The sequence below is a fragment of the Barbus barbus genome (assembly GCF_936440315.1).
Source record: "Barbus barbus genome assembly, chromosome: 42".
Taxonomy (NCBI): Eukaryota; Metazoa; Chordata; class Actinopteri; order Cypriniformes; family Cyprinidae; genus Barbus; species Barbus barbus.
This window is the reverse complement of record NC_136720.1, coordinates 12,437,261-12,509,349: the sequence shown is the minus strand read 5'-3', so window position 1 is coordinate 12,509,349 and position 72,089 is coordinate 12,437,261. Positions and strand designations below refer to the sequence as shown.

The window sequence follows — 72,089 nt, the reverse complement described above, 5'->3', positions numbered from 1 at the left end:
CACACTGCTATTTTTTCCCGACTTTAGTCCAGCTACAGTGATCAGGAGAAAGGCATTTGGTCCGGTTTTGAAGAAGATGACAGCGCTTGGTCTCCAGCCCTTCCTCATCTATCCGGCCATAATCAAACTACGGCACAAGGGGGAACAGAAAAGCTTCGATTCCCCTCAGAAAGCGGAGGATTTTATTAGCTCCCTGTCCCAGCAGAAGACGTATGCCGCGGCTCTGCGCGGGGGAACGGCGGCCGCTGTTTCTCCAGCCCGGCGGGAGGAGCTTGATGGTCGGGATGAACATGGTCCCAGCTGCTCAGGGGCTGATGATGGCAGAATGGACATGGACGCTGACTAAACTTGGTTTTTGCTTTTTTCTTCTCTCCCCTCTACTACTGAGATATTGTTCCTATATATCCGGTACAACGATCTCATTGCTGGCAAGAATGACACCCCTTTTTTCTTTTTTGGAGGGGACTAATGGAGAGTTGGTTAAAGTTTAATTTTAATTATATATTTTTTTGGCAGTACGAGCTTTTTGGGAGACATGTCCTGCGTTGGAGTGGATCGGTCACGAACCATCACTATTTTTTGTTGCTCAGTCAGACCTATGTTCTGGGTAATGTGCGGTCTGAGTTGTTCCTTGTTTAAGGTTGTCGGTTGTTCATGTTTTTATGTGGTTTTTACTTTTTACAACAGACATTTATACTTTTATTTATTTTACCTTATTTTTAAAGGGATTTTTCATCTAGGAGGTTTGGTATCTAAAATACACGTCAACGTTTACACACTATACATTCAATGCATACTCTAAATATTTTATCACTAAATGTGAATGTAACAGAAGGACCAGGCTCCTCCCAGAGCCAGTTACCCCGATCCACCTCACCTGAATTTTAATCACCGGCACCTGCACCTCATTATCACCAACCACATATAACCACAGTCACCAAAGTCACCAGTTGTCCGATCTCCGGATTACCACATGGACCATCTCTGCTACCTTACGAAGCTGAGTATTACTACCTGCGATTACTTACCTGTCCCTACTTACCTTCTGTCTTCTCCATCCCAGTCCTCTTCCTCGTCTGTTCCGTTGGCTCGATCGGATCCCCGCATCTCTCAGCCGCTCAGCCGCGGCGAACCCCCAGGATCTGTAAGATCAGAAAGACTGATTACTATTGACATTCCGCTCACCTGAAACCTCACGAAGAGACACTCACCACATCCGAAGACTCCTCACGTTTGCTATTCACAATTGCACGCTGTAAATAAACACCTTGTTACTCCACTTACCATCTGTGTCAGACCCGTTCCTTTACAGAAGATCGGACCAAGACGGCTACACCATGAGTGTAAACGACCAATTCCAGGAACTGGTCGACACCTTGAAACGGGTATTAGCCCGTCCGGCTTCACCAACACCACCGGCCTCTGTTACCACACCCGTCACTTCCGCCTCAACCATTTCTTCGGCGATAATGTACGCCAGTCCCATGGCCCGACCAGCGCCCTACTCAGGTGATCCAGAGGAGTGCAATGGCTTTCTTCTCCAATGTACCCTAACTATTGATTTACATCCTCAGATGTTCCTGACCGATCAGGCGAAGATCGCCTTTGTGATCACGTCACTCACAGGACCCGCATTAAGATGGGCGGAGACAATTTTAAATCAAGCTGGACCTGCCACGCATTCGTTTGCCCAATTTCTCGCTCACTTTAAGGAGGTATTTAGCAGCTCTCCAGGTGATTCTTCAGTGGGGGAACAGTTATATAAACTTCGTCAGGGGAATCAGACCATTCATCAATATGCCCTGAAGTTTCGCACCCTCGCGGCCGCGAGTGGATGGAACGAACCATCATTGATAACTGCTTTCCGGCAAGGCTTGAATACCCGCCTGAAAATTCAACTGGCAGCCTACGATGACACCTTTGGGCTAGAGAAGTTCATTCAACTTGCCATTCGTTGCTCCAACCGGATGCGGGCCTGTACATTAGAAACCACAACCGTTACCGCCATTGACACTCCTCCAAGCCACCAGCCAGAGGTTAGACCCATCTCCGAACCGATGCAAACTGACACCTTCCATCTATCACCAACAGAACGACAGAGGCGAATTAACAATGGTTTATGCCTGTATTGTGGGAGTTCTGACCACCGAATTCAATCCTGCACCCTTCGTCCGTCCAGGCTTTGGGTGAGTGGTATGCACCCTCACATCCCTAAAATGAACCCCTTAACCACTTGTGCTAATATTGTTCTTGTAAACCACCTGATGCCAGTCACAGTCCTCTTGGACTCCGGATCAGCGGGGAACTTCATCTCGGGGAAACTCAGCCGGCAACTCCACCTCACACCCATTACCACCGAAACCACTTACCAGATCCAAGCCATAACAGGTACTCCACTCACTCGTCGGTTAGTCAAATATTGTGTCGGTCCCCTAGTGCTGAGAATGGGTCAGCTCCATCAAGAAAGTATTCATTTACTAATTTTAGAAGAATCTACAGTAGACATTGTTTTGGGTCGACCCTGGCTGGTTCAGCACAATCCAGTTTTGTCCTGGGCCTCTGGAGAAGTGCTGAAGTGGGGTACTAACTGTTTCCCGCACTGTTTCCCACATATGCCTAAACCATCTCCACGTCCAGTGGTTAATTTGTCTGTGCAGGCCACGTCCGTGGAGAGCCCTGTGGAGAAACAATCAGTGGAGGTTCCACCGGACTACGAGGCTTTCAGGGACGTGTTCTGCCCCAAGAGGGCATCGCGGTTACCACCTCATCGGCCATGGGACTGCGCGATCGACCTCGTTCCGGGTGAACCAGTACCACGGGGAAAGATTTATCCCCTCTCTCTTCCCGAGCAGAAGGCGATGGAGGAGTATATTGAGGAGGCACTCAAACAGGGTTACATCGTCCCTTCCATCTCCCCTGCTGCTTCAAGTTTCTTCTTCGTGGCCAAGAAGGACGGAGGACTCCGTCCATGTATAGACTATCGTAAATTAAACCTCATCACGGTTAAATATCGCTATCCACTTCCTCTTGTCCCTGCAGCGTTGGAACAGCTTCGCGGTGCCACCATATTCACCAAACTGGACCTCCGCAGCGCGTACAACCTCATCCGCATCAGAGAGGGGGACGAGTGGAAGACCGCCTTTGTAACCCCTACAGGGCACTATGAGTACCGGGTCATGCCCTATGGGCTTGTCAACGCCCCCTCTGTCTTCCAAAGCTTCATGCATGAGGTGCTCCGGGAGTTTCTTCATCGCTCTGTAATAGTCTACATTGATGACATTTTGATCTACTCCCGGAGCCTGGCCGAACATCGCCACCACGTTGCGGAGGTCCTTCAACAGTTACGGAAACACCAGCTCTACCTCAAGGCAGAAAAATGTCTATTCCACCAACCATCCGTCCACTTCCTTGGATACATCATTAGTCACGGTGGCATCCGCATGGACAAGGGGAAGGTGGAAGCAATTACATCCTGGCCTCGACCCACCACGATCAAGGAATTGCAGCGCTTCCTGGGTTTCTCAAACTTTTACAGAAGATTCGTTGCCAACTATAGTTCTATCACAAGCCCCCTCACTGACCTCCTACGAGGAGGTAAGAAGTCCCTTGCCTGGGATGTGAATGCCACCAATGCCTTCAACCGTCTCAAGGAAGCCTTCACTACCGCACCACTCGTCGTCCACCCCGATCCAGAACTGCCCTTCGTCGTAGAGGTGGACGCATCAACAACTGGAGTAGGTGCGGTATTATCGCAGCAGCAGGGGAAGCCTCCCAAGCTCCATCCATGTGCCTTCTTCTCCAAGAAGCTCAGCCCGGCGGAGAAGAACTACGACATCGGCAACAGGGAGCTTCTGGCCATCAAGCTTGCCCTGGAGGAGTGGAGACACTGGTTGGAGGGGGCAGCTCAACCATTTCTCGTGCTTACCGATCACAAGAACCTCGAATATCTACGAGACGCCAAAAGATTAAATCCACGCCAAGCAAGATGGGCATTGTTTTTCACCCGTTTCAATTTCCAAATCTCCTATCGTCCAGGTTCCCGTAACGCCAAGGCGGACGCTTTATCTCGTCTTCACACCAAGGAGGATTCTCTCGAGGAGCCCGAAGGTATCTTGCCCTCCAACATTATCGTAAGTCCCATTGCTTGGTCCTCTCCGCCAGTGGCCTCCGATACTCCTCCTGCCAATCCGCCGGGCTGCCCACCTGATCGTCAGTATGTTCCCAGGACACAACGCACTTCCCTCATCCACTCCTCTCACACTTCACTTGGTACTGGTCACCCAGGGGCCAACGCTACTCTCTCGCTGCTAAGCGATCGCTTCTGGTGGCCGAACATGGCCAGGGATGTGAGAAGGTTCGTTCAGGGCTGCCCAGACTGCGCCATATCCAAGAGTTCCCGTCATCTCCCTTCCGGCAAGCTGGTACCATTACCCATTCCCAACCGCCCGTGGTCACACCTAGGAGTGGACTTCATCACGGATCTTCCACCCTCCGACCATAATACCTGCATTCTCGTCATCATCGACAGATTTTCTAAATTCACCCGTCTCGTTCCTCTACCTGGACTCCCCACTGCCATGCAAACAGCAGAACTATTATTTAATCATGTATTCCGTTACTACGGCCTCCCTGAAGATATAGTCTCGGACAGAGGTCCACAATTCATCTCCCGTGTTTGGAAGGCCTTCTTCGCTCTCCTAGGTGTGACCATCAGTTTGACTTCCGGTTATCACCCTCAATCTAATGGGCAGACTGAACGCAAAATCCAGGAAATTGGGCGCTTCCTGAGAACCTTCTGCCATCGCCGCCAGAATTCTTGGAACCAGTTCCTAGGCTGGGCCGAGTACGCCCAGAACTCACTCCGTCAATCTTCTACTGGACTCTCTCCCTTCCAGTGCGTACTCGGTTTCCAGCCTCCATTATTTCCCTGGTCCGGAGAACCTTCCGATGTGCCTGCGGTCGACCACTGGTTCCGAGAAAGCGAGGGAGTCTGGGACTCAGCACATCACCACCTGCAACGGGCAGTACGCAGGCAGAAGATCGCCGCCGATGCTCGTCGTTCAGCAACACCCACCTATCTGCCTGGACAGAAGGTATGGCTCTCCACACGAGACATTCGGCTACGCCTGCCCAGCCGTAAGCTGAGTCCCAGGTTCGTTGGCCCCTTTACCATTCTGGAACAGGTCAACCCGGTCACTTTCAAGCTTCAGCTCCCTGCACAATACAAGATTCACCCCACTTTTCACGTATCATTACTCAAACCATATTACCCTTCTGTTTCCCCAGAGCCTGGTCCAACCGAGGAACCCCCTCTCCCACTCATCATTGAAGATGGAGCCATCTACAAGGTCCGAGACATCCTAAACTCCCGGCGTCGTGGTGGGAGACTAGAATACCTCGTGGACTGGGAGGGGTACGGGCCTGAGGAGCGCTCCTGGATCCCCAGAGATGATGTTCTCGATCCCAGCCTTCTGGATGATTTCCACGCCTCCCATCCGGATCGTCCTGCACCTCGAGGCCGAGGCAGACCACCACGACGCCGAGGTCGGCCCCCAGGAGTGGGCCGTGGAGGGGGGGGTACTGTAACAGAAGGACCAGGCTCCTCCCAGAGCCAGTTACCCCGATCCACCTCACCTGAATTTTAATCACCGGCACCTGCACCTCATTATCACCAACCACATATAACCACAGTCACCAAAGTCACCAGTTGTCCGATCTCCGGATTACCACATGGACCATCTCTGCTACCTTACGAAGCTGAGTATTACTACCTGCGATTACTTACCTGTCCCTACTTACCTTCTGTCTTCTCCATCCCAGTCCTCTTCCTCGTCTGTTCCGTTGGCTCGATCGGATCCCCGCATCTCTCAGCCGCTCAGCCGCGGCGAACCCCCAGGATCTGTAAGATCAGAAAGACTGATTACTATTGACATTCCGCTCACCTGAAACCTCACGAAGAGACACTCACCACATCCGAAGACTCCTCACGTTTGCTATTCACAATTGCACGCTGTAAATAAACACCTTGTTACTCCACTTACCATCTGTGTCAGACCCGTTCCTTTACAGTGAATGGGTTAAATTCTGCTGTTAAACGAACTCGTGTGTTAGAATATTTACATCGTAAATCTATTTCCTGTGCCCTAATTCAAGAGACACATTTAAAGCAATCCGACGTGGCACGTTTCCAGAATAAGTATTACAAATTAGCAGCTTTTTCCTGCGCTCAAAATAAAACTAAGGGGGTGCTTATTCTTGTTAACCGGAAGTTAAATTTAACAATTGAACACCTTGGTAGTGATGAGAAGGTGTAGATTTGTTTTTATCCGATGCAAAATATATAATAATAGGTTAGCCTTGATCTCTATTTATGGTCCGAATGAGACAGACAGTGCATTCCTTTCACAGATTTCCAAAACTCTGCTTGAGCAGATTGATTTTCCTTTAGTGGTGGGTGGGGATTTTAATGCTGTCATAAATCCTGCTTTAGATACATCTCAATCTGATACAACAGCCAATCCATCCTCTAAATTACTGAATAAATTTATCACTGAGCTTAACATAATCGATCTTTGGAGAATTCAGAATACTAAATCTAAGGATTTCACTTTTTTCTCTAATAGACACAAGACTTTCTCTAGGATAGACTACATATTTCTCAGCCCATCTTTAATTTCGTCTGATTCCTCCATCTCTATATTACCAATTTTATTATCTGATCATTCTGCTGTGCTGTGCAGTGTTCCTCTTTCCGATGTTAAAGCCAAGTCCCCTAGATGGCGCTTTAACATATCATTATTAAGTAATCAGACTTTCATTACTTCTTTAAAAGAATATATTAAGGAGTTTCTGGAAATTAATATGCCCTCTGGTGTGGATCCTCAAAAACTGTGGGAGACGACTAAGTGCGCTATACGAGGTTTCTGTATATCTTTCTCTTCTACTCTTGCCAAAGCGAAAACCCGCCAGTTTACACAATTAGAAAATAAAATCCAATCATTACAAAACCTACAAAAACAACATTTTACTGAGCAAAAGGCTACACAGTTGTCCTCTTTAAAAGAAGAATACGATTTGCTTTCACAATCAAAGGCGGAATTTATTTTACATAGGACTAGGCAAAAATATTATTTTGAATCGGAGAGACCTAGTCATTTATTGGCTCTTAGGTTGAGAGAATGCGAGTCTAAGGCATATATTAGCGCAATAAAATCATCGGAGGATCAGGTCACCACAAACCCTGTGGCAATTAATGAAATATTTAAAGGTTTCTACACAAATCTATATAAAGCCGAAACAGATTTTGATGAATCAATCTGTAAGCAGTATTTAGATAAATTGGAACTGCCTCGGATCTCACAGATGGATAAAGAATCTTTGGAGGCCCCATTAAGTTTGGAGGAACTCCATGTCTCTTTAAAAAGCCTTCAGAAGGGCAAATCGCCAGGCCTAGATGGTCTCCCCCCAGAATTATACTTAGAAATTTGGGATTTGGTAGGGACACTTATGCTTAATTCATTTAATTTTGCAATTGAACATGGGGTATTTCATAGAGATCAAAAAACATCACTGATTTCATTACTTCTTAAAAAAGGGAAAGATCCATTAGATTGTTCCAACTACAGACCAATTTCGCTTATCTCATGTGATCTAAAAATTTATGCTAAAGTTTTTGCTTCTCGTATGGAGAAAGTAATTCATAGTCTGATCAAGGAGGACCAAACTGGTTTCATCAAGGGGCGTAATGCATCTGATAATATGCGTCGACTGCTTCATATTCTTGACTTTGCAGACTCCCACCCAACCCCTTGTGCAGTCTTTTCACTTGATGCAGAAAAAGCCTTTGACAGGCTAGAGTGGAATTATATGTGGGCAGTTTTGCAATGTTTCGGCTTCGGTGAACACTTCATTTCTATGATTAAGACATTATACCACTCACCTGCAGCATCAGTCATAACTGGTAATGTTATTTCCCCCCCATTCCCTTTACAGCGGGGAACGAGGCAGGGCTGTCCACTTTCCCCCTTATTGTTTTGTCTATCTCTTGAACCCTTAGCACAAGCCATCAGGAAGTCTGAAGTATCGATTAAGATTCATGATCATAATCATAGTATTTCGTTATACGCTGATGATATTATTCTATATTTAGACCACTTTGATGTTTCAGTCCCTAATATAATTAAGGAATTTGATAATTTTAGTAGCTTATCAGGATATAAAATAAATTGGAGCAAATCTGCTTTAATGCCAATTAACAATATTAAAGTTAATTCTTCTATTCCCTCATTCATCCCTATTAAGGACTCTTTCACCTATCTGGGTGTTACCATATATAAAAACATTCATAAAATTGCCAGGGACAATTTTAATAATATTTTAGTTAAGGTCAAGAATGACATTCAAAGATGGAAGAATCTTCACGTTTCCCTCCAAGGAAGAATCTCCACTGTTAAGATGAATTTGCTACCTCGATTTAATTTTTTTTTCTCTGTGCTACCGCTTTCTCCCCCTCCAGGTTACTTTAAGGAGATCAACTCCATAATTACGAAATTTATCTGGAATGATAAATGCCCCAGAATTAAACTTACCACATTACAACATCCTAATAGTGCAGGAGGACTGGCTGTACCAAATTTTGAACTGTATTATTGGTCGTTCCAGCTTAAGGCTCTTCATACTTGGGTTGATCCTCAATCTACAGTTTCTTGGAGAGTGATTGAAGCTGACAAGGTTAAACCAAATAGACTCCAAGATATTTTATTTACTGGCACAGGGAAAAAAGGGGATAATTATAAATTTGGTCCGGTTGTGGCCAATTCTATTAAAATCTGGAAAACGGTTGAACGTTGGATAGGAGGACCCTTCAAATTTTGTAATAGTACACCTTTATGGCACAATTTTAATTTCGTATGCGGAAATCGCCCATTTGTCCAACCCTCTTGGTCTTCTTTAGGTGTAAACACGTGCGGTGATATATATGATAACCAGGGCCTATGTTCATTTCAGACGTTAAGAACTAAATTTTGTCTACCAGCATCTGCATATTTTGTCTTTCTTCAATTACGTTCCGCTCTCAAAGCGTATGGCGTTCCTTGGTCTTCTCCCGTTTCCTCTCATCCTATGCGGGACTGGATTGCACCATCTGCTGGTCGGCCATCTGCTTCCTTAATATATAATAAGATTCTTGATTGCATTATAAAACCTCTCTCTATTAAAACTATCTGGAATAGGGAATTATCTGACCTTAATTTATCTGTCGACTGGGAGAGGGTGTGGTCTAATCTCAGTTTAACATCTAAAAATCTGGCGCATCGTCTTATTCACTTCAAAGTCATTCATAGAGCATACATAACTCCTTACAAAAGATTCAAAATGAAACTACAATCAAATTTCAACAGCCATATATGTAATACTACATCATCAGGTACTTTTCTGCATATGTTTTGGGAATGTCCTATCACTAGCAGTCTATGGACACATGTAAACCTGGTTTTATCATCCTTACTGCAAATTGATTGGTCAGTTAACCCAAGTTTGTGTCTTCTTAATGATGATTCTGGTCTTTGTATAAGTTCGATGCAAAAGAGAATGTTGTTTGCTGGCTTTACAGCTGCGAAGAAGACAATAATACAGAACTGGTTTACACCGCATATGTGTGGGAAAACATATTGGATCCGTAGCCTCCTGCAAATAGTGTCTTGTGAATGTACAACAGCACGAATCAATGGAGCCAAGCCTTCTACCATTTATGCTTGGCAGTGCTTTCTCTTTGAAATACGTGACTGTATGGAGGAGTGACTTCTGTGGGTTTCTTTTTTCTGTCCTTCCTTTTCTCCCTCCTTTTGACTGGACTTTGAGATGTTGAGTATATGTCTGTTGTTTTATATTATTATTTTATTTTATTTTTTATATATATTGTTTTTTTATGTTGTGTTATCTATGAAAAAAAAAAAAAAAAATGTTGATAACAAAAAAACAAAAGAATGACGTGCACTCAGTTTGGATTGTCATGAGAGTCAGTACATGATGCCAGAATTTTCAGTTTTGGGGAAACTGCCTCTTTATGAATAGAGCAAAAATGTATATATACAACATGTCGAGTATTATCACATTAAATAACAAAATATCAAACCAAATAGCATCTACTTTAAAATAAATGCTACTTGTTTTGATATTTTGCTACCTAATGCAAATGCATTCATATAGTTTTACGTAATAATTGGGCCACTGTATATGTACCTGACAGAAATATTAGCTACTCTACATTTCCCTGTAAGCCAGTTAGTTTTCCTTCATCAATCTAGCAGCAGTGATGCAAATCCAGCAGTACTGAACTGTATCATTTATCACTGACAGGAGCAGAATCATTACAGTTATTCTGTTTTTCTCATTTTAATACTTTCAGATGCCCCTAAAATCACTCCATCCTCCAGCTGTAGCATAACTGCTGTAACTGTGTGTTTCTGTGAGGCTGATGGGAATCCTTCTCCTGAACTGGAGTGGCATCTGTCTGGACGTCCTGTCACTAACTCTTCAAACACGTTCATCAGTGAAGAGCGACTGAGCAGCACAGGCTTGAGGAGCTCCATCACTCTACATCAGTCTCTCACACACACATCCACTCTGCAGTGTGTCAGCAACAGCACTCATGGCACTGCAAGTCAACTGTTTCATCTAGTTCTCACTCCTCTGCAGTTTACAGGTAAAACAAATATTTCAATCAATCATTACAGTGGTGACTGTTCAAGTAAAACACAGATGCATCATTATCAGCTTCCTTAAAATGTTCAGTAACTTTATGCATTTGCAGAATTTTCATTTTTGTGTGAATTAATACTTTAACTATTTTAAAAGTATATACTGCTATTTATCTCTTTTCTCTCCTTAGACAGTGAATTGTTTATATTTTCTTTCTGTGTGCATATTGTCTTTTTAGGATGTCAACAATTTACAATTCCCCTCCTGATCATTCTGGTTCTGTACGCTCTGACTGTTGGACTTGGACTCTACAAAATGAGACAGTAAGTCATTTACAGGTAACAGTCCATTTCTATATAGAGAGTTATTATAAAGGATTACACGTCAGTAACCTAATATACTTTTTATTTCTAGATTGTCTGCGAAGCTGAAGGTAAATCTTTTTTATTAAATAGTAAGGAAGCATGTTGACGATGATGGTGTTTAAGAGTGATTTTTTGTTTTCAGGCTCAGAATGAGGCAGCAGGCACATATGCTTCTCTTCAGCTCTCTGCTCCACTCTCTGAATATGAGACTTTGAACATTAAGAGAGGTGACACACAATAAACAACAAATGCACATTTATTTTCTTTACAATGCACATATATATCCATATGAAAGACTCTGATGTCTCAATTAAATCTGTCTAAATCAGTTAGTATGTAGGTCATTCCTTGTCAAATCATCCAAATTTCAGAATTTTCCTCTGCTCAAATCTTTTTTTTTTTTTTTTTTTCTGAATAAAGACAAACATGTATAGTGATGAAAGCTAAAATATTAAATGCCATGGATGTCTATAAGGGCTGTCTGGAAAGTATCCAGCCATGTAATATGAAAAATAGAAACATTTATCAAAGAAGATACAAAATCTAAGAAACATTGTATGAAGAACACTTACGCCTCAGTCCCTTTCAAAGTAGGCACCTTGGGACCTCACAAAGTTTTCCCAGTCTCTTCCACTGTTCAAAACACTCTGTAAAATCCTTTGTTGGAATTGCCATCAGCTCGTTATATTTTCCTGAACCTCATCGACGGTCTGAAATTGATTTTAGTTTTTGGAAAAGCCATAAGTTGCAGCGCGTCAAATCTGGGCTGTAGGGGTTGTATTAATAGAGTGGATCTGAAAAGCTTTTCTTAATGCGTGAATGCTGAGCAGGAAGCTGATAGTGTTGCCACATTTATTTTTAATACTGAAGATAATATTGACTAACTTCTTAAAGTTCAGAAGCTGAAGTCACAGTTTACATTAGTCTGATTTTGCAATGATTTTTCATTGTGTCAATAAAATCAGTCAATTGTAATTTTAAATTCTAGAGAAATTTACCGCTTTAATTTGTTTAGAGTAGCTTAATGTACCAGTTTTGTGATTTCATGTTTTATAGAGAAAAACAAAACAACAAAAGAAAAATATAGCTGCAAGCAGCAATTAAGGGGTCAAGCTCAAAGAAGGAACAATGAGTCATGCCAGCATGTCTGGAAGCATCAGATCAACTGCAACAATGAGTGTTTGAAGACATTTTAGATTATTACAGTCGAAATGGCTGAAAAATCACAAATACAATCACTAGCAATGCGATTTAATTGCTTATCGCTTTGACTTATAAGTGGCGTTGTAATCAACTTATTACGGTGTGGGCGTTTCAATTTTTGAGAACAGAATTAACAAAAATCTAAATATATATTTTCACAAAAATATGTTTGAAAGAAGCATACAAAGCTACTGCTTTAGGAAGCCTTCATTTGTGTAATTGTACAAAAATGAATGTGCCACAGCCTCACAGATAAGTGACATTTATTTTGTATTTTGTTTGCTTGAGAAAACATAACATGAAATTGGTTTAGATTTCTTACTGAGTATATGTAATTAATTATTCCATGTAGTTATCATCATCATCATCCAATAAAGTTGAAATGTTTTTACTTCTGTATAGTTTTAATTCAGATTATTTGCTTCAGATTTGTGATTATAAGAATATTCCCTAAAATCAATTTTAATAACAATTTTAAATAAATGTTGTGCACGTTTGTATCATTTTGGTGATGTGACTGTATATATGATCTCTTCTTTGGTCCGATCTTCTTTTAAAGGCAAGATGATTGTAACTGAAAAAATGTTTTTGTTTTCCTTTCATGGTGTGTGTATCTCCTTTACCTTCACCAATGTAGAACTTTAGTATACAAATAACTAAAACATTTAGCATAAGTGTGTTTTATTGCATTGGTGTGATTTTTGGCCAGGTGCTAATTGAGTAAAACATATTATCTGTACTTTAAATACAGTTTCTCAGAGGTCTGTTAACCGTTTTACATGCAAATCTGTTTACTGTCATTAGACATTACTTAAGAAATATTTTCTTGCAAGCCATATACATTTGTTTATTGATTACTCTTTTTACTTTTAATGCTTTATTATAACATTAAAATAACATTGTAACATCTTTGGGAAGTCGTGGCCTAATGGTTAGAGAGTTGGACTCGTAATCCAAAGGTTGCGAGTTTGAGTCTCAGGTCCGGCAGGAATTGTAGGTGGGGGGAGTGAATGTACAGTGCTCCACCCTCAATTGAGGTGCCCTTGAGCAAGGCACCAAACCCCCAACTGCTCCCCGGGCGCAGCAGCATGAATGGCTGCCCACTGCTCTGTGTGTCTGTGTGTGTGTTCACTGCTGTGTGTGTATTCACGTGTGTGTGTGTGTGTGTTCACTGCTGTGTGTGTATTCACGGTGTGTGTGTGTGTTCACTGCTGTGTGTGTGCACTTTGGATGGGTTAAATGCAGAGCACAAATTCCGAGTATGGGTCACCATACTTGGCCTCACATCACTTTCACTTTTTAACAGTGAACTTTCACTTTTTTTTTGTTTTAAATGAAATGTAAATTAGGTCAATTAAAATTCTAGTCGGTAAGTAATGTGTTTATGGCTAGAAATGTGCTTGTGCATTACTTTGTATGCTTAACATGTGTTGTAGGTGTTTGCAGTAGAGATTTCAGCATCACTCTGCCACAGAAGATTAAAGCTCTCAGTGGATCCTGTGTGATCATAAAATGCAGATTTGAGATTAAAGGGGACCTATTACGCCCCTTTTTACAAGATGTAAAATAAGTCTCTGATGTCCCCAGAGCGTATATGTGAAGTTTTAGCTCAGTATACCCCACAGATTATTTTTTACAGCTTGTTAAAATTGCCACTTTTGTAGTTATGAGCCAAAACGCGCTGATTTGAGTGTTGCTTTAAATGTGAGTGAGCTGTTGTTCCCGGAGAAGACAGTCTTTACAGAAAACTACTCGGTTTCAAAGTCGGTCATCTGATTATACTGTGCATAATACATTTGCGTTTATGAATTACACAGACGGGGAGCACGACGAGATAAAAATAACAACATAGCTGGTCTCATGCCATCAAAAACTTTAGAAGTCCCACTTCTGATTATAAGCTCGACAATTTCAAGCGATCGACTCACATTGCTTTCATATGCAACTTTTAACTACCACATTCCTATTCATGATCATTCTGACTGCATTTGAAGGCAGCATCAGTGAAAACACACAGAGACAATGATAGCTTTAGCAGTTAGCCTTACAGAGTGCCAAGAGGCTCTTTCAGAAAACAATTTGGAAAACAAATGCATGATACTTACTTTTTCTGGAGCTGACGTTCGTGCACGAAGCGTTGGTATTAATTCCTACACATATAGGGGACGTTACCGATTTTTTTCCGGGATATTTCCTTCGAACATGAAATTTAACCACAGTGTCCTCGGCTCAGATGAGGGGAGATTATGGCGACTCCTATGTTCATTAGTGCATCCCAAAACACAACACTTGTAAAGCCTCTTTGGCGCTGACATTGTATATATCTCCAGTAATGATGGACCTCAGCTTCTGTGTTTATGCTAACAGGACAGAGAGTGTCACAAATGAGGGAGAATCTGAAACCGCTCGTTTGGAGAGACAATGAGTTGGTGGATTTTTAACATTATAGGCTGGTTGTTTTCACACACTGCGGCCACACAACTGTGTTCAAACACCTTATAAAAGTTATTTTTGCATAATAGGTCCCCTTTAAGAAACAATATGACAAATACCTTATTGAGAAAGCTGCTACAGGATTGTAGTTCAGAGATGGAGCTAATGTGTTTAACTCTAGAGATTTTAAACTTTGGTCTATTGTGACATAATAATAACGACTATAAAAATGTTGGGACAAATTTAAATTGTATAGTTTTTTGCAGCAAAAGACTTTACAGAAATGAAATGCAAGGATCTGTGTGTAGAATGCATGTTCCTGCTGATCCAGGAAGTACTGGTGTGATCTGATGAAAAAGGGAAGTTATAGTAGATCTGATGCCAGTCAGTAGATTATGCTTCAGATTCTGTTTCTGCAGCACAGCTTCAGTCCGTCTATAATCAGCAGCAGGTGTTACAGCTGGACACTTGGGATCTAAACAGGAGATTCCCACACTTTCTGCCCTCAGGAAGGTCAGATTCATTTTCTTTTACAAATCAAAATAAGGTCTTTATATTTAGTCTTTTTGCTATTTTACTCCCATTACATTAAAGCTACACTCTTAAAAATAAAAGGTGCTTAAAAGGTTCTTCACAGCGATACCATAGAAGAACCATTTTTGGTTCCACAAAGAACCATTCTTTAAAAAAACACCTCTTTCTTACCTTTTTATAATCTGAAGAACCTTCTTTTGCCACAAAGAACATTTTGTGAAACAGAAAGCTTCTTCAGATGTTAAAGTTTCTTTATGGAACTATTTAGACAAAAAAGGTTCTTCTATGGCATCGTGAAGCACCTTTATTTTTAAGAGTGTAAAACTAATAGACTCATTCAATATTTACAGATACTGTCATATCTATATCTCATTATTGTTATAAAGAATATGTTATATGGACAATTTCATGAAGCATCTAATAAAAATGCCATGCATAGAATATTTTGATGTTTTAAGTGGTTAAACATTTCAGTTAATATACTGAAATAATAAATCATGTATACTGAAATATTAAAGTAATGGGCCAGGTTTCAAGTGTCTAAAACAAGAATTCACAGAGGAAAAAAAGTAATGTTTGCAACCAAAAAGTAAGGCAATGTTTTCAATAAACCATTAATATTGATGTAAAGTATGAAAAGTTATTTCCTCCTCCTCGAGGCACTATATTTGTCAAAGATCATAGATTTGTGCAAAAACTCTTGCATCGTTTTACTTGAAAGCAAAGGTGATTTTCATGTTGCCAGTGCTCTCGCAATCTTAAAGAAATGTATCTTAATCACGGAAGGTGAGAAATGAGCCATTCCTAAATATATAACATAACAGAATTTGTGCATAAATTATGTGTGGGGGTGGGGGGTGGCTCAGTTTCTTTCTTATTTGCTTTTTACCTTTAGGTTGATGTTCCTCATTGAATGAAAGGATGGACATCTGGACAGCAGAGAAACTAATTCTACTCTGTTTTCTGTTGAAAGGTTTAAAGTATATTTTGATTTATAGATTAATAATAATAATAATAAATAATTCCAGAGCTCCTTTCTTGGTATTTATGGTAATTTATTTAATAATTTCTTACGTTTTACGTGACTTGTAGGTGTTTGCTGCAGAGATTATAACATATATTACAAGAATATAAAATTTTTCATTTTAATTGAAATGTTAATGAGGTCTGTTTGTAAACTGAAAATCCTAATCAATAAGGGTGTTGCATGTTTGTGTTGTGTGTGTTATAAGGTGTTTACTGTACAGAGTACAAAGTCAATCTGCCAGAGAAGATTGAAGCTCTCAGTGGATCCTGTGTGATCATAAACTGCACTTTTGAGATTGATAAAAAACATGACAAAGACCTCACTGAGAGTGATGCTACAGGATTGTGGTTCAAAGATGGAACTGAAGAGAATACACATCAAGTGTTTAACTCCAGAGATCCCAAACCTAATCACTTTAACGGGAAAATAACTGGAAAACTACATGAGAAGGACTGCACCACTGTCTTTGATAATGTTAGCTCAAATCACAGTGGTAAATATTACTTCAGGATTAAAAATGAAGATCTGAAATACACCTACATAACAAACACCTCCACTATAAATGTCATTGGTGAGTGATTTGAGCCTTTTATTTATAAACAAATGTGTTAAATGAGGGTTTTAAAAGTTGCCATCATTGTCATTTTACTTTCTCTATTTCAGACTCTCCTCCCAAACCCAGAGTACAGCTGTATGTGGAGCAGGATCAGGAGGAGGTGTTGGAGGGGAGCTCTGTGAGTCTGCGCTGCTCTGCTGAGACTCTCTGCTCCTCTCCTCCACCAACTCTCACATGGAGCTCCACTCCCAGAATCCCCCTCAGTGAGAGCAGCAGACTACAGGAGCTCATCTCTGATCTGAACTTCACTGCTACTCACCGTGAGCATGGAGTCACTTTCACCTGCACTATAACCTACCAGCTACAGGACAAGAACAAAACAGCACAGGACAGTATCACAGTACACATTCAGTGTAAGTGAGGCTTTGTGATGCTTTTTAGTTTTGACTCGTGAATCATATTATTGTGATTTTTATTGTGAGGACCTGAATTTTTTCCCCCTTCAGATTCCCCTAAAAACACATCAGTGTCTGTGGTTCCCTCCAGCTCTGTGTTGGAGGGCAGTTCAGTGACTCTGATCTGCAGCAGTGATGCAAATCCAGCAGTGAACTACACCTGGTCCAGAGAGAGAGAAGGACAGTTGGAGCAGCTGCAGACTGGAGATACTCTTACCTTCAATAGGACCGACCCGACACACAGAGGCTGGTACCACTGTACAGCTCAGAACCAACATGGCGTCCAAAACTCATCAGTGAAGCTGGACATTCAGTGTGAGTAATACATAACAGCCAATTTTACCTCGTCACATTCATTAGCACCTTAAATTAAAAAAAAAAAAGATGAAAAAAAAAAAAAAGAACTGTTTCAGTCCTGGATGCTAATTGCAGGTTTAGATCTTCAGAACAGTTTATCTGGACTCTCAAGACAGTCTCAGTTATATGTCTTGCAAATTCACACTTACAGTAAATGGCAGCTGATGCAACAGATATTCTTCACACATTCTTTCATGACAGTGTTTTTTTTATATAGCATGTAGCAGTCCCTTGGATCCGAGAGCCTCGACTGATGCGTGAGGTTTTCTTAACTTCACCACAACGACAATGCGACGTATTCAATCAGCATCTTTATTCTGTACATCTTGTAGCGACTCACAACACCCCACAGCATCGTGAAAACTGTTTTAACACATACAAATTACAAATTCATAATTCAAACATAGACTCATAAACATGTTGAATTGCATAAACATCCCAAGTAAGCATCACAATAGGTTACATTACACAAACATTCAAATATTTATTTTATTACAATCAACATACCTTGCTGCGATCACCAAGGAATGCAAATCAAATAGAATAATCCTTTCGTCATCATCAGACGTGAGTCGAATTAACTTCAAAGTGACACAAAATATAAAATCCACATTAAAACAATATAGGCTCCAACAATCCGCGTCTCACATTCGCGTCCACCCGCCACCTTATTAAGCTCATTAGTCCACCTGATCACTACTGTGTCCAAGAAGAACAATTTCAGCATGAATATTCATGACTTCCGGTTTCAATAGGTAAACACGCGCAGAGTACAAAACATTAAAGATACAGAAAATGTCAATCACGAATCAAATCACCTACATCATTATTTCATAACACAATTCATCCATACTTTCTATACAAGGAACATAATTACAATATTTCAAATGGTCCCTTACATAGCATTTACTCTCACACATTCCTAACCAGTGTGAAGAGGACAGAGACAGTGATACAATAGAGATGTTAATAAGCGGCATAGTTCACCTATTAATGAATATTCCGTCATGATTTAGCCTCCCTCATGTCATTTAGAATTCATTTCTTCTGCAGTACACAAAAGAAGATATATTTTTATTTTTCTCATACAATAAAAGTCCATGGTTTTTTGGGAGAACTGTCTACAGCAGAAGTATATATACTGTAGAGTCCCAAAAATATGTTTGAACACTCGTGGACACTTCATCCACACATGTTGTCTGAATATTATTGCATTAGATAAACAAAATATCAAACCAAATGGTCTCTTTGAAATGAATATTGTTAATGATATTTAATGATATTTTATTAATGATATTTTATTACCTAATGCAAACCCATTAAGTGAAGCTTACATCTAAATACTTTTTGGTGCCACTGTATATGTAACTGCCCAAAATATTATCTTCCTTAGATCCCTTATTTAAACACTTATTCCAAAGGTACTTTGAGGCAAGCCATTTCATTCGGCAGCCATTTTTGAAATGCCTTTCGGACAGCTATTTCAATCGTGCAAGTACAGCTCCTATCTCTTTGAAAAGGGGAAACATCAAATTCTTTAAAGCTGTTCACCAAGCTAATGATTATATTTCATTTTTGAAATCACCAATGAAATCTGCCAACAACCGTATCATGAGTTTTGTTTCTTATGATCAAATAGCTTTAAAAAAGTGCTTTGAGCAATGCTTATGTGTAGTACTAACCATGTGTCTCAGAATGTTGATTGTTTCTGTATCAATCGGAGCTTTTAGTGGCAGCTGCAGGGACGCGATGGCTTTCCCAGTCATTTTTTCCCAATCATTCTGCTATATTGCATGTTGCACATTCTCCCATTCATAAGTAATAAGAGCACACCGTCTTTGTATATCTAAAGTCTTTGGTTATTCTTTCCCAATCATATAATCAATAATTTATCTTTTTTTCTCAGATGCCCCAAAAAACATGTCAGCTTTAGCGATTCCCTCCAGCTCTGTGTTGGAGGGCAGTTCAGTGACTCTGACCTGCAGCAGTGATGCAAATCCAGCAGTGAACTACACCTGGTCCAGAGAGAGAGAAGGACAGTTGGAGCAGCTGCAGACTGGAGATACTCTTACCTTCAATAGGACCGACCCGACACACAGAGGCTGGTACCACTGTACAGCTCAGAACCAACATGGCAGCCAAAACTCATCAGTGAAGCTGGACATTCAGTGTGAGTAATACATAACCAATTTTACTTTCTCAGATTCTTTCTTAGCACCTTACTCAAATATAAAATGGATTGTTTCAGTCCTGAATTCTGATTGTAGGTATTTAGATCGTCAGAGAAGTATATCTGGACTCTCAGGGCAGTCTCGGTAATATTTTGCGAATCCACACAGTAAATGGCAGCTGATGCATCAGCACAATAGTTTGAATAGATATTCTTCACACCTTCTTTCATGACAGTGCTTTTTGCAGCAGTTAATGTGACACTTTCCTAACCAGTGTGAAGAGGACAGAGACAGTGATAAAATAAAGATCTTGAGTGTTAATAAAAGCCATAGTTCACCCCCAAAACATTTATATTCTGTCATGATTTAGTCTCCCTGTATGAATTTCTTTCTTCTGTAGAACACTAAAGAAGATATTTTGATTTTACTCAATTAAAGTCAGTGGGTTTTTGGGAGAACTGTCTCTTTAAGACCAGAGCAGAAGTGTATATAATGTATAGTGGTCCCATAAGATGTTTGAACACTTTTGGAGACTTCAGTTACACTTACTGTCTAAATATGATTGCATTATATAGCAAAATATCAAATGCTTTAAAATGAATGCCACGTGTTTTGATATTTTGTTAATGCAAACCCATTAAGTGAAACTTAGATCCCTTCCCTAGATCCCTTATTCAAACAGTTATTCCAAATGTACTTTGAGGGAAGCCATATTGAGCTGCCATCTTTGAAATGCTGAACAAGGTTATCTTTCCCTCACAACCAAAATACCCTTCTTTGGTGACATTGTTTACTCAGTGGTCTAAAAAATAATATGACAAATCCTTCTCGAGCAAGTCCTGTGCAGCGTGGGCATGCTCTTGCTCTCGCTCTGGTTGATGTGTGTTCGCGCTCTTCTGGGAGAAGTGGCCATGACATCATGTCACTGTTACCGACGTCATACAGGGCCATACTCATAAACTTTCTGAAATTTATGCGAACTCTGAAGGAATGTATTTGGCACAGAAATTCTCTGTCATACGTCCAACTTGTTTTTCGAAACTTTGAACACGTTTAGCATGAGAATCCAAGTGTATATAAGTCAGAATGCATGAAATAGCATTAGACCTCCCCTTGTAAAAAAGCTTATTTTTCAGGATAGACCAGCTAGTGCGCATGTGTCTCAGAATGTTGATTGTTTCTGTATCAACTGGAACTTTTAATGGCACCTGCAGTGACGCGATGCCTTTCTCAGTCATTGGCTCTTTTATGTAGAAGGTGGGATTTATGTAAGTGCACTGTAATTTCTCTCAAAGTAATAAGAGTGCACCGTCTTTGTGCATCTAATGTCTTTGGTTATTTCTTCCTAAATAAATCATTTATCTTTTTCTCAGATGCCCCCAAAAACATGTCAGCTTTAGCGATTCCCTCCAGCTCTGTGTTGGAGGGCAGTTCAGTGACTCTGACCTGCAGCAGTGATGCAAATCCAGCAGTGAACTACACCTGGTCCAGAGAGAGAGAAGGACAGTTGGAGCAGCTTCAGACTGGACAAAATCTTACCTTCAATAGGACCGACCCGACACACAGAGGCTGGTACCACTGTACAGCTCAGAACCAACATGGCAGCCAAAACTCATCAGTGAAGCTGGACATTCAGTGTGAGTAATACATAACCAATTTTACTTTCTCAGATTCTTTCTTAGCACCTTACTCAAATATAAAATGGATTGTTTCAGTCCTGAATTCTGATTGTAGGTATTTAGATCGTCAGAGAAGTATATCTGGACTCTCAGGGCTGTCTCGGTAATATTTTGCGAATCCACACAGTAAATGGCAGCTGATGCATCAGCACAATAGTTTGAATAGATATTCTTCACACCTTCTTTCATGACAGTGCTTTTTGCAGCAGTTACTGTGACACTTTCCTAACCAGTGTGAAGAGGACAGAGACAGTGATAAAATAAAGATCTTGAGTGTTAATAAAAGCCATAGTTCACCCCCAAAAAAATAATATTCTGTCATGATTTAGTCTCCCTGTATGAATTTCTTTCTTCTGTAGAACACTAAAGAAGATATTTTGATTTTACTCAATTAAAGTCAGTGGGTTTTTGGGAGAACTGTCTCTTTAAGACCAGAGCAGAAGTGTATATAATGTATAGTGGTCCCATAAGATGTTTGAACACTTTTGGAGACTTCAGTTACACTTAATGTCTAAATATGATTGCATTATATAGCAAAATATCAAATGCTTGAAAATGAATGCCACGTGTTTTGATATTTTGTTAATGCAAACCCATTAAGTGAAACTTAGATCCCTTCCCTAGATCCCTTATTCAAACAGTTATTCCAAAGGTACTTTGAGGGAAGCCATTTCATTGAGCTGCCATCTTTGAAATGCTGAACAAGGTTATCTTTCCCTCACAACCAAAATACACTTCTTTGGTGACATTGTTTACTCAGTGGTCTAAAAAATAATATGACAAATCCTTCTCGAGCAAGTCCTGTGCAGCGTGGGCATGCTCTTGCTCTCGCTCTGGTTGATGTGTGTTCGCGCTCTTCTGGGAGAAGTGGCCATGACGTCATGTCACTGTTACCGACGTCATACAGGGCCATACTCATAAACTTTCTGAAATTTATGCGAACCCTGAAGGAATGTATTTGGCACAGAAATTCTCTGTCATACGTCCAACTTGTTTTTCGAAACTTTGAACACGTTTAGCATGAGAATCCAAGTGTATATAAGTCAGAATGCATGAAATAGCATTAGACCTCCCCTTGTAAAAAAGCTTATTTTTCAGGATAGACCAGCTAGTGCGCATGTGTCTCAGAATGTTGATTGTTTCTGTATCAACTGGAACTTTTAATGGCACCTGCAGTGACGCGATGCCTTTCTCAGTCATTGGCTCTTTTATGTAGAAGGTGGGATTTATGTAAGTGCATTGCAATTTCTCTCAAAGTAATAAGAGTGCACCGTCTTTGTGCATCTAATGTCTTTGGTTATTTCTTCCTAAATCAATAATTTATCTTTTTCTCAGATGCCCCCAAAAACATGTCAACTTTAGAGATTCCCTCCAGCTCTGTGTTGGAGGGTAGTTCAGTGACTCTGACCTGCAGCAGTGATGCAAATCCAGCAGTGAACTACACCTGGTCCAGAGAGAGAGAAGGACAGTTGGAGCAGCTTCAGACTGGACAAAATCTTACCTTCAATAGGACCGACCCGACACACAGAGGCTCGTACCACTGTACAGCTCAGAACCAACATGGCGTCCAAAACTCATCAGTGAAGCTGGACATTCAGTGTGAGTATTACATAACAGCCAATTTTGCCTCGTCACATTCATTAGCACCTTAAATAAAAAAAAATAATAAAAAAAGGATTGTTTCAGTCCTGGATGCTAATTGTAGGTTTAGATCTTCAGAACAGTTTATCTGGACTCTCAAGACAGTCTCAGTTATATGTCTTGCAAATTCACACTTACAGTAAATGGCAGCTGATGCAACAGATATTCTTCACACATTCTTTCATGACAGTGTTATTTTTTAATATAGCATTTACTCTCACACATTCCTAACCAGTGTGAAGAGGACAGAGACAGTGATACAATAGAGATGTTAATAAGCGGCATAGTTCACCTATTAATGAATATTCCGTCATGATTTAGCCTCCCTCATGTCATTTAGAATTCATTTCTTCTGCAGTACACAAAAGAAGATATATTTTTATTTTTCTCATACAATAAAAGTCCATGGGTTTTTTGGGAGAACTGTCTACAGCAGAAGTATATATACTGTAGAGTCCCAAAAATATGTTTGAACACTCGTGGACACTTCATCCACACATGTTGTCTGAATATTATTGCATTAGATAAACAAAATATCAAACCAAATGGCATCTTTGAAATGAATATTGTTAATGATATTTACATTACACATTTACATTTACATTTATTCATTTAGCTGACGCTTTTATCCAAAGCGACTTACAATTGCTATATATGTCAGAGGTCTGGAGCAACTAGGGGTTAAGTGTCTTGCTCAGGGACACATTGGTGTCTCACAGTGGATTCGAACCCGGGTCTCTCACACCAAAGGCATGTGTCTTATCCACTTACGCCATCACCACCCTATTTATATATTTAATGATATTTTTTCAATATTTAATGATATTTTATTAATGATATTTTATTACCTAATGCAAACCCATTAAGTGAAGCTTACATCTAAATACTTTTTGGTGCCACTGTATATGTAACTGCCCAAAATATTATCTTCCTTAGATCCCTTATTTAAACACTTATTCCAAAGGTACTTTGAGGCAAGCCATTTCATTCGGCAGCCATTTTTGAAATGCCTTTCGGACAGCTATTTCAATCGTGCAAGTACAGCTCCTATCTCTTTGAAAAGGGGAAACATCAAATTCTTTAAAGCTGTTCACCAAGCTAATGATTATATTTCATTTTTGAAATCACCAATGAAATCTGCCAACAACCGTATCATGAGTTTTGTTTCTTATGATCAAATAGCTTTAAAAAAGTGCTTTGAGCAATGCTTATGTGTAGTACTAACCATGTGTCTCAGAATGTTGATTGTTTCTGTATCAATCGGAGCTTTTAGTGGCAGCTGCAGGGACGCGATGGCTTTCCCAGTCATTTTTTCCCAATCATTCTGCTATATTGCATGTTGCACATTCTCCCATTCATAAGTAATAAGAGCACACCGTCTTTGTATATCTAAAGTCTTTGGTTATTCTTTCCCAATCATATAATCAATAATTTATCTTTTTTTCTCAGATGCCCCAAAAAACATGTCAGCTTTAGCGATTCCCTCCAGCTCTGTGTTGGAGGGCAGTTCAGTGACTCTGACCTGCAGCAGTGATGCAAATCCAGCAGTGAACTACACCTGGTCCAGAGAGAGAGAAGGACAGTTGGAGCAGCTGCAGACTGGAGATACTCTTACCTTCAATAGGACCGACCCGACACACAGAGGCTGGTACCACTGTACAGCTCAGAACCAACATGGTGTCCAAAACTCATCAGTGAAGCTGGACATTCAGTGTGAGTATTACATAACAGCCAATTTTACCTCGTCACATTCATTAGCACCTTAAAGTCAATCATAAAATGAAGAGTTATGACACTATTACTGTGTTATGATCCAATAATAGTGTCATATTAAAAAAAAAATAATTATCTTTATTTAGCTTAAGACCAAATAATAATTAAAAAGCCTAATTTTATTTTCAGTTAACCTTACCGCATTGCTGTTAATTCTGTTTTGTTTAAATGCAGGGGCAAATTTAGTGCTAGATTTTTGAGTCCATTATATTGTAGCTTCAGACCTTCAGACCAGTATATCTGGATTGTTTTACAAATGCAAGTGGACAAACAGAGATCACAAGTGTTAAAGATCATGGTGACAATTAAAGTCAGTGGGGTCCAAAGCAACATTGCACCCATTTGACTTTAATTGTATGGACGAAGAAGTGTTTTTGGAACACAAAAGAATGACGTGCACTCAGTTTGGATTGTCATGAGAGTCAGTACATGATGCCAGTTTTGGGGAAACTGTCTCTTTATGAATAGGGCAAAAATGTATATATACAACATGTCGAGTATTATCACATTAAATAACAAAATATCAAACCAAATAGCATCTACTTTAAAATAAATTCTGTTTTGATATTTTGCTACCTAATGCAAATGCATTCATATATTTTTATGTAATAATTGGCCCACTGTATATGTACCTGACAGAAATATTAGCTACTCTACATTTCCCTGTAAGCCAGTTAGTTTTCCTTCATCAATCTAGCAGCAGTGATGCAAATCCAGCAGTACTGAACTGTATCATTTATCACTGACAGGAGCAGAATCATTACAGTTATTCTGTTTTTCTCATTTTAATACTTTCAGATGCCCCTAAAATCACTCCATCCTCCAGCTGTAGCATAACGGACGTAACTGTGTGTTTCTGTGAGGCTGATGGGAATCCCTCTCCTGAACTGGAGTGGCATCTGTCTGGACGTCCTGTCACTAACTCTTCAAACACGTTCATCAGTGAAGACCGACTGAGCAGCACAGGCTTGAGGAGCTCCATCACTCTACATCAGTCTCTCACACACACATCCACTCTGCAGTGTGTCAGCAACAGCACTCATGGCACTGCAAGTCAGCTGTTTCATTTGGTTCATGTCACTCTTCAGAAGTCAGGTAACATTTATAGGCATTTGCTGATTTTTAAGGTTTAATGTTTAAAGTATTTACAGATGCATCATCTTATACACCATTATTTATATTTTATATTTACATTATTTTAATACAGCTCCATGGTTGTTGTTCTTTTCGAGTTTTTACATCAGCAGGGCAAAGGATAAATGCTTAATTCTTCATTACCTCACAAATCACACACTTTTATGTAAATACCTGTATGAAAAGCTGTAAAAGAGCCTTCTTTTTGCTTAAATATGTGCTTTTTTGCTTACAACACAAACCACTTTGTTGTTACTGACCACAATACAAACTGGTTGCTCATCTCATTATTCTAGAGAGAAAGAGCAAGTGGAATAACTAGCTTTAATAGAATTAAATGCTTTTATTTTGAATTCTCTTACTGGTTCTCCAAAACCTTTTTTTTATTATTATTATTAGGTTTCCATCATTTCTCATTTTTGGTTGGAGCAGCTGGTGGGGCTACTGTGATGATGATCTTATGTGGCATTTTACTTATCTATGCAAGGTACGTTCACATTGGCCGAGGTCACTATTAGTCAACAACAAAGCCATAGAACTACACAGGGACCTGAGTAGTTCACAAAATTTTTGAGGTTTTTGGAAAATGTTGAATAAATGGGCTTTCTAGGGCAGATTTTATCACGGTTATAAACTGTCCAGCTGACAGTTTGATTACTTAAGCCAAGTTTCTCACCCTTTACAAAGAAATAATCCATAAAAAAGATTAGACACATGACTAGAGTTCAGTTAATAAAAAACGTTTAGATTATTTGCAGTTGTACTGGCCGGTGGCCAAGTGCATGTTCAGTGCTGTTCGCAACAGCATTCAACTGCAAACCACTTACAGTATGGTAGCATAGAGCTCCTGCACTCAGATTTGAGCATAGCTTGTTTGTGCAAAAAGAAAGATTTCAGTGGACAGGGCAATTTGAAAGTATTAATAAAGAAACATGAATGGAGAAACTAAATAGCAGAATGTGCTTGACATTAAAAGGAAGTATTAAAAGTGCAATAAGCCGTGGAAGAGAACTGAATCTGCTGACAACGTGGTTTCTCTGCACACACTCCAAGCGGAACACTTACAACAGTGGTTCTCAATTCCAGTCCTGGAGAACCCCTGCTCTGCACATTTTGTATGTCTCTCTTATCTGACACACTCATTTCAGTTCATGGATCTCTCTCCTAACAAGCTGATGATCTGAGAGTTAAATAAGGGAGACATGCAAAACGTGCAGATTTAGGGGGTCCCTAAAACTGGAATTGACTTACAAGACAAGACTTCGGTTGTGTGCAGTGACGTCACAATGATATGTGTTCTAAAGATTTCTACCTTCAGTCTCATATATCAGTTGAATTCAAATAAATAATAAAAGATTCACTGTGAGAGAAATTTGACAAAAGACCTGTGTTGATGAGTAGTCATATAAACTAGTCTAGCACTGTGCGTTGTTCTTTACACATTCACTCACTCATACATATAGAACTCTGAAGAGGATTTATGCTTATTAGGTGGTAACTAAACTTGTGCCTTTTTTTTTTAGAGAAAAAGGTTCCCATCCCCTGACTTTAGCAATAATCAATTAATGTCAACTCAAAAAATTATTTGCCCCAGTCCTCCACCCTATGTTTGTCAAAATTCAAATCCATACATGGGTGATGTTTATGTCAGTATTTTTTGATCATGGGCACATGGAAATATTTTTCAGAAGAGAAAGCCACACAAGACAAGATGGTGGCCCTGGACTCATTCTGACTGACTGGGTGAGTTCCCTCGAAGAACATTATTAATTTTCAAATAATGCAACTTATGTTAAATAAATATCAAAACATACTCATTTCATTGTTTTAAAAGCAGAATATACCACAGCTCTCCTCTGCTGCTTTGTTCATCTATTAATGCTGTTTAACAGGAGGATGAGAGTGGCCCTGTTTATGCCAATAACACTATGCTGTTACAAAATGAAGCTTCCACCCAGAATCATAAAAGACAACCCCTCCATTATTCCACCATTGACTTCACAAACTTCCAACCAGAGTCAGACGAGATCAGGGGCCTCTCCTCGCTGACAACTGAGTATGCTGTGGTCCGATGTTATCCTGGTGGAGTATCAGAGGCAGAGAGCTCAATAGGAGGTGATCAGCCCAACAGCAGCATCTCAGTTGTAATGAAGTCTGAGGAAAATCAAACCATACTAGAGCAGGAGGCAAATATTGGAGAAGTGTTCTCCCAGCCATCAGAAGATAACACGTATGAAAGTATCACCATCTGAGCTAGAATTGCTCACACAATCAGTGTTTTCCCATGTAATTACAAAGAATGTTGACTGGAGCTTTAAAGCTTGAAACAGAAGCTAAAGGAACCATAAAAGCAAAAATGTCATACAACTTATGTAATATATATATATATACTATGAGGGGCCGTACAAGCCATAATTCATTCTGGTGCTGTCACACACATACATTCTCCTTTCACACACATACATTTCTACTCTCACACACACTTATATTCTCTTTTCACATACTTAAATTTCTATTCTCACACACACTTATATTCTCTTTTCACATACTTAAATTTCTATTCTCACACTTACATTCTCCTTTCGCAATTGTATTCAAAGTATACATTTAATATTATAAAAAATAAATGTATGTAAGAAGAAAATGCATGTATGTCTAAAGAAAATATGTATATGTAAGAGAAGAATATATGTATGTGTGAGAGAGTATAGTGGAAACGGAAGGAGTATGATGGAAACGGAAGGCGGGTAGGCGCAGCCTCAGCCGTGTTGCCAGATACACTTACTATAAGCGTCTATGGATTTTTTCCACTATGTGACAATTTAGGAAGTGAATAAAGTGGAAGGTGGCAGAATCAGGTTAGGGTCAGCGATATTTTTATATTATTTCCATTACTCAAGATTTGGACTCATTGCGGTTTATTTCTTTTTAGATAGTTTTGTTTGTTTTTCGCAGCAATATCTGGCAACACTGCATCTCCGGCATTTAAACTGACACGTGTCTACTACACCGGACGCAAGCGGACTGGCATGATACAATATAAGGGGGAAAGGAAAGGGGTGTGTGGCCAATTATGGTGACCAATACTCGGGAATTTGTACTCTGCATTTAACCCATCCAAGTGTACACACAGTAGTATACCACGACTGAGGTGCCCTTGAGCAAGGCACCGAACCCCCAACTGCTCCCCGGGCGCCGCAGCATAAAAATGGCTGCCCACTGCTCCGTGTGTGTGTTCACGGTGTGTGTGTGTTCACTGCTGTGTGTGCACTTTGGATGGGATAAATGCAGAGTACGAATTCTTAGTATGGGTCACCATACTTGGCCGTATGTCACGTCACTTTCACTTTCAGTGTTTATTGCTCCCTACTCCCTGAGCAGGGAAAATCCGTTGAAGTTTATTTCACTTCATTCACGGATTTACGCTGCGCAGCGTCTTCACACACAGATGAAACTTACTAGTGAAGTGTGACATAATATACCTCTGTAAATAAATACAATTTAAATTAATGTCTCGCACACTTTAATGGCCTTTGTAGGGTACGCTCGCTTTGAACTGGAATCATGGCGGAATATCTGGCGATGTCCACTTCACAGGGCACTCATGACTTGCGGTCGAATAGAATAACCGTTGGACGTGATAAGATATGAAATGTGCGGGGAGGGCCCGAGGGGTTGATGTAGCCTATTGTAGTAATTTAGTGTTGTCTCTGGTATTCTGCTCTTTGCGCGTATGTGCGTGGATTTGGGCGGCGATTGCTGGGAGGGTGGGACATTCGCTTTCTGTGCTATCAGGCTAAAGTTAGCATTTCCGAGATCTCCTATTGCACCTTTAATAAATGAAAATAAATAAATAAATAGGCAACAAGTATGGAAATCGGCCCATTTTAATATAAAAAATCACCAATTGGAGTTGGTCACGAAAAATACTGATCAGTGCATCCTTTGTGCATAGATCTGTAGAACAAGTCGGTTACATAACGATGTTTTAAAATTAAGATAAAAAAAAATGTACTTGAAAAGAAAACAGGATGACTTTGAATAGCATAGTTGTGTTAGGATGAGCTATATATATATGTATATATATATATATATAAATGTATGTGTGTGTGTGTGTATGTATATATATATATATATATATATACACACAGTATATACTCTTAAATTACACACACAAAGGCGCCGACACGCGCATAGCCTGTATCATTTCATATTAAATCTCTAAAGAAACTACTAGCATGCAATGTCATGATCAGTTAAGTCATGAAGTTACCAAAAAGGTGATTAAAGCTGCCATAAAACTGTGCATGCATGTAATATGTTATAGGCTATATGAGTTACATTAAGAATGTAACTTAAAATGCTTTTCAAAACTGTTCTGGAGCATCCTAGCACTGTCTCCCTCATCTAACAAACCCGATTGAACTCGACAGTTCATTAGACTGAAATGGGTCCGACCTGAAATGAGTGAGAGAAAATACAATGCGTGTCAGATCCGCGTCATGTTCAGTAGTGGCAGCTTTTAAAGAAATAGAAGCCAAAACAACCTAATAACCAGCTGCTGTGAAGTCTGTTCATCAAGAACAAAAGAAGAAAAGAGGAAATAACTTTTATAGTTTTAAGGATTCATCTGTATTTAGTTATTTAGTATTTAGAATTTAGTGTTTGATAACTTTGTTCAATTTCTGTATTTTTAAAATAGGTAGATAAATATGACATTTATTATAATGGGTATATGTGAAGATTGTTTTAATTCACTTAAATTAGAAGTTATTTTTAAAGTCTAATAAATGTTGATAGCTCTTAATTATAATGTAATGTTAAATGACTATAGTCAGTGGTTAAATATTAGGGAAAACATTTTTATAGGGAAATCAGTATACTGGCTTTCAGTCATAAAAAAGATGCCATTAAACAAATATAAAAAATATACTGTCTTTATGTTTGACAGCGTACATTCCTCATAGATGGTACTGCTGTGATTTAGGTAAAAATGTATAAATAACTTAATACATATCAAACGATCTGTAAGAAGAGACAAAGCAATAGTGGCCATGTAGGGTAGAGTGGGGGAAAACGTCAAAGGATTAATGTCAAGGAATGGAAGGTTGCAATATATGTTATCATTTCTGTTGTGTAACTCATTCAGCAAATGTAACTACACAGGTGTAGGATATCAGAGACCGAATCAGACAAATTTAAGATTCGATCAGAACATTGAAACACGAGGAGACGAAATTCCAGAGAGGCCCAACAGGACATCGTAAATCAGATCCCTAGCTCCCACTAGTCTGAAGCAAGCAAACCAACCAACTCTGTCAGTGAGCAGCTTGCAACATTAAAACAAAAGGAACACTTACTGATAATTCCAACTCAGGAAGGAGTGTAAAATTTGGGGCACGTAACCAAGACTGATGGTCAAAGAGATGACCATCACATGTGTTCCACGATAGAAATCACAAGCTTCCTTAGATTGGCTTTTCCCCCACACAGACCAGACCGAAATTCCTTTGTCCACAGAACATGTCTTTTTGTTCTACACAGAACTTCAGAGACTGTCTTTTCCATATGCACCTAAAATCATCCTAAAAGGACGTATGAGCAACTAATCATTTCTATGCATAACTCCATATTATGTATGTAACCCACTCATTAGACTATCATGTTTTAATCACATATTATGTATGTCTTTTTAATAACTATTGAATGACTTTAAGGATTTATATTTGTGTTTGGTATGTATGAGTTTGAAAAATCATGCTTTAAATGTTTCTTCCAATCAATTCTGTGTCAAATGTATCATAGTCTTGTTATAGAAATCATGGCCAAAATTATATTCTACAAGAGCGTGTAAAATTCGGACAATGTGACTGACCACGACATGTTGATTTATTGATTGGGTGGAGAAACAAAGCAATGCCCCGAGCCAGGATAGGATCTAATTGGTCAAGACAACCATTGGGAGTTGTCAAAAGCAGAGTTTAAAAACTCAGGATACCTTCTTTCCACTCTCTCTCTACTCTTTTGCTTCAACTTTTGCCACCGCATTTTGACGCTGTTTTTTTAGCGCTCTTTGAGCGTGCTCTGGCCTACATGCCAGCTGCTACCACGATGAGAAGAAAATCACCTAGTCTCGTTACATCCTTTTATCCTTTTACTTTAATTTCTGTTCTTTCCGTTGAGTTTTGTGTGCTAAGTTAAGTTTGCCAATGCCGTGTCTCCGAGATCCGACCTCGAGCGCCCATCTAAAACTTCAACCAGCCCACAACTCCACAACTTCAGCCAAGAGCCAACGCCCAAGACTTCACTACGAACGACCACTGAACTGTTAGCCAATCAGTAACCTTGGGAAACTCTCTTTCCTGCAACTACAACAACAAAAGGGAATCCCTTAACGCCAAGGCAACGCAAGCAAGTAACTTCCAGATTTTTGCTGAGCTGGTGCATTTAATACAAATTTGAGCCTCATTGAGAAACTCAGTGCGAGGGTTAATTAAGTGATTGATGGTTGTTCAGGTCTAGGCAATTGCACATATTGCTATAAACTTGGGATTTCACATTTTCATTCTCTTAAACTCATCCTTTCCTCACTCTCTCTCTTTCTGCAACGTGTGAATGTGTGAATGCTTGTGTCCATGTGTTAGATTAGTTTATGTCTTAGGTTTATATAAATAAAGTCTTATTTATATTGAAAAGAGAAGTATCTTGTGTTTTGTGTTCACAAGTTAATGTCTTAATCTGCCAATCTTGTTACTGCTGTTTAATAGTGTTTTCACTATATTTTGGATTTTAATATCCAGTGTAGAGTTGATGTTATACGGCTTGTTCAATGAATCGCTGCCGCCTCAGTGATCAGCCGTAAAACAGTGAATATGTTCAAATTCCCAATAAAATCATAAATGATTCCCTTTGAGCTAAATAAAACTGTTTCCCTTTAAATGACATATTACCTTTATACAGGACAGACTATTTTCTAATTTCTGGTAAGCTTATCTTAAATTCTCTCTCTCTTTACTTCAAATGCTGGTTTACAAAAGCTGTTTTTGTACATATTTACATTGCTTTGTATTTCCCCTGAAGGACAACCTTCCCCTGAAGGCCAGTTCACACTACACAGACAGATCAGGCAGATCAGTGTTCATTAGTTTCATTTTGTGATTAATTACATAGATCAATTGTAAGTTCAATTCTGGAAATGTACAGTTTTACATTTTGTTTAGAATAACTTAACACACCAGTTTTAAAAACATAATGAGAAAAACAAAAGAACAAAAAAAAAAATTGACATTTATTTAAAATATGTTAGGACAAAACATTTTTTAAAATAAATGGTCAAGGTTTAGATGATAGAAAACAATAGAAATGTTATTCACAACAAACGCAAAAAAGTACTTTGACTCTTTGTAATTTGCAATTACAATTAAAAAAAAAAACAAGTACAATGTACTTATTGTGGTCGTATTGTATTGTAAAACACTTTTGCTGCTATTAAGGTGGGATGTTGGATAAGGTTAGGGACAGGTTTGGTGGTATGGGTAGGTTTAAGGGTGGGTTAAGGTGATAGGTGATAGGTCAACAGTGTAATTATAAATGTAATTTCAGATGTAACTACGTATAGGTATTTTTAAAAATATAAGTAGAATGTAAAAACATGTATGTACACAATAAGTGCATTGTATCAAATGATTAATTTCAATGTAAGTACATAGTAGTTAAGGCCACCTAATATAAAGTGGGACCGAAATTAGTTCTGAGAAAAACACTTGAGTAATCAGTGTGTTTGCAGATGAATGTTTGTCATTTTGTATCACGACTGACTAACATTCAGACATTGTGACATTATGTCCAAATACTTCAATACATATTAATATTCAGTTTTGATAATCACATCTGCACTAACAAACAGCTGAAGGCATTAGAGGAAGAGCTGTTGGCTGTTGATAGCTTTATGTCTCAGCAGGGTGTGTTTTTATAATTTTGGACAGTAAAACATTTGTATGATTTTTTTGAAGTGGCTTGGAGTGTGCTGTGAATTTGGTAATCATTCATTACCATGGTAAACCCACAAAACTTGCCTTTTGTCTCATTTCTGTATACGTTATCATCTCTCACATCTTCCACTTTGCCTTTATCAGTCTATTTTTTTATAGCTGACACTCTCTGAAAATGACTACCCAACCATCTGTATAGATTGTCCATTTATTTTTAAATATGATTATAAAATTTTGCTACATTTCTTGAACATTTATCCTTTGTCTTGTAGTGTTTCATTAGCCTGTGGGTTATTTATTAACAATATTAGCATATTGCTGGTTACAGGGCAGAGAGCTCTTACTGTTTGCTATATGTCATGGACAACAGCGCCACCTTTAGCATATTTGCCTCATTTCACTTTTGCAGTTTGTTACAGTTTGTCACAACTCCAACCATGTGTGCCTATGATGACCCCCACCCTTGAAAGCACCTACAATGCATGTGAGTGTCAGACCTGGACGATGGAGCAGTGGAAGAAGGTTGCCTGATCAGACGAGTCCCATTTTCTTTTACATTACGTGAGCACCTGTATATGATGGCACCATGATGGACTATGGGACAACGACAAACCGGCGGAGCGAGTGTGATGCTCTGGCCAGTGTTCTGCTTGGAAACCCTGGGTTTGTCCATTCATGTGGCACGCAATACCAACCTAAATATAACTGCAGACCAAGTACACCCATTCGTAGCAATGGTGTTCCCTGGTGGAAGTGGCCTCTTTCAACAGACTGCATACATCGTTCAAGAATGGTTTGAGGAACAAGACAAATATTGCAAGTTGTTGCCTTGGTCTCCCAGATCTCAATCCGATTGAGCGTCTTTGGGATGCTGCAACAACAAGTTTGATCCACAGCGACTATCACAACCTATCAGCACTGTTTTGGCAGCACATGGTAAACTGCACATTAGGCATGGTGGGAATAAGGTTTTGTGTGTGTGTGTGTGTGTTTCTACGTCTATTCTACAATAGATGTAGAATTCAAAATGAGCAAAAAGTGTTTTGACAATTTGTGGTTGCCAAGCGCTAATTTTATGTTTACTCTGCTGGGTTTTTTGTGTGAACATGAAGGGAACTGACTTCACACATACACTAAAACCCCTTTGACACAGATTGGTCCAGCAAAATAAGGCACATAATAGAAAAGTCAGTTCCAAGAGAAGATCTTGCATAATTTCTTTGCAGATGCCACTTGGTTTTTCATTTTATATCTAATGCAACAACATATAGACACTGGTTTGTTCTAGAAACTTGTAATTTAAAAAAGATGAAAGATTAGATGGATTGATTTGATAAAAATTGTGCAAAAAACAAGGTGCATATATTCTTTTTTATATATATTACGTTTATGTCAATTTATGAAATAATATATGGGCTATCTAACAATAAATACACATTTTATTTTCTTCTTTGTCTCTAATCATACTTTCAGGATTTTAACGACATAACATACATAAGTGGTTTTGAGTCCTGGTCCTGGGGACCCACAGCACTGCACATTTTGGACATCTCTATTATCTGAGATACTTACCCTGCGTTCCATTCGGAAGGGCTCATCCCTATGCCCTAATCCCTTCAAAGGGTTTACCCTCTGGAGTGAGAGCTTCGAAGGTTTGAAGGGTGTAGGGGACCAAACAACTGTTTCCTGAAGTGCCCTTCTGCATCATCATCACGCTCACACGGAGGCACCGTCATCATGCAAAGATTCTGCGCAAAGGATCATGGGAGCCCGAAGTGTCCATCTTCCATTCCGAAGGGCCCTTTGAAGTGGCTAGTTTTGAGCACTTCGGTTTGGAACCACCCTTCAATATGGCGGCCATGATTGTTTTCGCTCCGAAGTGCCCTTCAGAGGGCGATATATACCGTTTGGAACGCACCGTCAGTTGAGTTGATGTAGTTCTCGTCTAATGAGCTGATGATATCAATCAGGTGTGTTAATAAGGAGCACAAACACAAAGTGCAGTGCTGTGGGTCCCCAGAATTGAAAACCACTGTTCTAAAGAAAAGGTGTGAGGAACATGGGCAGCTAAGTGAAAATTGCTTTGACTGATTTTGGTTGGCCTGTATGGGGATACGGTAACACTTTATTTCGATAGTCCACTTTAGACATTCTACTAACAGTAAGTAACTTTGCAACTACATGTCAACTAGCAGTCATTAGAGTATTAGTAGACTGTCTGCTTAACATCTTCTAACACTTTATTTTGATGCGTCCACAACATACAACATACTGACTATCAGAAACTTTGCAAGTATATGTCAACTTATTCTACCAACCCTAAACCTACCCTAACAGTCCACTCTGAGAGTTAGTAGACATGTAGTTGCAGATTAATGAGAATTAGTTGACATGTAGTTGACATTTAGTTACAAAGTTACTTATAGCTAGTAGAATGTCTAAAGTGGACTATCGAAATAAAGTGTAACCGGGGATACTTCTTGGAATGAACCCTGTATTACTCTTAGACTTCTCTTATTTAGATTTATTTGGAAAACCTTCAAGAAGATCCCCAGTCCTCACTTAAAGCCACAATGCAAAATTATGTAAAAACATAAGAGCTGTTTAAATTTCTTCTGGAAATGGTTTGGAAACACATTCAAATGCATCCATGCAGTGACATTATAGACCATCGAGGTTGGGCAAAACACTTACTTTTGAGATGGTCGTGTAGTTATTCCGTTTTGATAATGGATTTGTTAGCTAGTAGGATACCAATGTCATTTTGTAACAAAACATCTACAAAATTAGCCCCAAAACATAGAGCACATATTTCTCAACTCTTATGGTTACGTCTTCAATGGCTGAAACAATTCTGCCATCAGTCTACAGCCTCTCGCAACCCCTGCAAGCATAATTTAATGACTAAACTGTAACTGAATATCCTACAGAGCACGTAGTGCATTGGTGGCCTTCATGGCCTTAGAAGAATGGCCTGTTTTATACAGCTATAATGGCTTTTTGGTTAATTTGGTCATATCAGAAAATGAACTGATAAAAAGAAAATTACACATTATTCTCTGGAAGCCAGGCTAAATGAATAAACACCGTTATTACATTCCTGACATGGGTCAGACCCTCAGTCACCTCAAAGATACCAAATACAAACATTGTCTATAATAGATACTAGGACTGGTTTTATAAAAACTATTATTGCCAATCCATTGCAAGAAGAGGGATTGTAAATCCACTCATTCATTCCCCCATTAGAAACCATGTTGGGGTACAAAACAAACTGGTAGTCTAACTTAAAATAACCCACATTAAGCCATCTTTAAAGCTAAATAAAATACAACAATCAATATTTCCACTAAAACCTAAAATAGTTCCTAATTCTTACTTAGTAGCCCTTTAATTAAGTTTTACTTTCACCACAGATCCATTTGCAGTCATCATAGCCTACATACAGTACTGTTCGAAATAACTGAACATAAACCTAAACTTGTCAAAATTGTCGAAATGACATAGTATCAAAGTGTATAACTTCAAAAATACAACTTACTTGTTTTCTTCTTGTCATGCATGAATTTTTATATCATGACATTACTGTTAATCATACTCAATGCCTAATTATTATTTTAATTCACATCTCACTTATCATACCGTATTACTGTACTCTGACTAAATTAACAGCACATTCAGAAGCAAATTCTCAGGACCTTGTGCAAAAGTTAATTTGGTCCTCACTAACCTTGTCAGTTATGCTTACAGGTCAGATATCTGATCCAAGTCTTAAAAACCTTTCATTCATATTTATCATTTGGCAGTGATACTCATTGAATCAAAATTTGTATAAATTGAAACAGACAGATTTCACAATCCTATTAAACAACACTATTGCTCAGATCTAAACAAATATTCATTAAAAGACATCCTCAGTTCCTGTTAAACAGTGTACATATATGTATATATATATATATATATATATATATATATATATATATATATGTCTGTCAGACCTCTGTTGTGTGTGTCTTGTGTTTCCACGTGCTCCCTGTGTTTCCATGCCCATATTTGGTTTGTTTCCTGTCCTTGTTAAATGTAATTAGTTTATAATTGTCCAGCTGTGTTACTTAAATATCCCTGGTATTTATAGTCCTGTCGTTTCAATGTAATTTCGTCTGATCTACTCATTACTCCCCGGTGTTCCTGTCTGTGTCTGCCTTGCCTTGTCCTGATGTCGACATTAAAGTCTATTGTTTGAGTTTATGTCCTCGTCTGCGTGTCCCTGATCCTCCCTGCTGTGTGCACCGTGACACTGTCAGTGTTCACCATAATTATCTTAATTTGATTTGACTTGACAGGTTTTCATAAACGGTTCCATAGCTCCTATTACAATTTTGTTGTTCATAACATTAATTTTAGTTGCTATATTTAATTTCACTATTCGTCACTGTATTTCTCCATCAACTGGCTAGCCAGCAGATCAAAAAAAAATTGTTAACTTATCTCTGTTCTACATAAACCAAACTATTACATGACTCAGACCTTGAGGACACACACAGACAGCCTTATAACTGCTTTTGACTTTAACCCATATTACCTAAACAGGATTCATTCCTTTGTTTTCCCATCAGCCTTTCTTTATGTGAGGGCTCTCTCTCTGGATAATTTGGTTGGTGACTTAGCCAATGTGTCACTGTTTCTCTGCTGTCAAGTCTAAAATATTTACCTTTACCATTCGAATAACAAAGCATTAAATTGTTTAATTTTAGACCCTCGGTTGAATTTAGACATGGGTTTTTAACCCATTATGGACGGCAATCTTCAACTTCACAAAGTTAAGTTGAGTTAAAATACCTCAGAATCCTTAAAACAAAACAGTTTTACCTTTACAAGCAAATCTAATGTTTATTTTCATTATCTTACGATGTATATATGGACATTGTCAAGTATAAACAAGTAAAAACTCGACTCTTATACTAGACTCTTACTCTAGACTCTTATGAAGGTTCCAAAAGAGGGTTTGCACAGCAATGCCTTTTGGAGGACCGTAGAAGAGTCTCTAAAAGAACCTTTCAGTAAACAGTTCTTTAAAGAACCATTTTTTTTTTAAGTGTGAAGATTTTTTTTTTTATAATCTAAAGAACCTTTTCCACTATAAAGAATCGACAGATGTTCAAGGTTCTTCATGGAACTACCAATACCATGCTTGGGCAGTAAAACTGGAGAAAAACAAAATGCAAGTTTTTAAAACACTGTAAAATGTATCAGAGGATGAAAAAGACAAGCAAGCGCAACAATGGAACACAACATTTAAAAACAAAACAAAATGTGTTGTTAGCACTTGGTTCAAAACAACAGTGAAAGAATGCAAAATGTTATCAGTTTACTACTTGTGATTGCTTTGTAGTGCTTTCACTTTTGTTTTTACTTTGTTCCTAAATTTAGAAATAATCATGCTCATTTTTCCACAAATGACTATTGTGAGAAAACATCATTTATCTATTGCAGAGTTACATTGTCTCCCCATTGGCACAGGACATACAAGTATTGTAGGTCAAGTAGTTTAAATAAAATTTAATAAAATCAGGCATGAGGTGATTCCACACCTCAGAAAAGAGACAAGAATTATTTAGCAATTTTACTGATTATGTGAACAGTGTTGTCATGAAAATCAAAGCATGGTGATTTTAAGAAAAAACTCAAAGACTTAACATGCAGAAAAGAAACTGTGTTAAAATCAGTGTTATAGTTAATGATAATGTATATGATAATGTAGTTAAAAGTGATATATACTGTAATTCAGATGACCTTGGATAAGGTCGTTTACAGCAAGTTATATAACTAATCACTCAATGGCAGGGGGAGAACAGTGATATCAAGACCATGGCATGTGGACAAACGGGTCATGTGTGCACAAACAGAGATACCAAAAATAAAAGGCAGAGATCCTTCTAAATCATCTGCCCAAATTCCTTTAACAGTATCAGATGTTGCCTTTGCAGAATCAGGAAACAAAGTGCAGCTATATAAGCTAACTGTCACGCAACAGTATCGTTGTGACAGCACCTGTACATTGAGCACAGGAGAACCACATTGAGTTGCGCTGAATCCATAGAAAAGGTTGGCTTCATTTAATAATACTACAACATGATTGTAATGTTGGTGTTAGAATTGCTATCTCAATTTTTAAAGCAGCTTCATGTTTTTCATGTTGTATGGAACTTAAGAAGACAGATAAACTAAGATTATGCACTTTTTGTCCTTTCCTGAGTTCATAGACATATTTCTTTTCAGGAATAGGACCAGGCAAACACTCTGTCTTGAGGAACAATGAAAGTTTGTCAGTGCCTCCTGCTACTCTGCCTGCTCCATTATTCTCTAGGTAAACTATGAATGTGCGGGGATTCATGAGCATATAACATTTTGTAGAATAAATATTATGATATTTTCCCCATAGCTTTGGAGTGTGAAGTGATACCAGGTAACCTGAAGCAGATTGATGCTGGTGTTGGGGTAGTAGGTGGGGTGAACGATGACAATGAAGTCTTCCTGTTACTGGGGAATGAATTTAGAAGGATAAATGTAATCATGAAACACTTTACCGTCGGACCTGCTGGAGAACTAGCGGTGAATTTATCAAACAGCGTCTTTAAGTTTCAGAGTGGGCAGTTCAGCTCAATTCCAAGTAAGTACAGTAAGACAATATTTAAATATGAAAGATAAATGCAACTTTTTTCACTCATTCTCTGTATTTTAATGTCAGTCACTTTTAAACAGGTGGATGCTGGCGGAGACCAGATTATTGCAGGTGTTACGCCACTAGATGATATCTTCTGCTTAAATAAGGATGCTAACAACAATGGGCCATCCAGCAATGCTGCTTGGGTACAACTTGCAGGAAAGCTGAAGTACTACAGCTGTGGCCCGTACAGCTGTTGGGGAGTGAACGCCGCTGGGAATGTCCTCATCAGAAGGGTAAGTGCACCACAAAGGTTTCAGGATCTTGTGAAATAGTTAACTTCAAGTTCTAGGCAGCTTATTTTTTTTACAGTAAAGGAATTGAAAACACATTTGATCATTCTCTGGGTGAGTTTTCTGTATCTTGATGTGTTGTACAGTTTGTATCAGGTGCTTCCTGTGGAGGGTCGAACGCTTTCGATGTCATTTCTGGAAGTATGTCCATGGTTGAAGTAGCAACTGATGGCAGCGTCTTTGCTATTGACACTCAGGGGTCTTTGTTTCAGAGGTAACCACAAACAAAAAGTTCTAGCATTGAAAGTTTGTTTTGTTTAAGAAATATGAGATAAAATATGAGAACAATTTCCATTAATCTTGTGTATTTTATTTCAGAACTGGTGTCTCTGCTTCGAATCCCATTGGCACAGGTTGGTTAGGTTTTCTTGTGTGTCCCAACGGCCACAAGCACGTGACTTATGATCTGGGGAGGCTGTATGTCATCTGTAGTGATGGATCCATCAGGAGATGCATTTAAAAGTACAACAAAGGAGCTCAACTATCATTATAAACTGAAAATGAAACTTGTTTTTCCTTTCTTTCCTTTGTTCAAATTTTTTTGTTGTTGATCAAATAAAGCGGTTTGATGTATGTCTTATGATATTAAAGTGTCAATAAAGAATTGCTACTCTACATAAACAATGTCTTTATCGTCAGTAATAACTGGAACTAATTTGCATATTTTTAAAGATGAACTTACATATATCATGGGGAAAATGCATGAGCCCTCAGTTTTTCAGAAAGAATGAAAAACCTATTAAGTTACCTAATGTAATATACTGTCAGCCAGCTAATTATTATTGCATATTTTATCACCCTAAAGAGGTTTATTAAAAAAAAAAAAAAAAAAAAAAAGAGACAACTGACTGAATGTGCATGAATCCCTTCTATTACATACTTACCACATATGTAAATAATTGGACACAAAACACTGTTTTGAATAAATTAGCTCACTTTAAAGCTTAGGCCTAGCAACTAGACAAACACTTCAACATCATTACAGTAAGACACATACTGAATAAAGAAGAGTAAACTAGACAATCACCCATAGAGTGAATTCCAAAAAGGCGTTTTTCTGCCCTTGAAGAGCACTGCGAGAAAGATGCCATTCAAAGGGAGCAACTTAACATGAATTTCTCTTCTATAAGGCAGTCAGTGAAGGATATATGCAAAGGGCTCTTTGGAGTTAAAAAATAATTTTATTTTAATTATATCATTTGCAATTATGTATAGGGTGGCTTTCAAGAGATGCATGACACATAATTACAAAAACAGATACTTTAGTAAACATTTGGAGTATACACAAGGCAATCATATGAGGAAAGAAGTAACTAGGAAAAATGAATAGGACAAACAGAACCAAGCCTGCTGCAAAAGTGGAATGGCACTGATGCATTCTATGGTATGATATTAGCAAAAAGAAAAAAAAAATGTGTATCTTGTCTGTAAAATGTGGATCATATTATTAAGTAAATATCGTATATGATTCAATTAGTATAAATAGCACAAGTTCTCAAACCCTGTGGCCATGCTTCTGCCCTATTATTATAAATACAGTATGTGTGAATGAAATGCCCTTTGCTTACATAGTATGTATTTATTTGGTTGCACTTTATTTTACAGTACTCGTACTTGCATGTACTTACTATACAATATTAAATCTGTATCTGCGATAAACACATGTTTGTTTGTCAACTGATGTGGAACAAACGGTCCTGTGATAAAGAAAAGAAGAATTCAACAAATGTGAGTTAAACAAGTTCTTGTAAAACTGATACGCCAAGACATCAAGATACCAAAGTCTTGTCAAATTCCCCTCAAACCACCACCTAATTCCTGTAAATGGTAGACATTACCTAATCAGGAAACAACGTGCAGCTATATAAGCTAACTGTCACGCAACAGTATCATTGTGACAGCACCTGTACATTGAGCACAGGAGAACCACATTGAGTTGCGCTGAATCCATAGAAAAGGTTGGCTTCATTTAATAATACTACAACATGATTGTAATGTTGGTGTTAGAATTGCTATCTCAATTTTTAAAGCAGCTTCATGTTTTTCATGTTGTATGGAACTTAAGAAGACAGATAAACTAAGATTATGCACTTTTTGTCCTTTCCTGAGTTCATAGACATATTTCTTTTCAGGAATAGGACCAGGCAAACACTCTGTCTTGAGGAACAATGAAAGTTTGTCAGTGCCTCCTGCTACTCTGCCTGCTCCATTATTCTCTAGGTAAACTATGAATGTGCGGGGATTCATGAGCATATAACATTTTGTAGAATAAATATTATGATATTTTCCCCATAGCTTTGGAGTGTGAAGTGATACCAGGTAACCTGAAGCAGATTGATGCTGGTGTTGGGGTAGTAGGTGGGGTGAACGATGACAATGAAGTCTTCCTGTTACTGGGGAATGAATTTAGAAGGATAAATGTAATCATGAAACACTTTACCGTCGGACCTGCTGGAGAACTAGCGGTGAATTTATCAAACAGCGTCTTTAAGTTTCAGAGTGGGCAGTTCAGCTCAATTCCAAGTAAGTACAGTAAGACAATATTTAAATATGAAAGATAAATGCAACTTTTTTCACTCATTCTCTGTATTTTAATGTCAGTCACTTTTAAACAGGTGGATGCTGGCGGAGACCAGATTATTGCAGGTGTTACGCCACTAGATGATATCTTCTGCTTAAATAAGGATGCTAACAACAATGGGCCATCCAGCAATGCTGCTTGGGTACAACTTGCAGGAAAGCTGAAGTACTACAGCTGTGGCCCGTACAGCTGTTGGGGAGTGAACGCCGCTGGGAATGTCCTCATCAGAAGGGTAAGTGCACCACAAAGGTTTCAGGATCTTGTGAAATAGTTAACTTCAAGTTCTAGGCAGCTTATTTTTTTTACAGTAAAGGAATTGAAAACACATTTGATCATTCTCTGGGTGAGTTTTCTGTATCTTGATGTGTTGTACAGTTTGTATCAGGTGCTTCCTGTGGAGGGTCGAACGCTTTCGATGTCATTTCTGGAAGTATGTCCATGGTTGAAGTAGCAACTGATGGCAGCGTCTTTGCTATTGACACTCAGGGGTCTTTGTTTCAGAGGTAACCACAAACAAAAAGTTCTAGCATTGAAAGTTTGTTTTGTTTAAGAAATATGAGATAAAATATGAGAACAATTTCCATTAATCTTGTGTATTTTATTTCAGAACTGGTGTCTCTGCTTCGAATCCCATTGGCACAGGTTGGTTAGGTTTTCTTGTGTGTCCCAACGGCCACAAGCACGTGACTTATGATCTGGGGAGGCTGTATGTCATCTGTAGTGATGGATCCATCAGGAGATGCATTTAAAAGTACAACAAAGGAGCTCAACTATCATTATAAACTGAAAATGAAACTTGTTTTTCCTTTCTTTCCTTTGTTCAAATTTTTTTGTTGTTGATCAAATAAAGCGGTTTGATGTATGTCTTATGATATTAAAGTGTCAATAAAGAATTGCTACTCTACATAAACAATGTCTTTATCGTCAGTAATAACTGGAACTAATTTGCATATTTTTAAAGATGAACTTACATATATCATGGGGAAAATGCATGAGCCCTCAGTTTTTCAGAAAGAATGAAAAACCTATTAAGTTACCTAATGTAATATACTGTCAGCCAGCTAATTATTATTGCATATTTTATCACCCTAAAGAGGTTTATTAAAAAAAAAAAAAAAAAAAAAAGAGACAACTGACTGAATGTGCATGAATCCCTTCTATTACATACTTACCACATATGTAAATAATTGGACACAAAACACTGTTTTGAATAAATTAGCTCACTTTAAAGCTTAGGCCTAGCAACTAGACAAACACTTCAACATCATTACAGTAAGACACATACTGAATAAAGAAGAGTAAACTAGACAATCACCCATAGAGTGAATTCCAAAAAGGCGTTTTTCTGCCCTTGAAGAGCACTGCGAGAAAGATGCCATTCAAAGGGAGCAACTTAACATGAATTTCTCTTCTATAAGGCAGTCAGTGAAGGATATATGCAAAGGGCTCTTTGGAGTTAAAAAATAATTTTATTTTAATTATATCATTTGCAATTATGTATAGGGTGGCTTTCAAGAGATGCATGACACATAATTACAAAAACAGATACTTTAGTAAACATTTGGAGTATACACAAGGCAATCATATGAGGAAAGAAGTAACTAGGAAAAATGAATAGGACAAACAGAACCAAGCCTGCTGCAAAAGTGGAATGGCACTGATGCATTCTATGGTATGATATTAGCAAAAAGAAAAAAAAAATGTGTATCTTGTCTGTAAAATGTGGATCATATTATTAAGTAAATATCGTATATGATTCAATTAGTATAAATAGCACAAGTTCTCAAACCCTGTGGCCATGCTTCTGCCCTATTATTATAAATACAGTATGTGTGAATGAAATGCCCTTTGCTTACATAGTATGTATTTATTTGGTTGCACTTTATTTTACAGTACTCGTACTTGCATGTACTTACTATACAATATTAAATCTGTATCTGCGATAAACACATGTTTGTTTGTCAACTGATGTGGAACAAACGGTCCTGTGATAAAGAAAAGAAGAATTCAACAAATGTGAGTTAAACAAGTTCTTGTAAAACTGATACGCCAAGACATCAAGATACCAAAGTCTTGTCAAATTCCCCTCAAACCACCACCTAATTCCTGTAAATGGTAGACATTACCTAATCAGGAAACAAAGTGCTCCTATATAAGCTAACTGTCACGCAACAGCATCTCCAAACTTTGTGGCAGCACCTGTAGCGTGAGCACAGAAGAATCACATTGATCGCTGAATCCACTGACATAAGACAAGGTTGGCTTCATTTAATAATACATAATAATTGTAATGTTGATGTTAGCCTTGGTATATCAGCTTCTAGATATAAACTAGAAAAAACTTCATGTTTATTCATGTTGTAGGGAATTTAAGAAGACTTTAAAAAGATTATACTCTACAAAGACCTCAATCAGTGCAAGATCAGACACAGGTCTAACTATAAGTAACTTTGCAACTACATGTCAATTAACACTCATTAGTGGACTGTTAGATTAGGGTAAGTAATAAACTGACATGTACTCGTAAGTTTACTTACAATATAGTCTGTTGGTGGGCCATCAAAATAAAATATTAATAGTCTACTAATATTCTAACGACTGGTAGTTGACATGTAGTTGCAAAGTTATTTATAGTTAAGTGGACTTTCAAAATAAAGTACCCTACCCCCTTTTTTTCGTCCTTTTAGGAACGGACCAGAAACAATGAAAGTGTATCTGTGCATCCTGCTATTTAGCCACTTGTTCCTTTATACTATAGGTAAATTATGACTAATAATCATATCAAGATAACATTTGCAGAACAATAGGCATCACTGATTATTGTATTATATTTTTCCTCATAGCTTTTAATTGTGAAGTGATACCCGGTACCCTGAATCAGATTGATGCTGGGCTAGGGGTAGTAGGTGGGGTGAACAATAACGATGAAGTCTTCCTGTTCCTGGGGACCAGATTTGAAAGTATAAGAGTGTCCCTGAAGCACTTTACTGTCGGACCTGCTGGAGAACTAGGGGCAAATTCATCAAACAATGTCTTCAAGTTTTCAGATGGAAGCTTCAAGCAGATTCCAAGTAAGAAGTGTTGTAGTATGCTTCCAAGTGTGCAAAGTATATTTCTTTACATTTATGCATTTGGCTGATGTTTTTGTGCTAACATTTTAATGCCGACAGAAGATTCAAGGTATAGATTTTGTCAGTTTTTGGTGATTCATAGGAAATCGAATCTGTGACCTTAGCAATGCATGCATTCTCTACAAGTAAAACTGCAGGAACAAGTTTAACATGCTTCTTTGATTAGATAAACACTCTCAGTAATGAAGGCCTATTCTTCATAAGGGGGTGTGGTATTGGAGAAAAACCTTGAGAAGAACCAGATTAATCCAATTCAGGCTTCTATCATTCTACAGCCAAATTAGAGGTGTGAGTTTAGTTATATAATGCGTAACTAAACCGTACTGTTAAGGAAGATTATCAATCATAATCTGCTGCTGTGTGAACATGGCTTTGTTTGATGTTCAGTCTGTCTATATGCTGAATTTGTTTTATTAAATCTCTTCGTTTTACTATTAGGCATTCAATTCAAACAAGTGGATGCTGGAGGTGACCAGATTATTGTAGGTGTTTCACCGGTAGATGACGTCTTCTGCTTAAGTAAGGATGCTAACAATGTCAGGCCATCCGGTGATGCTCCTTGGATACAACTTGCTGGAAAGCTGAAGTACTACAGCTGTGGCCCGTACAGCTGTTGGGGAGTGAACGCTGCAGGGAATATCGTCATCAGAAGGGTAAGTATACCACTAAGGATTCAGGATCTTGTGAAGTGCGTCAAGGAACCTCTAGTTCTAGGCAGCTTTAAATCATTACTTGTTACAGTAAAAGAATTGAAAACAGATCATGCTCTCTTCTTTTGTATCTTCTTGTGTTGTACAGTCTGTAACGGGTGCTTCCTGTGGAGGGTCGGGTGTTTTTGAGGCTGTTGCTGGGACTCTGTCAATGGTCGAAGTAGCAAGTGATGGCAACGTCTTTGGTGTTGACCCTCAGGGGAATTTACTGCAAAGGTGAGCTACAAAAATACAATTCTTGCATTGAAATCTTGTTTAGTTTAAAGAAACTGACAATTATGAACAAAAATTAAATAATTTTCCTTAGCAGAAACTATTATTCTTGTGTATTTTAGAGCTGGTGTCTCTATATCAAGTCCGTTTGGATCAAGTTGGACAAATATTTTGATCTGTCCCAACGGCCACAAGCACGTGACTTATGATCTGGGGAGGCTGTATGTCATCTGCAGTGATGGATCCATCAGGAGATGCATTTAAATGCCCAACAGAGGAGCTCAACTATCATTATAAATGAAAAATCCTTTTCTATCTCTTTAATTTCTTTGCTCTTTAACAAATAAAATGTTATGATTTATGATTTTACATTACTTTTGAAGTGTCAGTAAAAGGTCAATAAAGTGCTACATCGACTTCTTTATAATTTGAAATTATTGTTATTATTTTACCCTTGTGCTTTGTTGAAAATAAGTGTTCTGATCAAAAATCACTGGCCTTCTCTAATTAAACCAAGAAAAATTTAAAGTTTATTGATTTATTTTGTTGTGATTCTTGTTTGACATGATGACTATTAGAAAGAATATGTGACTGGGCATAAAATCACAATCATGTCAACTGCATCTGGGCCAAATTTTGTGTTGATATCTCAAAGTAATCAAAAGTTATGGCATTTGGAACCAATATAGCTTTTTTGTCAAAAGTCCCAAAACCTCTCCAAATCCAAAGTGTTGTACTGAACTTAAGATCTGCTTTCATGTATAAACGCAACAATACAACTTAAAAATACTTAATTTATAGGATAAGCAACAACTAATATGATCCTGATTGATGTTCGGTGGTCTTGAAGGACACTTTCAGTGTGCACTTTATAAAGGCCTGTCACTCAGAGCGATCAGTCCAATCCAAACCTGCTCCCGCTATAAACAATGACTGATTGGTGTCTACGCACCATACCTGATCGAGTTATCATCGGTTGAACTTTGATGTAGGAGAACACTGTGTTGTGATAAAGTCCAATAACTTTAACCAATCAGCATATCATGTCATTCTGCTGAGATTGGAAGAAATTGAAAAAGTTGTTTTTTTCATAAAAATATTTTTGTGATAAACTCTAAAAATTGTTAAATCCAAAAGTATTGTTTATTGTAAAACATGTTGAAGATCATTTTTAAATGCTGATTAGTCAGCGTAGAGAAGCCTCTATTGACATCCATTCAATAAAAAAAAATTCGGCTAATGGTTGCAGGCTTGCCTTCTTGTGGCTTTGGCTAAACTCTGCAGGACACTGGCCCTCCAGGAACTGAGTTGACACCCCTGGAGTAAATGAATTAGCACTATATCTTACAATTAGGCCTACTTTGTTGTTTAATCAAGAGGTATAAGCTTAACACACATGATCTACTGAATATCAATAACATAAGCAAGGTTTATTGGCACACTGTGCACTTTACTGAGTTATTTACTGGATTGAAAAGAAGAATAAGTAGAAGAAAAAAACAATGATTTGAGATGGGAAATGTTGAACATTCTCTTCTATTGTTATTAAGCTTTGTAGTGTAGATATTACCAGACACCTCTGCAAGGCAGTTTAAATGTACTTTAGGAAATGGCATCAAGCAATCAATCTCTGACCATTAGTACACAGCACATTAAAAATCTCCATAACAATGTGATCATGCACACTGGATATATTAAACTGGAGAACAGCGCAGTCTTGTGGTTCCACACACTTTAATACCTTCTAGATTGAGTGTGTGTCCTCTCAAAAACACAGATCTAAGTATTACTAATTAACTTTATAAGGGGGTTATTATTACTTCTCTCCTTGCTCATTCATGACAGGCTGCATGGATGGGCAGGGAGTTTTTGCCCAGACAGAACCATACCGCCAATCCAAACTGTGCTTTGTGTCAATCAATTTGATGATAGTGGTCCTGGCAGTGGTCCTATTTTAATGTGGACACTTGCTTTTTCGGAAAAGAAAACAGGAAACTTCTGAAAAGCGGTTTGGCCAGTTTACACAAACACACACACACACACACACACACACACACACACACACACACACACACACACACACACACACACACACACACACACACACACACACACACAGACACACAAAAGATTATTAAATTCATAAAACACAATCATGAATGTTTAATGTTGTGAATAAGCTTAAATATTCTTTTTACAAACAGAAACATGCTTACAGACTGCTAGCTTGGTTATCTTGTTGGGTTAATGTTCACTGAATGAAAACCACCTGTTCTTATATAAACACCTACGGTTTAGTCAATGTGATCAGTCTAGATTCTTCTTCTTCTTCTTCTTTCTTATTTAAACTGTTGACAGATCCTCTTTCTTTGTGATCAAGCACATCTTAATTACCAAGAACCAAAAAAGCTATAATTATGAGTTTTGAAGAAACATTTTGTATGAACAATGGGCATGGCTTAATGATTATGTGTTCAGTTCAGTGTAATTGAATTTGTTCTGCTTTCACTTACTTCACGTTTATTTCACATGTTTACTTTACATGTTGTCATGCTATACAGAGTGCGCCAGGTAATGGGAGTTGAAGTGACACATTTGATGATCACATTTGAAAAGTTTGTGGTAGTCTGATAAAAGCATGTATCTTGTATATTATTTTTCTTGTGTGACTGAGCAATCTTATGTGGAATATAAAGAGGGAAATGGGGAAAAAATACATATAGATCCACTACTACCACTATTTTTTTTGTCTGCTGTGTTATTATTATTCATTTTAAACAACTGCTTTTCTATTGTAATATGTTTCAAAATGTTATCCCTATGATGGAAAAGGAATATTTTCAGTGAGCATCACAGGATTCTTCAAAAATATTACTAGCATGCTAATTTGGTGCTAAAGAAACATTTCTTATCATTAACAGTGTTTTCAGGATTCTTTGATTAATAAAGTTCAAAAGAACAGAATTTTATTAAAAATGTATATATTTTTAATGATGTACAAGTGCTTACTGTCACTTTTGATCAATTTAATGTGATCTTGTTGAATGGAATATTAAATTTTTTTATAATAATAAAACAAATTCTTACTGATCAACTTTTGAATGATAGAATGAATATGAATCTAAAATTTCCAATGAAAAAGTTTCACTGTTTTATTTTAGTTTAATTATGTACTGTCCATAATGTTGTACAGGCTTGTGATCTGCCTGTCCTAAAGTCTTAGAACATCCCAAAGCAAATAAACATGATTAAAAAAAGTGTATTCTAATTTTGGCTCTATATTTTTCTATATTTACTTTTACGATGTTATTGAGAAGAGTGAGCAGCTTTGTGAGACCTGATTAACAAAACTCCAGTACTAGGAACTAAATTAGGCTAGGTGAAGAAAGATCAGGAGTGGTTTGACGCAGACCAGAGTGGTTGGAATGCAGTTTGTGGGGAAAAAAATCAAACCTTAACAGACGGGAACAGATGTTTGGTGTTATTTTACCTTAACAGACGGGAACAGATGTTTGGTGTTATTTTACCTTAACAGACAGGAACAGATGTTTGGTGTTATTTTAAAACACAAGGAAACAACAAAGGTTTCAAAAGAATCTGCATAACCTGTTATTTGCATAGCACCTATGTAACTAAATAGCTACTTAGTGCTTTCATTTTCTTGACTTAAATCATCAAGTACTGTACTGTTCTTTCACTATTACTTAATTGGGTCGTGATGGCATGGGATGTACAAGTACTGTCCAAATGGCCACTAAAATGGACATTTCAAAGTAGATTTTAGGTTTAGTAAAAATTAAGCTCAGCAGCATTTGTGGCATAATGTTGTGGCATAATAGCTACTAAATAAAAAAACTTTCTATTCACACTCTATGGACAAAAGTATTGGGATGCCCCCTTCTAATGAACAAGTTTGACTACTTTAGTAATTTCCATGAGAACAAATCTTAATGTTTAAGCATACAATGATATTCTAGGGAATTGTGTGCTTTTAATTTTATAGCAATAGTTTGGACAGGACCCTATTCTATTCTAACATGAATAGTAAATCCCAGCTGAACACCTCTGGTGTGACTTTAATTGCAGACCTTGAGCCAAAAACTCATCACTAAATACCAATGACTTGCACATACGCTATATGGACAAAAGTATTTGGACACCCCCTTTTTAGAACAGAAAAAGGCACTTAACTCCACATTAATGAAGCCAGATTTTTAGAAAATATAATCAACATAAAAGCCCTGGTTCAGATAAGATAAGTGGGAATGTCTTAAAACACTGTGCTGTTCACTTAGTGCCAGATTTTACAGATATTTTCAGAGCATCTTATTATTCTGGTATTGTCCCTGCCTGTACCATAATACCATAATTCCAGTGGCTAAAGTTTCTAGGCCCTAAGGATTAAACAGTTTTCGTCCAATATCACTTTGCACAGTGCTTTGAACAATTAGTGAGAAAGTACATCGTATCTGAAACACAAAATTTATATTTGTCGATATCTCAACAGCTTTTAACTGTATTTCTTCCGGTATATTAGCTGCTACCCTGGCAAAAGAATTTTCATGAGACAGTAGGATGCTCATTTTCTTAGTTTCACAATCCAGCAGGTTAAAATAGGAGGGTCTGTTTCGGATAAGATGATCACTTAAGTCAGAGCTCCACAGGGATGTGTTTTATCTAAGTTATTATTGATTTTATATACAAATTCTTGTGTGAGTTCTTTAAAAACAGACATATAAGTATCCAAATGATACCGCTTTAGTGAGCCATTTACATGATGGTGAGGAAGAACATGGGCCTCTCTTGGCTCTCTTTTTAAATTGGTGTGAAAATTAAAATCTCCTCTTAAATATCTCCAAAACTAAGGAGAATATTGATTTTAGAGAGAAAGAGCAAAGTGTAATATACAATTAGTAACAAATTACAAATACCTTGGTATAATGCTGGACAATAAACTCAGTTGGGATGCATGGACTGATTAAGCAAGTGTAAGCAAGCTTCAATAAAGAATGTAGTTCTTAAAGAAATTACTGTCTTTTAATGTCCATAGCAGAATGCTTTTGATGTTTAATGGGGCTTACACTGCTACTACTACACTGGATAGACTCTTGTCTGGTAAACTCTTCTTATTCTTCTTTAGATGTTTCTTCAGAAGCACTGATCAGTTTGTTGATAGGATACTTGTACTGAATTCATGGATATCTGTTTGTTCAGTATAATTCTGAAATTCTGAAAACTTTTAATCAATAGGCATTATTAGTGAGGCTAAATTTATGATTTACATGAGTTTATTTTTGTCATTTGTGCAGATTTACAAGTGTGTTTTTCCCTACAGGACTGAGTGTCTGTTAATGAAGAGATGGCCACTGCAGAGAAAATCATTCTCTTCTGTTTTCTGTTAAAATATATTATATTCCTTCCCTTCTTCACTTCACACCCTTTAAAATAATGCTTTTCATCATGTGTGTGTTGTAGGTGTTTGCTGTAGAGATTTCAACATCAGTCTGCCAGAGAAGATTGAAGCCCTCAGCGAATCTTGTGTGATCATAAAGTGTAGATTTGAGATTCAGGACAATTATGACACAGACCTCACTGAGAGAGCTACAGGAGTGTGGTACAAAGATAAGACTGATGTGAACAGCAATGTAATGTTTAACTCAAGCACATCAGGCCAGAACTCCTTGATTAGAGGGAGTATAACTGGAAAATTAAAAGATAAGGACTCCACCACTGTCTTTTATGACCTCAGATCAAAGCACAGTGGTCAGTATTACTTCAGGGTTGAGGGTAAAAGCAAACTGAAAGAGACCTTTAAACAAGCCAGTGTTTCAATAAATGTGACTGGTGAGTAAATTCATGACTGGAAATATTATTTAGATATACTTACAGTATATAATGATGAAATGAAAACATGAATTTTATGAAACTAGACATTTCTTAGACTCAAATATAAGACATGAATCTGTGTGTATTTCAGACTCTCCTCCCAAACCCAGAGTACAGCTGTATGTGGAGCAGGATCAGGAGGAGGTGTTGGAGGGGAGCTCTGTGAGTCTGCGCTGCTCTGCTGAGACTCTCTGCTCCTCTCCTCCACCAACTCTCACATGGAGCTCCACTCCCAGAATCCCCCTCAGTGAGAGCAGCAGACTACAGGAGCTCATCTCTGATCTGAACTTCACTGCTACTCACCGTGAGCATGGAGTCACTTTCACCTGCACTATAACCTACCAGCTACAGGACAAGAACAAAACAGCACAGGACAGCATCACAGTACACATTCAGTGTAAGTGAGGCTTTGTGATGCTTTTTAGTTTTGACTCGTGAATCATATTATTGTGATTTTTATTGTGAGGACCTGAATTTTTTCCCCCTTCAGATTCGTCTAAAAACACATCAGTGTCTGTGGTTCCCTCCAGCTCTGTGTTGGAGGGCAGTTCAGTGACTCTGATCTGCAGCAGTGATGCACATCCAGCAGTGAACTACACCTGGTCCAGAGAGAGAGAAGGACAGTTGGAGCAGCTGCAGACTGGAGATACTCTTACCTTCAATAGGACCGACCCGACACACAGAGGCTGGTACCACTGTACAGCTCAGAACCAACATGGCAGCCAAAACTCATCAGTGAAGCTGGACATTCAGTGTGAGTATTACATAACAGCCAATTTTACCTCGTCACATTCATTAGCACCTTAAAGTCAATCATAAAATGAAGAGTTATGACACTATTACTGTGTTATGATCCAATAATAGTGTCATATAAAAAATATATATATGTATCTTTATTTAGCTTAAGACCAAATAATAAAAGCCTAATTATTTCAGTTAACCTTACCGCAGTGCTGTTAATTCTGTTTTGTTTAAATGCGGGGGCAAATTTAGTGCTAGATTTTTGAGTCCATTATATTGTAGCTTCAGACCTTCAGACCAGTATATCTGGATTGTTTTACAAATGCAAGTGGACAAACAGAGATCACAAGTGTTAAAATCATGGTGACAATTAAAGTCAGTGGGGTCCAAAGCAACATTGCACCCATTTGACTTTAATTGTATGGACGAAGAAGAGTTTTTGGAACACAAAAGAATGACGTGCACTCAGTTTGGATTGTCACTCTTCTGAACTGGAGTGGCATCTGTCTGGACGTCCTGTCACAACTCTTCAAACATGTTCATCAGTGAAGAGCGACTGAGCAGCACAGGCTTGAGGAGCTCCATCACTCTACATCAGTCTCTCACACACACATCCACTCTGCAGTGTGTCAGTAATAACACTCATGGCACTGCAAGGAAACTGCTTCAGCTGCCTTCATCTTTTGAACGTGAGTTTCAGTTCTGTGATTCATCCAACAGAAGAACACCTGTCAATAAATGAGATAAATGTAAATCGTGCATTCACCAGCAAAATAATCATTGGTTGCATCCAAAAGCTGAAAAATGCTGCCTTAATTCAGAAGCTGCATTCCAATGTAGAAAGGCATCAAAGCACGTCTGAAGATGCCTTAATCTGATCAATTGTTAAAAGTATCATAGATGTATTCTGTTTCACTGCCTTTGGCATCCCATAATTGTTCAAATCTGTGACAGGTGGGCTAAAAACGAAGAATGGCTCCTAAAATTTGCAGTTAGTGGTCTGGTTGTATGCAAATTTTCAACCAATTCTTTCCACTTTTGATGTCGTAGGTATTGTAGTATTTAACTAAATATTCACCAAAGCTCTCACTGTTTTGTTGTATATCATTAAAACATTATGCTGCCTCAGAAGTCTGTCTGAAATCAGTTTCGTGAGGTACCTTTGTGCTCAAACTCTGCCTGCAAATCGTTGTCCTACTCTTTCAGATGCCACCATTGACATAAGAATGCTAATGTTAATGCTAATCTCTTACTTTTTAATTTCTCATTCCACTGCCATCATAGTTATTTTGTTTGTAGATTGTGATATAACTATCTATCAATTGTTTAACTGAATCATTAAATCATCAGTGGTTTTCCAAACACTGCTAATTCTTTTTTTAGTGTTGAATCATTTCTCTTTGCTGATTGGAGTTGCTGTTGTGGCTCTGGTGGCCGTGTTGTTGTGTGCCATTACTTGCATTTGTGTACGGTATAGGTGAACACACATGAGGTATTAAGAATTATGCATAATAAAAGAGCACTGTGAAACACATTCAGCATATTTGATCTGATGATTTTATTGTACATTAGCTGATTTCTGATATATTTTTAAATGTATATTTGTGAAGCAAAAACATTACAATCATATATAAGGTTTATTCTAGTCACTGTATGTGTTTTTGAAAAATTAATGGATAAGGATCAAAATGAGTATCATGTAACAGACTATTAGGTCACATTTAAAAAAGTAAAAGTGTTATTGCAGTATTAATAAACTTTTAAACTAAGTAGCATTGATTTTAAGAAATATAATGCAAGATCAATTTTCAAGCAGTTTTACAAAGAGAAGCATGCTAGGTTTTAAACTATAGATATATTTTTCAAACTGAACACAACACTTTTGACACATGTGGTTGTCACGTGTTACTGTGATGAACAACGCTGTGTTTACTCTTCTACTGTAAATTTATATGAACTTCTCACACTACACACCAGTAATAAGCACCTTGACACCATTTGGTTAAAGCGTTGCAAAGAATAGTGAAGTTAGATCTGAGAAACTCTTAAGCATAAACAGTTTGTAGATTCCACTTTTGATTATTTGTATGCGAAAATATTCATATACGTGACATAAATGTGTAATTAATAGAAGCATTTGGAGGTATTTCAATGTTTCCTGCATTTCAGAATTAATCTTCATCACCTGTATGGCCTATTCCACTCAATAAGACAAGGTAGATGATAAGACGTCATTTTAGCAGGCAAAACACATAAGACAGACAATACACCACACACACACACACACACACACACACACACACACACACACACAGAGAGAGAGAGACAACAACAAACAACCCTTCTATTTCTTCTCTGCATTTCTCCTTCCATTGTAAGACATTGTAAAAACAACGTTTGGGAGGAACACATTCAGTTAATCGGCCAATTTGGCACAGGAGGAGTACATTTAAATAATCAACTTGATTAGCACAAAAGTATATATCTCATCAGACAGCATGCCAAATATGCATACTGTTCCAATCTGATTACATGTAAGTGCGAACTTGTGGAAAAATAAAGTGGTAAAACAGAAAGTCCTCGCAGAAGGTTTACCATCTTTTCCTTCAACCCTAACACAGGAAACAATTCAACGTGCAATGCAAAAAACATGTAAAAGAAACTGAAAAAACAAAAAAAACAATACAGAAAATATTTCATATTAGAGAGTAGTTCGCTTCCTAATGTAGTTGTCTAATAAACCTGGCATTGTATATTACAAATATTGTTGATAATTTTTTTTTATAAAAGCATCTGCTAAATGCATAAATATAACTTGTCAGTACATCTTGATGGATGACCACTGAGTGAAATCCTGCACTTAATCAGCACTCTGACCAATGAGAGGACAATTTTACTCGCATGTGACAGGTGTACATTTTGGCATGACTTAAAATGTTGACTTGTAAAAGTGAACCAAACTAAGTGGTAAAATGCAACATTTTAACAATGTAAGTCCCTTTTTGGAACAAAGCAAACTATCTACAGGTCAAAAACATGAAACGTGTAAAATCTTAGTCTCCATAAATTCCATAAAACAAGAATAAGCATGAAGTTGTTTCTAGCTTTTAACACAAAAAGATGAGATGACCACAATATTTGAAAATGTGGTTGTGTTATAGCTGCACTTTGTTTCCTGATTCTGCAAGGGTAAGACTTGCAAGGGATGGGGACCGAAAAACGAAATTTGTTGTGATTGGTTAGCTGTCCCAGTGCGTTGTGATTGGCCTTAGACAGTGTTTCAGTACTGCCCCGCCCCTTGCAAAAGCAGAAAGTTCGTCAATACTGCCATATCAATTCAGACCCTGAGAATATTGAACAAGAGCATCGCGCAGAACCTTTGCATGCACAGATATTACAAGACATATTAAAGTGGTAATGTTGTTGTTTTTTTAATCTAAATCACGTTTTAGATTGGATGTCAACAACAGTTTAAAAATAACTGCATTGACTATGTACAGATAAGTGCAACGGTAATATGTTTATTGTTCTTTAATTCTAACATTATAACATGAATTGCACTGAAACTGTTATACAGTTGAATTTATTTATCCCGTAGTCCCACAGACTTACACTATTTGTGGCCGCATATATATATGCAAATTCATTCCCTGCCAGCGGGAGGCCCTGTTGGGGTGGTAGAGATCGAGGTTTCCCCTGTAACGCTGTACACAAAGCAGCGTTCCTCTCACAAATGCTGCTTTATCAGACATTACATGCAAGATGAAATGAAAATGACATTCATAATTTTCTGAAGACAGTCGGTTTCCTTAAGAAATACAATATAAAAATACCAGCACCGGGTTTCGATTTTGAAACACACAGCGCTCAACCAAAAGTTCTCCCCACCCGCCAACCATTCAAATTTCCATAGGCAGCGTTTATTTTAATGATAGTCTAATGGGCCGCTTTGTGATATCACAAACACTGGGAAAACACTGTAGTCCAAACCAGAGCCTTATGGCTCTGGTCCAAACGAGCTGTTCGTTGTAGTTCTTTAAAAGGGATTTAAAAACCCCCAACATATCTCTCTTTGGAGTGGACTTTGAGATTTGCAATTTTGTAGATCTTTTTTATGCCCAAACATACACACTACACACTGACTAAAATTCAAAAAGTGAAAAAGCATAATAGGACCCCTTTAAGTGCTGTGTAAGAGGTGTCAGAAGCTGAGATGTGATGGTCTCAGCAGTTTGGGATGGTGGGATGTGATGTGGTTTCTCTTCAGCTGATTGAAGACTAGATGTGACAGTTAGCTCAGCAGATGGAATTCACACATGCAAGGATTACATGTGGGGGTGAAAGTTTTCCCTTTGTAGATTTCACAATGACTTTAAGTTGGGCAGGCAGATTTGCTGCAGTGACCAACAGAAAGCTACTTGGTTTGAAAGTGACTTCTGAGTGAGCTGTGCGTCATATGATGCTACATTATTGACAATAGACAATAATTAAGGGAGAATGTTCCAGGTTCCGAAACAAATGTTCCAAACGAGCCAGGTGCAAAAATGCCCTAAAATTCTTGACTCTGATTGGCTGATAGACATTCTTAGGTGTTCTAAGGCATTGAGTAATCTCCTCTCAACAATGCTGTCGGAGTCTGGTGCCCTGGATACTTAAGGTACAGTATCATGTAAGGTTGTTAGGGCTCCCCTACAGTCAAACATGTTCAGTTGTTTCCTACCAGTGAGGTCTTTCAGGGCACTGAACAAGCTAACAATATTGAAAGGTTGATACTAAACATCTGGCAGCTTCTGGTAGATCATAGAAAAGTTTACAGGATTCAGATCTCCACCTCATTTCAGTTTGTTCCGCACCCTGAGGAGCAAAGAGCAAGTTCTGTTGTTAATGCAGTCTTTCCTAGGCAGTATGGCCATAGAAAATGTTCCCCTTACTCTTAAGAGAGTCTGGCATCTATAGTTATGTCCGATCCTGCATTGTCTGCGATTGAGCTTATTGCATTGGATCACAGATGAGACAGGCTAGGCATTATATTTTGTTTCTCTTTATTTATAATGAAGTAGTGTGTAGTTAAGTAGTTTGTGTTTAAAACACAACCAAGAAATTATCAGTTCCACTGTGAATTATAGATATTCTAAACAGATCAAGCCAAAAACAAACAAATAACAAAACACTACTGTCAGTATTAGCTGAATTCAACCAACGTGAGCAAAACACTGTCTAGGTCTGTATAGGTTGTTTATTCAGTTTTAGTTTTATTTAATTTGAGTTATTTTAGTACTTCATACTATATGGATATGAAATAATATATATATTGAATTATTTTTTATATGTATGTATATGTATAGGTGTGTGGCTGTACATACACGTGTAGTTGTTTTTTTGGTGTTTGGCTTAGTGTTATGTTAGAAGCATTATTACACTCATACCTTTTGTTATGAGTATATTTTGCATTATTATACTCATACCTTTTGTTGTTTTAATATTTTGAATTGTTTTTAGCTCATTTTAGTTTTTTCATTTAAATGTTTAGTATTGAAATGTTGTATGCATTTGTAAATTTTATTTTCTTTATTTTCTTAAATGTGTGTATATATATTATTTACAGAGTTTTGACTTTTAGTTTTAGTTACTTTTTCTTATTTGTAAGTCGCTTTGGATAAAAGCATCTGCTAAATGACAAAAAGTAAAGTAAAGTAAACGTACCATAAGACATCAAAATACCAAAGTTTATCCATAAATCTTGTGAATGGCAGATGTGTCGTTCGCCTATATAAATGTTATATATAGCTATATAAACTAACTGTCATGCAACAATTTACAAACACTGGCTGCATCTGCAGTACAGCATCACTCATTATTTTATTATATTTTTCCCCATAGCTTGGGATCGTGAAGTGATACCCTGAAGCAGATTGATGCTGGGTTAGGCTTTGTGGGTGGGGTGAACTATGAGAATGAAGTCTTCCTTTTCTTGGGGATCAGTTTTGAAAGGGTTAAATTATCCATGAAGCACATTACTGTCGGACCTGCTGGAGAATTAGGGGCAAATTCATCAAACAATGTCTTCAAGCTTAAGGATGGAAGCTTCAAACTGATTCCAGGTAAGAAGAGCTGCAAACTAGTTGCAAATTGTTCATAGTAGCCAATATATCACTTTACATTTGCATTTCAGTGATGCCTTTGTCTAAAGTGCCTTCAGCACTTATTTTGTAGTTTTTCTCCACTGGGAAATTATCCACTGTCTGTGGCCAAATGTAAATGAGACATGCAAACTGCATCACATAATCTAATTGTTTGTGACACATGAAGCGACTAGGTATAACCCTTTACATATACAGTATCTTTCGTGTTGTTAATAAATGAAATCACTTTAGCTTCAAGGCCTACTAAATATCAAGCAAAGCCTATTGACACAGGACTTACTGAAACAGTTCTACTCTGCCATCATTGAATCCATCCTCTGCACTTCAATAACTGTCTGGTTCAGCTCAGCTACCAAATCTGATCTCAGAAGACTACGGAGGGTAGTCCGGACTGCTGAGCGAATCATTGGTACAACCCTCCCCACTCTCCAAGAACTGTACTTTTCCAGAGTGAGCAAAAAGGCTGGTAAAATCACTCTGGACCCCTCACATCCAGCACACAACCTCTTTGAACTTTTACCATCTGGTCGACGCTACAGAGCTCTGAGCACCAGAACGACCAGACACAGGAACAGTTTCTTCCCTCAGTCAATACATCTCATGAACACTCAATAAATAAACGTAGAACACACAACTAATACATTATCCATTCACCACACTCACTTATTTTATTTTTATTTTCTCATTTCTAATTTGCACATACTTGACCTGTACATACATAGTCGCCTATATTATATATTGTGTATTTTTTTTTTTTTTTTTTTGCTGCTTTGTACATTGGTTATTGGCTATTTCCTGTTATTTTGTTTTTATTACCTGTGTCCTGTCCTGTTACTGTCCTTCTGTTGCACTGTGGAGCTTCTGTCACTATAACAAATTCCTTGTATGTGTAAACATACTTGGCCAATAAAGCTCATTCTGATTCTGATTTACTGTAAGCCTTATTGAGTTGCTCAAGTTAATCTACACAGAAACTTTTAAGAAACCACTAGACAAGTGCTTCCCAAACCTGTCCTGGAGGACCCCTAGCCCTGCACATTTTGTATGTCTCCCTTATCTAACACACCTGATTCATGTCTTGCAATCTCTACTAATGAGCTGATGGGTTGAATCAGTTGTGTTAGATAAGGGAGACATACAAAATGTGCAGAGCTAGGGGTCCTCCAGGACAGGTTTGGGAAGCACTGCACTAGACCAATGTTTCTCCTTCCTGCTCCTGACCCCTGAATCCTGATCCATACACCAGACCATGAGAGAGATACTATGCAACACAAAAATGATTTAACAGGAGAACAGCATAGCCTTGTGGTGGCACAAATTTTAACATCTTCTTGATTGTCTATCAATGCACAGACACAATTCAAATTATATAAAATTTGCATAAAATAATATTTATATTTATAGTTTTATGCACTCGAAATACAATGCACATTATACAACAATACAGAATTGTATATGTACATATACAAGATATATATTAATTTCTCATACAGCAAAATAACATTTTGGTCATATGGCCTATCCCTAGTTGCCATAGTAAGTCATTTGTTAATTGATTAGTCCCACCTGTTCCTTGTTTTAATTTATCCAGTGTATTTATACCCGCTGTTTGTTTTTGCTTTATGTATGGTTTGGTTTGTGGTTCTAGACGTATTTCTTAGTCTTTTGTTTTGTTGAAACACTTCTTGCATGCACCTGTGACAAAAATGAGAGACATAGAAAATATTGTTGTCTACGCTACTATTAGAAGGTTTAGGGTTGGTAAGTTGTTTTATGATCCTCACAACACTGCAGTTTGTCTAAAACCAGCTCTTACAAACCTGCTTATTCATCCTTAATGCATCCTTACCATGTAAAAGTAATTTTGTTGGGGTTTCAATAGAAACTGAGACCCCAAACTTTTGAACTGTAGTTTAAATGAATCTACAGTTTGTCAGAGTACTTGGTGGGAAGTTTCAGTTTCTCATTGTTTTCACTGTTTTTATTCCGTTACATACAGTCCTTAAACGAACAGATTCATGATCTGCCTCTTAGTGTCAATGTCCTTGTGTTCTAATATGACTTCATGTTGAGGGGAATAAGCAGGGTTGTAAGATCTGGTTTTAGACAAACTGCAGTGTTGTGAGGATCTTAAAACCAAGAGTGGGTCAATAAAGGCTGAAATTCTGACAGTGAGGTGGGAAGCTTGTGGGAACCGTGACCCCCCCCCCCCCCCCCCCCATCAGAAGACATGTTCCAAAGAAACTCAGTTACACTGGAAACAAAACACAAGTTTCACATACTATTTGAAAAACTACAAGGAAAATGTAGAATTATAAGTTCAGTTTTAAAGTAGAGAAATAGAACTAGCATTTTCTTGTCAAATGTGCATCAATGATTAGTCTTTTACAGTGAATTGAGAGACTTTGTATCTTTGCTTTTTATTCACTTTAAACCTAATTTTGCTTGTCAAGTTTGAGCGTTTAATCTACAGTTTAGTAGTTTAAAGTTGTGAATTCTGTTGATAAAGATTAAATGAAATTGTACAGATGAGCTGGACTTCTTAATCAGCAGATCACTGGAATTATTTTTTTCAAAAGATAATTGTGTAATGCATGAAGTGCTAACTTCAATTTGTCAATAACTGCTTGCACGTACTATGAAAAGTGAGTTCACCATTTGAGCAGGGTCTATGTGAATGAATCTCTTTGTGTTGCCGGCATAATTTAACCTAAGTATGTTGGAAAACTTTCTGCAACCAAGCTATCGTAAACTTTTTTTGTACCTTTGGGTATTAATGAAACTTTGTGATTGGATGAGTGATGCAGCTGGAGATGACAGAGATGGTTGCCAGGCAATCAATAACATTACCATGTTAGATGCTGCAGTCACACACACACAAGCTGAATGTGGGAAGGTGCTAATTACTTGAAACTCTGTGTGTAAAGGTTCTAATCATTGCTCAGACTGAGGCAGCTCATTATAAAGGCCTGTGCACCAAACTATGCATGCATTTGCTTATGGTGTGGAGTGGCATCGGATCCTTTTGAATTAGTGTGGGATCTGTATGAGCAGAGTTTCATGGTGTGTTTCTGGATTCCTGCGTGGGTTTCATGAGAGAAATTGTTTCTAGTGGCAATTGAGCAAACCACAATCATATGTCTGTGTGTATACAGTTCTAGAGAGATGCTGTGACGGCACTAAACAGAACAAACCAGTTAAAGAGAGAAAATTGTGAACGTTCTCTTCTGATGTTCTTAAGCGTTAGAGATTGCACAAGGCACATACGAAGAAATGGCATCAATCAATCATTCTCAGACTGTTAGGACACAGCAACTTATGGTATAATGACACCATGGGAATGCAGCAACGCTGGCTGGATGAATTTAAGAGAAGAACAGCACAGCCTTGTGGTGATACATAATTTAACACCTTCTTTATTTGATTCGATTCGTATGTGGACACACAGAAACAGATTCAATTTGGGTAAAATATAATTTCTAGCTTGGTAGAAAGCTAGAAAAATTATTTATTTTGAACATTTATTATGCTTTGAGCTTATGCATATGCATTTGTGAATAAATAAGACAACAAAGAACACAATTACTCATTTGTGACCCTAGACCACATAACTAGTCATTGCTAAGGACTTCATTTGGACAATTTTAAAGGCGATTTTATTTAGATTTTTTTGCACCCTCAGATTCCAGATTTTCAAATAGCCTAGTTGCATCCCAGCCACATGTTGTCCTCTCCTAATGGAAAACTTATTTATTGTGCTTTCAGATGATATATAAAAAAAAAAAAAAACTTTTTCCGCCCACTCAAGTATTCCGAATCTTTAGTAAACAATGAATAAATATAAGACGCGACGTCCTTTTCTTAAATAACAGATACAATCTGTCTCGAGATGTGACAACTCTGTTCACCTCAGTTCTTATGGAGACGGCAGCGCCACGCGGTGGTTACGAGAGCAGTTACAGCGGCGAGGCGCGTTTGTTCGTCCGGGGTTTGGCTCGTGAGAGCGGGTGGCTGGCGCTGACAGGTCCGCGAGAGGGACAGGCAGGAGTGACAGCCGCTGCCGGATCTCTGGGCGGACTAACACCTCCGGAGAGAGTTACTGGGCATTCGCCCACACAGCTTCTCCGCTGTAATCATCCTCCGTTGCCTAGAGCTGCTGCTGGAGCAGGTGAGGCGGCTTTTGTGGAATTCGCTGCCTTTTCTGAAAGGTGACGATGCCAAATAAGGGGACTCGCAGACTTGAGGACAGGTTGTGAATCCCTGGAAAGGTACGTACTGCTCCTCTTATCTTATAAAGTCTTATCTTTGAAATGAAGTGCACCGAAGTGAATAGATACTTTAACGTGAATGTCGTATTTCAACTGTTGCCAGTGATGCTCGAGCCTCACCGGGCATTCAAATTGATTAAAAGGTGGATAGACTTGGTTTCAGAAGTGCTAAATAGGTCTATTTATGGAACTTGCACTGGTCTTTTTGGTTAAATTGTTCAATTGCTCACTGTTGATGAAGTATTGCTCATTGTTACCCGCGCGCATGAAGGATGCTGAGGGATGCATCAAAACGTGCTCTGATGCTTCATGCAGAAAGCATTTAGTGTCATCAGTCAGATCTGATCTAATGTGCTGCATGTTTAATATCAAATGCAAGCACAAACGTTCATGTAGGACTTAACACATGCTTTTCTCTTGCCATGCATAAATCAGAGCAATAGTCATTCCTTATGTGCTGTACAAACCCCTGGGCAACACTTTGCATTGCATGTTATAATGTATTATGTGTGGAAGTAGTATTTTTCAATGCCAAGCATGCTAAAGTGTATGTAAATGCATTAACTATCTGAAGTACTTTCACAGTAAAAATATTGAAGTCTCAGTTGATGTAACACTGAACATTTTGTATAATAGTGTGATTTTTTTTCTCTCACAGAATTAGTCCTGTATTATTATACATTCATGTTTTTGCAGTATAATATATTTAATTTAGCCACTCAATTAATATAACATCACAAAAAACTTTAATGTAATCATGTAAAAATGATAGAAATGTTACTGAAATAGCTGTAGATGGAGTATTTCATATCAGAGCTCATTGCTTGACATTTCATGCCAACTACCTAATTACAAATTAACACAAACGAACACTGTAAATGACCAAATCCTGCATGTGTGTGACAGGTTTGATATTTTTGGCTGCTAAAAAAAGCTCTGGGCATTATATGAATGACCCGTGTCATCCTATCTGTAGTTTACAAATGGATTACGATTAAGGGGCTTATTTTTGACAGATATAATCCATGCAGTGAATGCTAGTGAATTACATGCATTTCCACTAATTGCCTTTTGCTCATTTCCTAATCGTCTCCTGATTTCACGGTCATGAAAGACAAGACACTTAAGGTTTCTCTACATGATTGTGTTATTCACACGCATGTTTGGTCCCAATCCAGTTCCTCTTCCCAAAGCGTGCTGTATCCTGCACTACAGTAAATGAACTCGAGTGCTGAATGGCACACAGGAGAATCGCTGTAATCCAGGCTTGCTGAAAGGAACCATGGAAAGACAGATGAATCAGTTCTCGGGGCGGATGGAGAGTTAATGAGATTTTCTCACACTAGTCACCACACGGTTTCTAATTTGAACCGGTGGCCACTTTCACTAGCGGTGCAGTGGACCCTGAAGGACTCCTCTCTTCTCCTCTTCTACATTCACAGATCATCCCTCAATCTCCTCCAGCCTTTCTCCTCCCATCTCCATCTGCAGCTCTTTTTCACATTCTGCATTTCTTCCGGCCATTGTTTATACTTAATTTTACATGCGTTACCTCAGCATATAGCTTTCATAGTAAAGGAATAGTTCACCCAGAAATGAAAATTTGTAAGTAATTTTGTAGTCTGTAATCCATAACACTTTTTCTAGTGAAAAACTCCATCCTCTGTTGTCCTCTCACATTAAAATCCACTAACATATTTGTTTAGAACTGTTTTGGACTGTTTTTGATCATAAAAGGCATATTTGACTTATGACGTCAACTTCATTGCTGTTTGCTGTCAATTTAAGAAGCATACTTTATAGTAGTGAAGTTAGTTTATTCAGACTTTTCATGATTCATGATTTTTCTTACCTATTTGGTTCAAATCATTTGGTTGGACAAATCTGTGTAGTGCAACATGAGTCATAAATGCTTTTAGTCTATTTTCACAGAAGAGAAAGAATGTTTGTTTTAAATGCATATATCAGTTTCACTTTCTATTTCGTTATTCGTTATTTAGAAACTGATTTGCCAGGGCGATTTAGGAAAACATCAGGAGAGAAACAATGCCATAGAGGTACTTGAGAAATGCTTTTTGGATATTGTGGCAGAAGTTGAGGAGGGAGATACAGAAGAGATTGTGAGATGGAGAGAATGAGAAAGGGATGAGGAGAGAGAACAAGAAAGGCCAGGTTGATTTGTCACTTGGATCCGTTAAAGGCAGAGCACATTCTGACACTGATGGCTTGTGAAGCGACTCTCAAATGCCTGTGAATTAGGTTGTCATGACAAATGGGCATTCTTTTCTGCACTTGCCTGTGACTGCGGCCAACACTACCTTTGAGTGGGAGAATTGGAGGAAATAATGAAAGAAAAGGTATCTGTAACTACTTCCTTTCTTTTTATCTCTGCTCTGCAGCCTCAATCCATCTCTGCAACTGCGGTATTTTGGGTTGTTAGTGTGGTTTTAGACATTTCTGGAGACTCTTCAATAGTGTATTATCATGTTTTTATGATATTTTCTGCATTATAAGCTGAGAATATTATTATTATTATTATTATTGGAAGTTTCTATTCATCAAGGAACCCTGAGAAAAATGCATCAGTTTCCAGAACAACATTAAGCAGCACAACAATATTCATAATAATTAATAAGAAATGTTTCTTGAGCAGCAGATCAGCATATTAGAATGATTTCTGAAGGATCGCTGAAGACTGGAGTAATGCTCCTAAACACAAAAAATTACATTTTAAAATATATAATAGTGCCTTCCAAAAGTATTGGAACAGTAAGGCCAATTCCTTTATTTTTGCTGTAGACTGAAAACATTTGGATTTGACATCAAAAGATGAACGTGAGATGAGAGATTAACATTTCAGCTTTTATTTACAGGTATTTTCATCTGGATCTGATACACAACTTAGAAGATAGCACCTTTAGTTTGAACCCACCCATTTTTCATGTTACCAAAAGTATTGGAACATGTGACTGACAGGTGTGTTTTGTTGCCCTGGTGTGTCCTATTAATTGATTATTCAAACAATAAATGGCACTGAATGTCTGCGCTCAGTTTCAGATCTGTGCAGACTGCATTTATAGTTAGTTAGACGTGTAACCAACATGAAAACCAGAGAGGTGTCTATGGGTGAAAAACGAGCAATTGTGAAGCTGAGAGAAGATGAAAAATCAATCAAACCATTGCACAAACACTGGCAATAGCAAGTACAATCATTTGGAATCTCCTGAGGAAGAAAGAAACCACTGGTGTACTAAGTAACACACCTCAAACGGGTAGATCAAGGAAAACATCTGCAGTTGATGACAGAAACATTGTGACAGCTGTAAAGAAAGACCCTAAAACAACTGTTAATGACATCAGCAACAACCTCCAGAGGGCAGGAGTGAAGGTATCACAATCTACTGTTCGCAGAAGACTTCATGAACAAAAGTACAGAGGCTACACCAGAAGATGCAAACCACTCATTAGCAAGAAGAATAGGAGACGAGCCTCAGAAATTCTGGGACAAGGTTTTGTGGCTGATTTTATGGACCAAAGTGATGGAAAGGCTAAAGTTTGGAGAAAGAAAAGATCTGCTCACGATCCCAAACATACAAGCTCATCTGAAACACAGTGTACACAGGTGTACATTATAGTACACATTACACAAGTTATGTAATGGCTTGGGCTTTCATCGCTTCTTCTGGGACAGGCTCATTAATCTTCGTTAATGATGTAACATGATGGCAGCAGCAAAATTAACTCAGAAGTCTACAGAAATATTTTGTCTGACAATTTACAGAAAGATGCAACCAAACTGATTGGGAGATCCTTCATCATGCAGCAAGATAATGACCCAAAACATAGTGCCAAAACAACAAAGAAGTTCATCAGGGGCAAGAAATGGAAGGTTTTAGACTGGCCAAGTCAGTCTCCACACTTAAACCCTGTAGAGTATGCATTTTACCTGCTAAAGAAGAGACTGAAGGGAGAAAGTCTGGAAAAGCATCACAAAAGAAGAATGCAAACGTTTGGTGATGTCAAAGGGTCACAGGCTTGATGGAGTTATATAATATATATATATATTGATACTGACTGTGAGATGTAATGTGAGCCACTGGAACTTACATCTTCCACATAACCACCATGGCTCAATATGCAATCTTATAAGATGTTTTATATATTTAACCTATTATAATAAGAGATTCACATTCTGCTCAACATATCTTAGCTGTTTAAAGCTGCAGTCCGTAACTTTTTTGGGTTAAAAATGATCTGAAATCAATATTAGAGCAAGTACATAATCAGCAGTGTTCAAAACTATCACCTTACTTTAGCCCGATTCACAACGGTTAGCTTATAATAATGTTTTCTAATTTAGGGCTTTTCACACTGCGCTTAACCCTGGGTTATCGTCGTTCTAAACACCGCTTTTAATGGAGCAGGTGTTAACTCCGCATTTCGGTGCTAAGTTTGTTTAGTGTGAAACGGAGCGGTGTTTGCTTGTTGCTGCTGGACGCTTGGCAACAGACAGCCAATCAGAAATTGAGCAGCGAGGCTCATGTCACGTCAGTAACAGGAAACACGCTTCGTGTAAACAGCAGTCGGTGAGAAGAAATATCAAAAGACGGAAAGCATGTGAACTGGAGTGAATACGAGACAGTATTATTCTTATGCTAACGTTACTGTAAAAGTAAACACTAACGTTAGTCTCTCCACACTTAAACGAAATTAAAAGAAATATTCACATACTTTGCTCCTTGTTTTCTTTCTTTTGTACGTTTGTCTTTGTTATCTTGGCTTTGTGCGTCTCATGAGGCCGTTCACATGTCGCGCCTAAGAAACGCATTTAAAACACTAAGCACGCCACTTTCTCCTTCTTTCCAAAGCACTCTGTAGCTTGCGCTCCCATGGCGTCTGCCATTGCTAAGCAACCATGACCTGTGCTCTTCATGAAGATGCTGAAGTTTCAGCAAAGGATAAATGGATTTCTAGCACTAAATCGCTTGCAGTAGCTCTGCCGCTATGTTTATTTAAAAATGGCTATCCCTGCCTGTACAGCAATGATCAGCTGTTCCTCAATCTTCGATGATCTAAAGACATAAGCGGCGACGTTGTTTTTAATAACTGGCAAGACGTGGGAAAGCGATTGTTAATCGAAACTTTGTACATTGCCTACAGACTCCCAGCGGTCTCTCATTTTGCTTTTTCATTAAATAGGTCAGTCAGAAGTTGCTGAGGTTTTTATCAACAAAGATCTTCAACAGCCTGTTTCATTTCAATTAGAGCTTAGTGTCCTGTTAGCTTTGATGCTGAAAGGCTTTAATTAACCAATGTCAAATAACCTAGACAATCAGCCTGTCTTTCATTATCGTAGAGGTGCAGCCAGAATCCAATCTACTCAGTTTTTTAGGCGTCAGTTTGAGGGTGTGTGTGTTTGTTTGTGGTACCAAGATTGTTCCTCGTATGTGCTTTTTTTCTTGTGCTATTAGGAGCGAATTAGACTTGGGCTTTTTGTACCTCACAGTGCTGAGTCTAGGGACCCACACTGATTGTTATTTCTGTTTGTGTGTGTGTGTGTGAATGGGAATTGGTGCGGACGGAGTCCAAGAAATGCTGAAGAAGACAAATTTCTTTCCTTCCCTACAACAATCATTGTGGCATTCATTGTATCATAAAATTCTGCGTGCAAAAGAGGAATATTGTGTGTAATGGCTGTTTTGTGGGTTTCTCTGTCACTGGGTTCATTTACTCAGTGGGTTGAATACACAATGAGACTCCTACTTTTCTGCCTTAAAATCATGATAGCAATGAATTTTTAACTAGCTTTTGTGTTGTTGTCATAGCAGCAGAGAAGTTAGACTCGTCAAAGAGGGTTTTGGATAATTTGTTTCAAAGGGATAAACTTAATTCATTTCAAATTATCCTGCATTCAGTGGCGATGGCAGTTGAAGCCATGGGTTTTTATCAAGCATAAATCAGTGAATGGATTTTAGCATCGAGGATTATCTCAGCAGGCCAAAAAGAGCATCTGCTCCCCTCCGACTCCCTCCTGATCTCTCTGTCTACATTTGCTCTTTTGATTTGTTTCTGTCTACCATCCTAATGTCTTTAATATCACAACTATATTCTTTTCTGTTCATGTTGAACACAGGATAACCCGCAGTTTATTGGTTTATTAAATAAGATAATTGAGAAAACAGGCCTATATTCAGAAAAGAGTTTGGAAAATGAGTCATTATCTGTCATATCCAGTAATGCAGCATCAATGGAGCGTAGTATGAGGTTTTCATATTAAATGAAAGTGTCGCAAGCCAAGAGATACACCATGCCGTTGTGAATGGGCAAAATGATTTGAATCGCAAAGTGCCCATTTTTTTGTCTGTAATGTTATTGGTTTAAATTCACTGACACCAGTAACACTGCACCAGGGGAAGTCGTGGCCTAATGGTTAGAGAGTTGGACTCATAATCCAAAGGTTGTGGGTTCGAGTCTCGGGCCGGCAGGGATTGTAGGTGGGGGGAGTGAATGTCCAGCGCTCTCTCCACCCTCAATACCACGACTGAGGTGCCCTTGAGCAAGGCACCGAACCCCCAACTGCTCCCCGGGCGCCGCAGCATAAATGGCTGCCCACTGCTCCGGGTGTGTGTTCACAGTGTGTGTGTGTGTTCACTGCTGTGTGTGTGCACGTTGGATGGGTTAAATGCAGAGCACGAATTCCGAGTATGGGTCACCATACTTGGCTGAATGTCACTTCACTTTCACTTTCACTTTCACTTTCTTAATGAAACTCACAATAGAGCAAAGCATCTCTGTCAAGACAAATCTTATGATAATTACCTTTAAAAACCTTAAAGCTCTGAGGAGCAATTAACAAGTCATTGCTTTAAGTCACTGCCTGGCTTGGAGGTGAAAAGTTGCTTTTTCAGTTGCCTTCTGAGCTGTAAGGAAAATTGAAGATATCAAGTCATTTGTGTCCCTACTATACATTTGGCATATTATTACCATAGCAGCAAATACAAAATAAGTACAAAGGCTGCATCTGGAATTGCATGCATTTCATGGGATAGTTTTGAACAGACTTCGTGACCATTAATTGTTGATGTTACATTTATTTATTTTTATTTTACATTTCAAATATTTTATTTAGTTATATTTTTATATATATATATATATATATATATATATATTTAGTTTAACTGAATTTCTGATCAAATAAATGCTGCCTTTGTGAGCTCTCGCCGACCAGTAGTCAATAGTCCCTTTCACACATACAGTATTTACTGGTAAATTACCAGTATAAGAGATCACGAGAGAACAGGACCTTTTCAAAAATACTGGTAAATTAATTCTGGCAATTTACTGGTATTAGAAGTTGTAACATTACCAATAAATCACTGGTA

General features: G+C 38.1%; 4 protein-coding genes and 1 pseudogene across 5 annotated transcripts; all 5 read left to right on the top strand.

The window, feature by feature from the left end:
- Nucleotides 1-212: 212 nt before the first annotated feature.
- LOC306861831 (uncharacterized protein) lies at nucleotides 213-28,278 on the top strand (the record flags this gene model as incomplete). The annotated part of the gene is made up of 19 exons (XM_079404316.1): nucleotides 213-320; nucleotides 1,313-1,471; nucleotides 1,575-2,755; nucleotides 3,425-3,738; nucleotides 4,036-4,107; nucleotides 10,406-10,702; nucleotides 10,937-11,021; nucleotides 11,113-11,131; nucleotides 11,206-11,290; nucleotides 16,466-16,831; nucleotides 16,924-17,229; nucleotides 17,323-17,586; nucleotides 19,535-19,798; nucleotides 21,173-21,436; nucleotides 22,814-23,077; nucleotides 24,569-24,832; nucleotides 25,691-25,987; nucleotides 27,678-27,769; nucleotides 27,919-28,278. The coding sequence occupies 19 exons, from the start codon at nucleotides 213-215 to the stop codon at nucleotides 28,276-28,278; spliced, it is 5,061 nt and encodes a 1,686-aa protein (XP_079260442.1).
- Nucleotides 28,279-39,964: 11,686 nt separating this feature from the next.
- LOC306861215 (fish-egg lectin-like) lies at nucleotides 39,965-41,848 on the top strand. The gene is made up of 6 exons (XM_079403362.1): nucleotides 39,965-40,122; nucleotides 40,297-40,384; nucleotides 40,460-40,687; nucleotides 40,766-40,977; nucleotides 41,121-41,248; nucleotides 41,353-41,848. Exons 2-6 carry the CDS (start codon nucleotides 40,333-40,335, stop codon nucleotides 41,492-41,494), a joined length of 762 nt encoding a protein of 253 aa, XP_079259488.1. The 5' UTR covers nucleotides 39,965-40,122; nucleotides 40,297-40,332; the 3' UTR covers nucleotides 41,495-41,848.
- A 984-nt stretch (nucleotides 41,849-42,832) lies between these two features.
- On the top strand, nucleotides 42,833-44,718 carry LOC306861730 (fish-egg lectin-like). The gene is made up of 6 exons (XM_079404153.1): nucleotides 42,833-42,992; nucleotides 43,167-43,254; nucleotides 43,330-43,557; nucleotides 43,636-43,847; nucleotides 43,991-44,118; nucleotides 44,223-44,718. Exons 2-6 carry the CDS (start codon nucleotides 43,203-43,205, stop codon nucleotides 44,362-44,364), a joined length of 762 nt encoding a protein of 253 aa, XP_079260279.1. The 5' UTR covers nucleotides 42,833-42,992; nucleotides 43,167-43,202; the 3' UTR covers nucleotides 44,365-44,718.
- A 1,073-nt stretch (nucleotides 44,719-45,791) lies between these two features.
- On the top strand, nucleotides 45,792-48,907 carry LOC306861407 (fish-egg lectin-like). The gene is made up of 6 exons (XM_079403634.1): nucleotides 45,792-45,872; nucleotides 46,303-46,373; nucleotides 46,459-46,686; nucleotides 47,185-47,399; nucleotides 47,545-47,672; nucleotides 47,792-48,907. The coding sequence occupies exons 2-6, from the start codon at nucleotides 46,319-46,321 to the stop codon at nucleotides 47,931-47,933; spliced, it is 768 nt and encodes a 255-aa protein (XP_079259760.1). The 5' UTR covers nucleotides 45,792-45,872; nucleotides 46,303-46,318; the 3' UTR covers nucleotides 47,934-48,907.
- Nucleotides 48,908-53,028: 4,121 nt separating this feature from the next.
- LOC306861830 (sialic acid-binding Ig-like lectin 13) lies at nucleotides 53,029-64,651 on the top strand (annotated as a pseudogene). Its single transcript has 6 exons — nucleotides 53,029-53,074; nucleotides 53,145-53,513; nucleotides 53,647-53,952; nucleotides 54,046-54,244; nucleotides 54,766-54,985; nucleotides 64,353-64,651. The product of its transcript is annotated as a sialic acid-binding Ig-like lectin 13 (transcript).
- The last annotated feature ends 7,438 nt before the right edge of the window (nucleotides 64,652-72,089 follow it).

Excerpts from the sequence above, each read along its gene's own strand:
- LOC306861215 (XM_079403362.1), top strand. The coding sequence starts at position 40,333 with ATGAAAGTTTGTCAGTGCCTCCTGCTACTCTGCCTGCTCCATTATTCT. Across the intron at positions 40,385-40,459 it reads CCTGCTCCATTATTCTCTAG|CTTTGGAGTGTGAAGTGATA; the intron begins GTAAACTATGAA and ends TTTTCCCCATAG. Across the intron at positions 41,249-41,352 it reads CAGGGGTCTTTGTTTCAGAG|AACTGGTGTCTCTGCTTCGA; the intron begins GTAACCACAAAC and ends ATTTTATTTCAG.
- LOC306861730 (XM_079404153.1), top strand. The coding sequence starts at position 43,203 with ATGAAAGTTTGTCAGTGCCTCCTGCTACTCTGCCTGCTCCATTATTCT. Across the intron at positions 43,255-43,329 it reads CCTGCTCCATTATTCTCTAG|CTTTGGAGTGTGAAGTGATA; the intron begins GTAAACTATGAA and ends TTTTCCCCATAG. Across the intron at positions 43,558-43,635 it reads GCAGTTCAGCTCAATTCCAA|TCACTTTTAAACAGGTGGAT; the intron begins GTAAGTACAGTA and ends TTTTAATGTCAG.
- LOC306861407 (XM_079403634.1), top strand. The coding sequence starts at position 46,319 with ATGAAAGTGTATCTGTGCATCCTGCTATTTAGCCACTTGTTCCTTTAT. Across the intron at positions 46,374-46,458 it reads CTTGTTCCTTTATACTATAG|CTTTTAATTGTGAAGTGATA; the intron begins GTAAATTATGAC and ends TTTTCCTCATAG. Across the intron at positions 46,687-47,184 it reads AAGCTTCAAGCAGATTCCAA|GCATTCAATTCAAACAAGTG; the intron begins GTAAGAAGTGTT and ends TTTTACTATTAG.